Source organism: Peromyscus californicus, unplaced genomic scaffold (assembly GCF_007827085.1).
Source record: "Peromyscus californicus insignis strain IS unplaced genomic scaffold, ASM782708v3 Scaffold_11__1_contigs__length_118956290, whole genome shotgun sequence".
Taxonomy (NCBI): Eukaryota; Metazoa; Chordata; class Mammalia; order Rodentia; family Cricetidae; genus Peromyscus; species Peromyscus californicus.
In genome coordinates, this window is record NW_026294402.1 from 26,268,092 (window position 1) to 26,331,441 (window position 63,350).

At 46.5% G+C, this 63,350-nt stretch overlaps 1 protein-coding gene and 1 pseudogene across 1 annotated transcript; one reads left to right on the top strand and one right to left on the bottom strand.

Moving 5' to 3' along the window:
• Nucleotides 1-23,836: 23,836 nt before the first annotated feature.
• LOC128103250 (40S ribosomal protein S2-like) lies at nucleotides 23,837-24,662 on the top strand (annotated as a pseudogene).
• A 6,650-nt stretch (nucleotides 24,663-31,312) lies between these two features.
• Nucleotides 31,313-60,477, bottom strand: Adamts15 (ADAM metallopeptidase with thrombospondin type 1 motif 15). The gene is made up of 8 exons (XM_052755616.1): nucleotides 54,525-60,477; nucleotides 44,540-44,672; nucleotides 43,906-44,073; nucleotides 43,382-43,665; nucleotides 39,020-39,197; nucleotides 37,709-37,890; nucleotides 37,433-37,608; nucleotides 31,313-34,978 (listed from the first exon to the last, which is right to left on the bottom strand). The coding sequence occupies exons 1-8, from the start codon at nucleotides 55,479-55,481 to the stop codon at nucleotides 34,204-34,206; spliced, it is 2,853 nt and encodes a 950-aa protein (XP_052611576.1). The 5' UTR covers nucleotides 55,482-60,477; the 3' UTR covers nucleotides 31,313-34,203.
• Between the last annotated feature and the right edge of the window lie 2,873 nt (nucleotides 60,478-63,350).

The window sequence follows — 63,350 nt, forward strand, 5'->3', positions numbered from 1 at the left end:
AAAAGTTACATCCAACAGCTTAGAAACCACTGGTGTAACAGAGACGGTGTACAGAGTAGAGAAGAAGAAAAATGTACTGGAATTCTGTGGTAATTTGAATGAGAATTGTTTCCCACAGGCTCCATTGGTGATGCTGTTTGGGGAAGCTTAGGTGTGGCCCCAGTGGAGGAAGTACATCATGGAGGTCAACTTTCACAGTGCATAGCCTCACTCCAAGTTCACTCACTGTCTCTACTGTTTGTGGTTGAGGATGTGAGCTCTTGGCTTCATGTTCTGGCCGCCATGCCTAACTGCTGCCATGTGTCCCCACCGTGATGGTCTCTTATCCCTCCAGAAGCTTAAGCCAAATTAAACTCTATCTTCCCTACGTTCCTTTTGGTCATGGTGTTTTATCACAGCAACAGAAAAGTAACTAATAACAAGTTCTTTAAACAATTTCTGTGAAATTATCCTCCAAAAGTGAAAGAATAATAAAGAGTTTCTCAGACAGACAAAATTTGAAAGAATCTCTTCCCAACAGACATGCTTTCAAGGAATGTTTTCAAAATTTCTCAGAAGAAAAATTAAAAAGTCAGAAACTCAGATCAGTGTGAAGAAAGGAAAAGGAGAAAAATACTTCTCTCTTGCTTGGTGTTATTAATATAGCATATAAATTAGCTCAAAATAATAGTACAACAATGTGTTGGATTATTTATTCCCATGTATACATTTTAATGCATTATAAGTAACATTTGTGTGTAAGTACAATGGATAAGAGCAATGATACAAGGGGGTAGGAGGGTGTTGTCCTACTTCTAGAGTTATTTGAAGGTGAATTTGAATTGGTTGTGGATATATGTCACAAATTGTGGCATAACTACTAAAAGAGTTTTATAAAGAAGAGTAATTCTGTGAAGAAAGAAGAGAAAGAATAATATAAAATGTTCATTTAAAACCACAAAAGAAGAAACAAGAAAAAACACAAACAGGATCTGGATACATAGTTCAGAGGTTAAGAGTGGGCACTACTCTTGCAGAGAGTCAAAGTTCCATTTCCAACACCCATGTCAGGAGACTCACAATAACCTGTAACTCCAGCTCCAAGGGATCTGATGCCCTCTCCTCCACAGGTACCTGCACTCATACATGCACACACACACACACACACACACACACACACACACACACTTAAAAATAAGTCTTGAAAAAACCCACAAAAGGCAAAAGAAAATACAATTACAAAAACAACTAAGGGCAGTATATACAAAACGGTAGAAACTATAGTAGATTTAAATCCAACCATACCAAGAATTATTTTACCCATCAATGAATGGCTTCCAAACACCAATTAAAAGACAAAGATTGCCATTAAAGACCCAACTACATATTGTTCACAAGAAGACCACTTGAAAAACAATGATTCATGTGTGTTAAAAACAAAAGAATAAATAGATTAGGCATGTAACTCAGTTGTAAAGCTTAGCATGTATAAGGCCCTGCCTGTGTTCAATCCTCAGTACTGTGGGAGCCCACAGAGGCTTCCTAAGTGAGAAGCTTACTCAGGGTCAGAGAGTGTGGGCTTGCTTTACCCAGCAGGGCTGCGTAAGGAGATGATTTGGCCACGAGTGTGTTTACCAGGTGTTTGGAAGGGTCTATACTTGGCTGTACGGTGTGCTTTCATCTAGGAAGGGGGCATATTATAAAAAGCCCTTTTCTTTTTTTTTCCTTCTTTTTTTTAATTAAGAATTTTTTTATTCATTTTACATACCAATCACAGATCCCCCTCTTACCTCCTCCCACCCCTCCAGCCTTCCCCCTCAACCGACCCCCTATTCCCTCCTATAAGAAGGTAAGGCCTCCCATGGGAAGTCAGCAGAGCCTGGTACATTCAATAGAGGCAGGTCCAAGCCCCTCCCCCTGCCTCAAGGCTGTGCAAGGTGTCCCACCATAGGTAGTGGGCTCCAAAAAGCCAGTAAAAAGCCCTTTTCAATAAAGGACAAGGCTGGTGGGTATTGACCCAGGTCCTCCCAAAGCTATCCTGTATTTCTGTCTTTCTTCTCGTCTATCATTCTATCTGATATTTCCTCATTCCTCTCTCTTCCACCTAAGAATCTTTCAAAAGGTGGGAGCTGGACTCCCACACAGTACCACCAAGAAAATAAAAATAAAGAGTAAAAAAGATGAAGTAATAAGTAAAAAGATGAAGAAATATATATCATGCTAACATCCATCAGTGTCCTAATATATTCAAATATGTCAAATATATGAGGCAAAATCTGCTAGAATTCAGTAATAAATAATCAATCTTGTTATTGAATACTTGAATATTTATCAGAAATAGGCAAATCCAGGACACAGATAAACAGTAGGACACAGTTGATTTCAGAAGCCCCAATAGTCAATGGATATAACTGTCATCTGTGGGCTATTTCACCCAGCAACAATGAAACACAAATTCTTCAAATATGGAGCATTCCGCAAGGTGGATCACCTTCTGAGTCATAAAATGAGCCTTCAAAATTTAAAAGAATGATCTTCACAAGTCTAAAGGAAGAGAGCTTACAGTGTGCTTTCAGCCCACAGTGGAATTAGGAAGAGAGCTGGCAAATCCCCAAATACTTAGAGATTGAACAATACACTTCACAGTAACACATAGGCCAAAGGAAAACACCTCAAAAGAGCATTTAAAAGATTTCGAAATAAATGAAAATGGAATTTATCAAAACTTGTGGAAGTTGGTGAAAGAAGCTCTTGGGAGGGACTTTACAACATTTAACAAAAGACCGGAAGAGTCAAAGGGGATGGATGATGCCAAGGAAGTGTGTCTCCCAGACACAACAGAGACTGTGGCAGCATGCACAGGGTCTGCACAGGTCCCAGCACTGAGAGAGGATGTGAACACAAGCTCCCACCCCTAACCAAGAAGCTATCTTCAACTGACGAGTGCAAAGGGGAAATCAGTTTTCTCTAACGGAGAAACTCAAGGGCAGGCCCCATACCCAGCAGTAGATGGCCAACATGAAATGAACTCAATGGCATTTTTGGAGATTTTTCTTTTCTCATAGTGCTTTATTTGGCTTTTTTTTAAATGCTACTTGTCTTTTGCTTGTATATGATGATTTCTGATTTTGTGTTTTTATGGGGATTTATTTTTGGCTTTTTTGTTGCTTGTTGTTTGCTTGTGTGTTTGTGTATTTCTCAAAATTTTTCTGTTTTTTTTAAGTTTAGGTTTTTTTTTTTTAAATTTGCCTGTTTGTTTTCTGAAGACAGAGAGATAGAAGGCATGGAGTCATATGGGTGGGAAGGTGGGGAGGATCTGGGAGGAAATGAGGGAGGGAAAACCATGATCAGAATATATTGTATGAAAAAATATTTTAATAAATAAATAAGTATATAAGAATCAAAGTATAATAAATTCAGTAGTCTAGGTTCATGCCTGGGAGACCTAGAAAAATAAGAGCAAACAAAGAGAAATAATAAAAATTAGAGACAAAAATAAAAGCAACTGAAACCCTAAAATTAGTAAAGAATTTTTTTTAGAAAGGGCTAGTTCTCAGAAAAAGCCAAGAAAGTCAATAATTACAGTTAGAATTCCTGAGGAAAAAAGAGAGATGACACACTTTACAGGATCAAGACTGAAAAAAGGGACATCACTACAGATCCCATGAACATTCAAAGGATAATAATCCTGAGCTGAGGTAGCAGGTAACTATTATACCTGCCTATGACCTTGGAGTACATGCCCCTGGGGCATGGCCGCTCAGGACCCTTAAGACCTGGGATGGTTTTGGATGCTGGAGACAGATCAGGCAAAAGAATAGCATGGGACTATGCCTCAGCCTTCCAGGACCTTGCAATAACTCCTCTGTTCTGCATAGTGAGTTTTCTTTCTCTAATAAGTTCCTTTGCCCTTTAAGCAGACTCCATGGATTGCCAGCAATATCTGGACCCATTGTCTGGCACCCAATGTGGGGCATCCAAAAAACACGAGGGAGCCAAAAGAGCATCACGTACATGCATCCCAGGTCCTAAGGGTCCCAAATGGCCACACCTCAGGGGCATGTACTTCAAGATCATAGGCAGGTGTAACAGTTACCTACTACCTCACTAGGGGCAGTGCTTCAAGGTCATAGCTAGAACTGCTACCCACTACACTGGGCCAGGCATGATGGTGCACATCTGTAACATGTGCACACCCATCACTCAGGATGCTGAGGCAGATAGATCTTGAGTTCAAGGCCAGCATGAAGCATATAACAAAACTTTGGCCTCAAAAGAAAAAATTATTTAATTTTTAAAGATTTAGTTGTTTTCATTTTATGTATATGAGTATTTGTCTGCATTTATGTATGTGTACTGCTTGTGTGCCTGGTGCTCACAGAGGCCAGAAGAAGGTATTGGATTCCCCAAGAATTATAGTTACAGATAATTGTGAGCCACCCTGTGGGCACTGGGAATCAAACCTGGGTACTCTGGAAGAGTAACAAGTTCTCTTAAACACTGAAATACCTCTTTAGCCTCCTCAAAAGATTAACTTTTTAAAAACAGTAATACATCCAAAAAACTCTATGCCCATGTGTTCCCTAGATAAAGTGAACCAACTCCTTTAAAGGCATGCAATCCACCAAAACTTATATAGAAAGAAACAAATAATTTTAATATATCTGTATTTGTTAAATAAATGGAATTAATAGTGAATAACCTTTCAAAACATGAAGTAAGTCCCCTGAGTTCACTGATGAATTTTATCAAACATTTAACAAAAAAATTATGCAAATTCTGTAATAACTTTTCGAGGAGACATAAGCAAATGGAAGGTATATTTCCTAATTTATTTATGATGCCAGAAAAACACTGAAAGAAGAGAAAATTACAGATCAATACTCATAAAAATGCATGCAAAAATTGTCAACAAAATCCAATCCAACATTGTATTTAAAAAAAGATTATATACCACAACCAAATGGGAGTTACCCAAGCTATACAAGAGTGGTTCAGATATTCTTAGTTCATCGTTCATTAAATCCAGAGGCATGGAACCTACAAATATGAGTGACCAACTGCACTTGTCACTTATGAATAAATGAACCCAGCCTTCAGATGCTGTGGAATCATCCTTCCACATAGGCATGGCTATAATATATAGTTAGAATATAATAACTTCTAACTGGGTAGTGTGGAAAGTGTTCTTTCTCTGAACTGATTTTATCCTCTATAGAATGAAGAAAATAGTAAAGAAAGTGGTCCATATATCTATATCTTCCCTCTCCTTTAAGAATGGCTGTAATCTCTTGGAGGGATGTTATTTTCTGAAGAAGAAATGGAGGGGGAGTAGATCTAGGGGAGACAGGAGATCAGAGGGAGCTAGAAGGCATGGAGGGAGATAAAACTGTGGCTGGGATATATTATAGGAGAGAAGAATCCATTTTTCAATAAAATAAATAAATACACAAAAATAAACCAGCTTACATGCTAGCCATCTGTACAAAACCCATTCTCATTTCTCATTTCCAAATACTGTAAGTTCTTTCTCTTCTCAATAAATGTTATCTAAAACACTCCCACACTTCTTATCTTGTGTTATAATCAGAGGAACATGTCTGGTATTCAACAGCAAACTATAAATTCTCTACAGATAAATGTTTGTTTATCTTTATTGGTTCACCTATAGCACCTAGTATATAAAGTGGAAGTGAGTGTATGTTGAAATAATAAATCAAGAACAAATTGAATCAGGGCTCAAGGAAGTACTTTTAAAGGCTCAAATCATACATGATAAAGCACGAATGCTCTCCACGCTTGAGAGCTCTGATAATCCCACATTTACCCACCATTAATCTTGGACAAGTACTTTAGACCCTTTGAGTTTCCAGCAAACAAGGCTCTATGGATAGCATTTGCAGGAAAGGCACAGTCCAATTCTGTTTGCTTTTATTTTTCCTTTCTACCACTCCTAATTTTAAAGAGATGAGAAATGAAGCCCAGATACAATAAAACCTCTGTGCCCTAGGCTTATAAAGATAAGAGGGAATCGGAAATCATATAGAGGAAATGTGCTAAGTTCACTGCAGTCATAGGTGAAATAGTCACTCTAATTGAGCCCTAAATTCAGCAGAAAACTTCCTGGTAGTCAAGGCAAGAAGCAAAACACAACGATGTTATTTAAAAAAAAAAAAAATCATGCCAGTTATCAAGGAAGGCAAGGCTTTCCTGGTGCTGCCTTCTAGGAGGAATTGTGATGTCGATGTCATTCCTTTAAAAAGGCCAATGGGTGACTTGTGGACAGCATCCTTGGATAAACCCATTGGCAAATTAGCAAGGCTGGGGAAGGGCTCCTAATCTACCGGGGCTTTGCTTTGGTGGAGGACTGGAGAGAGCTGGCAGTAATGAACTAGTCCTCAGCTGATATCCAACACCACGCAGCTGCCTCACCTGGCCAGTCACATCACCATTTGTTGTTGTCTGATTGGATGTAGGAAAAACTCTGGCTGGAAGAGCCCTTCTCAAGAACTCAGCCTTAGGTGGGGCTGTTCTTCCTGACAATGACTGGCCATTGGATTCAGATCCTTCGTAAAACAGAGACTGTGACACCTGAGTGTGAAAATGAGCCAACATAATGAACCATAATAATAGCATTGGCTTCCTGTTTACTGTGGCAAAAAGGGATGTGCCAAATTCATCCAAAAACTCATAACTGTTTGCAAGTTAAGAAGACACTGTTGCTCAGAGCTGAGATGGGATGGGTAAGCAGGGAGAGAGCTCAAGACTCTGAATCCCGCTAGTAAGTACTTAAACTCTTGTTACAGCGCCTCTGTTTTTGTATATTTTTAAATACCCGTAATAGAAAAAAAAATTTTTTTTTGAGACAGGATCACATTATGCAGCCCAGGCTGACCTCAAATTCATGATTGTACTAACCTCATCACCCAGGGCCTAAGATTACAGGATATTCACCATATTCAACAATAAAAATATTTTATGCAACTCAAACCTACAACGAGATACCATCTAACTCCAGTTAAAATGGCAATTATCAAAAAAACAAAACTAACCAAATCTGGCAGGATGGAGAGGTGGGGGAGGACTCTTAAACTCCATGGTTTGGAATGTAAATCAGCATAGTCATTATGGAGAGCAGTAAGGGGTTTCTCAGAAAAGCTAAAAACAGATCTACCATATATATGATCCAGATATCCTTCTTTGAGGGATATACCCAAAGGAAATGAATTCAGCATCCAAGGAGAAACCTGTACCCCCAACTTTACTGCAGCACTACTCTCCCCAGCTAAACACAGAACTGCTAGGTAGCAGTCATCAGATGAATGCATAATGAAAGGATGGCAATACACAGAGGATATACACAGAGGAGTATTATCTGTCAATAAAGAATAAAATCCTGCCATTTGCAGAAAAGTGGATGAGACTGGGGGGACATTAAATGAAATAAGCTGGACACCAATGGTCAGAATTATCATGTTCTCTGTCTGTGGAAGAAAGGTGTGGGGAGGGAGGGCAAAGGAAGGGAAGGGAAGGGAAGGGAAGGGAAGGGAAGGGAAGGGAAAAGTCAAGCAGGAAATATAATAGGGAATTAAAATTACAAGAGATTAGAAAGGGTGAGTGTGGGGGCGGTTAGAATGGTGGTTGGATTTGATCAATGAAAGCCATGTGCATATATAGAAATATCACACTGGGTCCAATTAATGGATACAACTAATACATGAAATAAAAATGAATTAAAACATTTTAAACATTTCCTAAGCAGTGTTCTAGATGTGAAAAACAACGTGAGTACCATAAAGCACCATCCAGGGGATAATACATGTTCATTGATGTTCTGATCCAACAGATCACAACACTCAGCATAGCTTTCCAGAGTTCACACATAAGCCTTGCCCTTCTCAGTTCACAGCTGAGGCCACCCAGGAATCCAGTAGTGTCTAAGTGCTCCTGGAAGCATCTCAGTGAATACATTGTTCCCATCACAATGGCTGGCTCTGCTCTCGCAAATTCCTGATGAAAAGGAAAATAATCAAACAAATAAATAACCTGACTCTCAGTAGAGACAGAAGAATGTGGGGTGGGGGGGTGTAGGACCCAAAATAGCTTAACCACACAGCAGCCATGACAGGCTTAGGGGCCTAGACACAGCTTCTCAGACAGGCTTACTGGCAGGCAACACCCAGATAGAGAAAAGTCTTACATTGATACCACCCAGGGATCCACCCAGGGGTGAGGAAGTACCTGACTTCCCAAACATTCCAACCATTAGATAAGGTGGCCAGATGCCCTTGAGTCTAGCACACACCTGTTTTTTGTTTTACAGATACCCCTAGACAATTGTCAGCCAATCAGGGTCCTGGACCCTGGAAATCCCCTTACCCCAACCTCTGCTATGATAAAAACTCTGCCCCACCTGAGCTCAGGGCTCTCTGCTCTCACTGCTATGTTGGACAGACAGAGGGACCAAGCTCTGGAGCTTGAAATAAAGGCTCTTTGCTTTTACATGCAGGATTTGGTCTCCATGGTGGTCTTTTGGGGGGTCCCCGAGATCTGGGCATAACAAAGAAGACAAGAGTTTAGGATTAGGGCCTGCCCTAGAGGGGAGATGGACAAATGTGGTACTTCCCAGGTCTGGGAAGAGGGACAGGGAAGAGAGAAGGCATAGATGGGCAGACATGGAAAGTGGTGTTCCAGGAGGGCTGAGGCTTGTCACCTGCAAACACTATTGAACAGAAGTGGTAGCCAGCCAAAGGGGTCTGAAAGGCCTCACAGTTTGGGCCCTGGAATACTGACTAGGGTTGTCAATGGAATGAAGAAAGGACTGCTGTGGAATATTAGTGTAAACAATATTCTTTATTTTAAGTAAATGTAAAGATGTTTACATTTGATTGCACTGCATTTGTAACTATGTAAAGCTGTGTTGCTGTCTCACCTTGCCTGCCTAAGGCACCAGATTGGTCTAACAAAATGCTGAACAGCCAGTAGCTAGGCAGGAGAGGGATAGGCAGGGCTGGCAGGCAGAGAGAATAAGTAGGAGGAAAAATCCAGGAAAAGAGAAGAGAGGAGAGAAAGAGAGAGAAAAAGAGGGAGATGCCAGGCCAGGCAGGCAGCTGCCAGCCAGCAGACACAGAGTAGGACATACAGAAAGAAAGGTAAAAAGCCCCAAGGCAAAATGTAGATAAAGAGAAGCAGGTGAAGTTATAAGAGCCAACAAGAAACGAGCATAAGATAAGGCCGAGCATTCATAACTAATAATAAATCTCCATGTCATGATTTGGAGACTGGTTGGTGGCCTAAAAGAAAAAGCCTGCTACAAAGGACAGATATTCAGACACACATACAGGAAATCTTGGATCGGGTAGGATCAGCTACTCTACAACCCTGAACAGGGAGTGTTTATTAAGCATAGGGGGAGGGGTTAGCGATTCCTGGTGGGAGGTCTCTGAAAGCATGCAGTCTCAGGCTGTAAACATCCAGGAAGAGGAAGCTTCAGTTGCTAGTCGTTGCACACACTGGTCATTCATTCATAAACACTCACACTGGGACACACACACACACACACACACACACACACACACACACACACACAGGAAAGCCTTGCCACGCCTCTTGAGCCTGGCCTACATGGGTAAGAACTTTACCAATTTCTCGTGTGTCCGAGGCCCTGGAGTCCTTGATATGATCAGCATGCCCTTGTCAACAAAATACATTCCTTCAGGACTTTACTCCCTTGGAGCTTCCTCTGCTCCCTACACTTCAGGGGTGTTAGAGGTGAAGGGTGGTGACCTAGGAATGAGGGGAGCCATAGAAGTGGGTGAACTCCAGGCAAGATAACCGCTCAGAGCCGGCCGAATTCAGACCGTGCAGAGCCTTGAGTTTGGGGCCACTAAGGCAGTCTAATAATTCCATGAAGATAGCCTGAGGAAGAGATAAGACTTGACCAGAAGCAAAGAGGCTGAGAAGGAAGCTCTGACGTGACCACTCCACCCCCAACTCACAGTCTCCTCTCCCCTTGCAATGGCCAGCATCATCCTCTTCTTTCCTTTGAAGAAAGCAGAAAAAGCGCATGCTTTGATTTTCTTAAAACAAACACTGGACTGAGAGGAGAGATAAGCTCGGGCTGGCTCAGGCTTCGCTGAGCAAGGGAAGTCACACTTCATATTTCCAACATGAATATCCAAAAAGGGCCAGATTTGTTCATCTCTGGAAGCTGGAGGGGCTGCAGGCCTTCTGTTCCTGGAAGCAGCCTGCCCGGGGACAGCTACAGCTGTGTCACAGTCCTCTGCCCTCTGTGCCTGCCTCTCCAGCGCTGAAGAAACCCACAGGGAAAGAATCAGCTCTGTACAGAAGGGACCACGTGACTGGCGGTCGGGGAGGCGCTACCTCCCTAGCTAAAGCTTTGAGAAAGCGACCTTCCCGGGACATGGACCTTTTCCTTAAAGAATCTTCCCACATAACATGAGACCTGGACAGCAGCAAGGGAGAGGCTTGGGAGCCACAGGAGGTCCCTCCCTGTTTTGCCTCCCCACTGGGGTCCTACTCACTACCACAGAGCTGTGCCGAGTTCCTGGGGCGACAGTAGTACAGCCAGGCACTCAGTGTGCTGAGTACCTTTCCTAGGTTATCACATTTAATCCCCTCCGCAAGCCTAAGAGGTGGGTACAACCTTTAACTCTGTTTACAGATAAGGAAACCAAACACAGGGCGGAGCGAGGATCACCCAAGGTCACCTGAAGTTCATAGCAAGGAAGACTGAACTGAGTCCCTGTGCCTCCACCCTCTCCTTTGCAGGTGCCTACCTTCCCACAGACCCACCACACACCCATCCAGGTGTCTTACTGGCCCCAGGCTCTCACCTGAGTTCCCTTTCTCCATACTCTGCCCAACCCCAATACCTGTAAGTACAGTCATTTTCCATACAGGGGATAATTCAGTCAATAGCTACAGCAGAGATCCCACAAGATTAAAATGGTGCTGAAAACTTTTAATCACCCAGTGAGGTCATAGCTATCCTAACACCACAGCACCACACATTAGTCACACCTTTGTGATACTACAACCCCAGAGGAACAAATATATAGATAGCACCTACAATTCTGTAAGGTACTTGAGACTGAGTATCGATAATAAAGGACTTATGATTCACTATCACAGTTCTGCTGTGGGATGTTCTGTATGTCAAATGTGTTGCTGATTAGTCAATAATTAAAACACTGATTGGCCATTGGCTAGGCAGGAAGTGTAGGCGGGACAAGGAGGAGAATAAAGCTGGGAAGTGGAAGGCTGAGTCAGAGAGACACTGCCAGCCGCCACGATGACAAACAGCATGTGAAGATGCCGGTAAGCCACGAGCCATGTGGCAAGGTATAGATTTATAAAAATGGATTAATTTAAGCTGAAAGAACAGTTAGCAAGAAGCCTGCCACGGCCATACAGTTTGAAACCAATACAAGTCTCTGTGTTTACTTGGTCGGGTCTGACGGCTGTGGGACTGGCAGGTGAGAGAGATTTGTCCTGACCGTGGGCCAGGCAGAAAAACTTAAGCTACAAATGGCGTCCAACGTGGTGGCAAGAGTTTCCACCTAAAACCTGAGAAAAAAGATTCTAAAACGGAGCTAAAAACAGCTTCCTAATTGTCTCTCTCAAATGAGCGGCAGCTGCCGGTTTGAGCTACTGGAGGGTTCCTAACGTGCGCGCGCGCTCGACCTGCCGCCGTATGGCGGGAATGAGCCTCTGCAAGTGGCACATTAAGCTGTGTGGTGGATTTAGCCTTTGCTAGTACAAAACAAAAAAAAAGAGGTTTCTGGGCTACACGCTGCTTTGATAGAAGCATAGACCCACGATGGCTCCCAGAGCTGGCGGTAAGCATACCGCCGCCATGTTGGGAAGCTGAGGTGGGCAGAGCCAGCAGCCACAGCTGCTGCAGCTTAAAGCAACAGATTCACAATAAGACAGATTCAGATGTAATAGTTGAAAATGTGTGTAAAATATACGTAGGCTTAAAAGAGACAAAAAAAGGTGATATATACAGTATAGAAACAAATACATGGTTTTAAAAAATAAAGTCTTTAAAGAGACAGTAAAATTAATATAAAAAATAAGCTACATAGAGATGACTATTACACAGAGAGTCTGGATTGTGTTGTCTTTGGGATTCTTAACTACAGAGAGATATTTGATTGTAAAGGAAGCTGAGTTAAACCAGTATGTATATTTTAAAGATACTTTGACTTCAAAATTTGGATGTAAGGATATGTTGCTTTGGAAAAGAGTCTCTTTTGTTTCCACAGAAAGCAAGAGGCTATGGATTTGTTCCAGAGTAAGATACATCAGGTTTGACCAGCCAAGACCCCCTGAAAGGTCTCCGATGACACCATGGCCCAGATGATCCAACATCCAGAATGGTTTGAAGGCAACTGGCTCAGATGATACACCCTCATGGACTATTCTATAATTCTAAAATTTTCTTTGTATCCCCATAAGATACAGCGCCCCCCTCCAGCAGGAAGTAGTAAGAGAAGCTATGCCCAAATTCCCAAATTATATGTAATTTTACTTTGTTAAGGTTAAAACCTTCCTTTTTGAAAAAAAAAAAGGGGGATGTGCTGTGGGATGTTCTGTATGTCAAATGTGTTGCTGATTAGTCAATAATTAAAACACTGATTGGCCATTGGCTAGGCAGGAAGTGTAGGCAGGACAAAGAGGAGAATAAAGCTGGGAAGTGGAAGGCTGAGTCAGAGAGACACTGCCAGCCACCACGATGAGAAACAGCATGTGAAGATGCCGGTAAGCCACGAGCCATGTGGCAAAGTATAGATTTATAAAAATGGATTAATTTAAGCTGAAAGAACAGTTAGCAAGAAGCCTGCCACGGCCATACAGTTTGAAACCAATACAAGTCTCTGTGTTTACTTGGTCGGGTCTGACGGCTGTGGGACTGGCAGGTGAGAGAGATTTGTCCTGACCGTGGGCCAGGCAGGAAAACTCTAGCTACACAGTTCTGTAGTTTTGTCATTATTTTAGAGCATTTCCGCCATTTCTTTTAAGTTTACTATAAAGCAGTGCGCAGTGCTACACGAGGAGCCTATCCTGTCTACCCGGCCGGCATCTTCTTCTCCCAAGCTGTGCTCACACTGCTTGGCTCACCCTGGCTTTAGAGGTGACGGGCAGCACCATGGATACACAGCATACAGCCCAGGCGTGTAGGAGGCTAAGCATGTAGGCTTGTGTAAGTGTTAATTTTCTGATCCACTCCTTGAAATCCCACCCCTTGGCACTGCCCTGCATCTTGACATAAAATCCTCATTCTAAGGAAAAACTCCTCCCCTTCCTCTCTCTCTTCCACTTTTTCCTCCCACGAGGTGCACACCCTTGACCTCTCTCTCTTCTCTCTCTTTCTCTCTGTCTCTCTCTTTCCCATCTTTCTCTTCATCTCTCTATTATAATAAACTCTCCATGTGGATGCAGCATCTGAGTTGTGAATTACTGGCCACCGCATGTCGCGCGTCTGCCCAGTCCACATCACGTGCATCTGCCCAGCATGTTTCCCTGCACTCTACAGGATACTCTCAGAGGCCTTTCCATGCAATAATTCGTAACGTTGATGCCCAATGCAATCCCACTGCTTTCTCCTGCACACTGGTAATCTGAGGAGCTCTGGGATCCTGTACCACCTGCCATTTTTCAGCCTGGAGCACCACTGGGGACTCTTCCCTCTTCCCTTCTGGACATTTTCCCACAAGTGAGGATTCGTCTTCTTCCACTTGCTGGTACCATGTGTCTTTTGAGCTCTAAGCTCCTCAGCCCCCACACCTATGCGATGGCATATGGATACAGCTTATGCTCACTTGATTCCATAGCCCACAGCCTTTATTACGAGAGTCCCATGGCTATCTTGCGCTGTTCATTAGTCCTTGCTGACTATCTGGGATGCTGGAGGTCAGATTCGTCTCATTCCACTTGCTGGTACCACGGTGTCTTTCGGGCTCATAGCCCTTCAGCCCCGTCCCTATGCAACAGCATATGGAGATGGCCTGTGCCCTCTCAATTCAAAAGCACATAGCCTTTGTGACAACGGTCCACTGGCTATCTCGCGCCATTATTTTTGGCCCTCGCTGACCCTCTGGGACACCAGAGGTCAGTCCACTGGGCCTTATACCTAATTGTAGAAAAATGTGCCAGTGGTTCTCGCCCCCCGCCGCCCCCACCACTGCCGTCAACCCATGGCTTGAGTTCTTTCCCCTGCAGCTGCTCCCATGCCGCAGCCTGGGGTGGGTCCCCCTCTCCTGCCCAGCTGCACTGCTACTTCTCCGTCTTTCTTCCACAAAGTCTATTTCCTACGTGTGGATGGAAATATATAAGGATATGGCCATCTATATTTCCTTCTGACTGACTTTTAAATGCTTCATTTTATCTGTTCCTTATCTGCTCAGTTTATTTTGGAAAAAAAAAAACCCACATGAACACATGGTCAGGCACCATATTTGATAGGGACAATCACGTGATCAGGCCATGCCATCTTAAATAAGGGCAACCACATGGTCTACCTGTCATCTTGGCTAAGGTCAAAACAGGCAGGTCATATGACTTCACTGCCATCTTTACTAAGGGCAGCATGGCCAGGAATCGCCTCCTACCACACATTGTTTCACCATTGTTTTACAGCCCGAGGAAAAGTTCTCTGGCCTTGGCCTGGTGTTCTTCAGCTGCCTCTCTCAGGCTCCAGCCATCTAGGAAGGGCAGAAGTTCAGTCACAGCCTGCCATTCTTCCTCTGCAGCCGCTCATGTGGGCAGGGCCTAGAGATGTATGCACTCCCTTCCAGGGCATGAGCAGAACCACATGCAGGTGATACCATTATATTAAGACTTTAAATTTCAGATTTTATCATTAATACAATTCTGATACCCTTTGGGTCACAAGCTCAGGATTTTAAATTTTCCTTGGTACTCATTACCTGCCTTTCCACGATTTGGATTCCAGTTCTGATTGGTAATACCAATTTATCTAAAACTTTTATTTTTCCTCACTTGTCTATTCCTAAGGATGGTATTTTTTCTCTCTCCTAGTCTTGGGACTCCTGCTCTTCTCAATTACTAAGACCATAGGTCAGAAGGCACCAAATAAATTTATAAACTTTAATTCCTGTCTCTAGTCTCCTTACCCCCCCCCCCCCATGACCGTGGAGAGACTTGGGATTGCTGCCTAGGTAGCTGGAAAACTGTCTCACTTCTTCTTAAATTTATTCTTCTCAAATCTGATGCTATTTGATGACTAGGGTACCAGTTTAACAGCACCAATCCCAAGATTGTAGAAATGTAAAATATGCTCTTCAATTACAGACAGGTATGCCTCATTCACAGACTTCATGGTACAGGATAGACTGGTTTCAGATATAAGTCCAGAGGTTCAAAGTTTTAATATTAATAAATGCAGCTTTGATAAATTAACAGAATATTGACTACCAAGAGTTCTTAAGAGTTCTTAAATGGATTTTTTAACCCTTTTGCCATGATGTAAGTCCATTCCATCTGTCTTACAGATACCTACAGGCTCTTGGGAAAAGTTTTGCTACTGTGTCAAGAAATCTGGTCTGATGAAAACTAACAATCTCCAGAGCCCATTTCTGACCCCACCTATTTTTCGAGCATATTTTGCAGATTCTTTGTTCCCACTTGACCTCCAGAGAAATAGCAGATGTCATGGCTTGTGGTGGTATTTTATTTGTGCTGAAATGTGGTGATATTTTATTTGTGCTTTAATAAATAAAGTTTGCCTGGAGATCAGAGGGATAGGAAGAGCCATTATAAGTAAACAGAGAAGTCAGGCGATGGTGGTAGTACATGCCTTTAACCCTATCACTTGACAGGCAGGAATCTGTCTGGATCTCTGGGAGTTCAAGGACACACTGGAAACAGCTAGGTGTGGTGGCACATGCCTTAAATTCCAACACTAGTTAACCACGGACACATACCTTGGTGATACTTTCCATAATATTCCTAAATCTACATTTTTTTAAGTGTAGAGAAATATTCGATCCCACTGTGAACTCTGAATTTGCATTTATGTTAATTAAATAAAAGGAACCTTGGGTCAGGAGGCTGCATTAGCAACAAGTTGACAGAAAGTAATCATAGAGTCTCAGAGGGCATCTGGGAGAGATAGAGAGACACAGGAAGTAGGAGGGTGGGGTTTGGAGTGTGCAGCTTTTTCTACTATGTCAGAGTGGAAGCATGGGTCTTTTAGAGACACCAGCAAGGAGGGAAGGTTAGCTAATTGCAACCCAACATCTCTGAGCTAGCAGGTTCTACTCTAGCCTTTGAATCTTGAATCTTATTTAGAAATAGAACAATAGAGATTTAGTTAAAGCTACCTTTAGTGGCAGCTGCAGGGCCAGTGCCTGCAGGAACAGAATTCCTGCCAGGCTGCGGTCTGAGCAGCCAGGTGGCTGCTAGAGAAGAAGGCCAGTAACTGTGGAGTTGCAATTGCTGGCTGAGATAGCAACAGATTAAGGGCAGCCACTGAGCTGAAGTTAAAACAATATTTGAGCTTCCTTCTAAATTTACTTTCCAGGTATGTTTTACTAGAAAAGATAAACAAACGAACAAAAACCAATTATTATTGCCATGTATTGAATTCTAAGTGATTTATTTCCTCATTAAACTGTCATAATACTGCTGTGGTTATATAGATGTGATTGATTGTATAGATGAACTCATAGCTGGCTATTGTCAAGCTATGGATAAGCATGCTTTGGCCTTATACCATTGTTCTGCTGCAGATTTTAGCAGGGTGCATTGAATGTATGATAGACTCTCTACTGTTTGATCAGTTAAACTGCATAGTATTTCATTGACAACACTCTGGGATTAAGAACACCATACCTGTTGCCCTAACTTTGCAAGCGAGAATTTTTCTCCTTTATTATCATAGTAATAAAAATAGTTACCACTTGTTAGTCTTATCAGGTGCTGTCTTAGGGTTACTATTGCTATGACAGAACACTATGAGCAAATCAACTTAGAAAAGAAAGGGTTTATTTGACTTAAACTTCCACAATACAGGTCATCATCAAACGAAGTCATGACAGGAACTCAAGCAGAGCAGGAACCTAGAAACAGGACCTGATGCAGAAGCCATGGAGGATGCTGTTTACTGATTTGTTTCTCATGGTTTGCTCAGCCTACTTTCTTATAGAACACAGGACCACCAGCCCAGGGATGGCACCATCCATAATGGGCTGGGCCCTCCCCCATCAATCATTCAGTCATTAATTAAGAAAATGCCTACAGGCTTGCCTACAGCTGGGTCTTTGGGAGGCATCTTCTCAATTAAGGCTTTCTCTTCTGAGGACTCTAGCTTGTGTCAAGTTGACATAAAACCAGCTGGTACAGGTTCCAAGCATTGTTCCTAACTGACATTGTTTCATTGTCTAATTGACTGTCACAAAATGTCTTATTATTTTCCCAATTGCAAGTGTGACTCAGATGTTTAGAGAAGCCATTGCCAAGGGGAGTGGGGTGTGTGTGTGTGTGTGTGTGTGTGTGTGTGTGTGTGTGTGTGTCCCCTCTGGTCTCTCTCTCCTTATACAGGAATTAAGATTCAATAATATGCTCTACTCTGGTAAATTTATCTAACTAAATTGCCTCCCAGAGGCCCCTACCTCTAAACATTATAATCAGCTTAAGTTTCTGAGGAGACAAACATAACAAGCCATTGCAGCACATAACCAACCATCCAGGAGAAGGGGTGCAATGAGAGAGGGAGGGGGAAATAATAAAATAGAGACACACAGGGAGAAGATGAGGCCAAGTGCGGCTCAGAAGAAACCAACCCTGCTGACCCCTTGCTCTTGGACTTGTAGCCTCGAGAACTTTAAGAAACCCAATCCCTGGTGTTCAACTTCCTGTCAGCTCCAATAAACCTATGCACAGCTCTACCATATTTCTTTTTAACTGCTGCATAGAATTCTATTTTATGAATGGACCATAATTGATTAAAATAATTCTTGTTTTTGTTAGATATCCGATCTCTCTCTCTCTCTCTCTTCCTTTTCAATTATAAAAATTACTCTTTAAAAAAGTGATTGTTGCCGGGCGGTGGTGGCGCACGCCTTTAATCCCAGCACTCGGGAGGCAGAGCCAGGCGGATCTCTGTGAGTTCGAGGCCAGTCTGGGCTACCAAGTGAGTTCCAGGAGAGGCGCAAAGCTACACAGAGAAACCCTGTCTCGAAAAACCAAAAAAAAAAAAAAAGTGATTTGATTGTTTTTCTGAATATTTCTGTATTTCAGGTTCAGCAGCAAAGAGGTCTATGTTGAATAAGAAGCCTATCTTATGTTTCCTGGAATCTTTGGATTTTGCTTGCATAGTCTGCTAAATAATCCATCACAGTTCTTTCCCAGTAGTTAAGTATCTTCCTACTTTCCTTTTTAGGTTGCCCATTTTATTTCTTAGACTGAATTTGGCCTTCCTAGAGAGAGGCAGTTTTCAAAAAGGAAGGTGGAAAAAGTCATTCACATATTAACCCCAGAAAATGACAGAACTTTCAGCTCTGTGGTCACCAAGGAGTGTGTTCTAGAGGTTAGAGTGCATCTCTAGATTCAGGGTGGGGAGTCATCATCTCATCAGGACCCGGAGAAATTCCTTAAACTTGTGGAGACCACTTTAAAGAACCTGGGAAGCAATGGGACCCTAGCAGTCAATATGGCTGCCAGTGCTAAATATATCACTGTTGAATGCCTCCAGGAATAGTTCTGGGTGGAGAGAGGCAGTGGGGTGACAGTGTGGGGGAGCTCTCCAAAGTTGGTTTCAAAGAGTTCAACACATTTAACACAGACTTGTTTTTGGCACAAAGCATATTCCTCTCTCCTCCCCTAATTTCTCTTACCTAAAAAAGTCACTGCCACATGGTTTCAAAATGCTATTCCCTTGTTTAGAAACCAGACTCTCCGTGGCTATGGTTCAGCATCAAGACTGAATTTGGGGCATCCCACAATCTAGCTCTGCTCCCCTCTCACCCCAAAGCCTGTCAGGCACATGGCCTTCTGATGGACAGCTTCCTCATCACCCACAAAGAGGCTTCAGAAAACACCTGTCTCCCACTTCTGCGCATGGTCTCACCATTGGACTGTCTTGATTCCATACTCCTGGAATACAATGAGGAAATAGCAAACATTGAACAGGAGGAGGAGAAGAGGAACAGGGAAGGGCACAGCCCCTGCCTCAAGATCATCCTTGTAAGTCCCCCTGGCCACCGGCCATCTCCCATCTCATCCAAGGCCTCCAAACTCGACCTATAATTGTCTCTCCCTCTTCCTCCATGAAACTGCTGGACAGCCCTGTACTATATAATTATTTTCTAGTAAACATGAGCACACACCCCTGGTCTGGACCACACACCTTTTAAGGATGAGGACCGTGCTTTGCCTCTGAGCACAAACTGCCACGGGCAGTTATAAACTGAACTGAAAATACTGTCTACCACTGAGTCCACCCAAGCAACTGGATCAGGAACTCAGCTGTTGAGGATCTCGATGGGATCTGAAGCCCGGGAGCAACCAGCCCACTGTCCCTAGCCCTAAGCCAAACCAAACTTTTGACACTTACCAACTCTTACAAAAGTCAGTTTTCTTATATGCAAAATGGGGTTGATAATACAATGTCCTTTCTCAAGTTGCTATGAAGGCAAACCATGTGTAATCTACACAAACTTGCAATCTATAAATACAGTTCACTAATGTGCATATAGAAAACCCTCTGTTAGCTGAGACAACAGCCGTATTATACCACCTTCCTAAAGGAGTCTAGATGTCCCTCCTCAAGGCCTGAAACAGTGAGAGCTACCCACTGGGCCACAACACAGAGTTCAAAGTGGACGCCTTTGCTAAGTATGTCGGGGAGAGCACGGTAAATAAATTAGCACAAGAACATTCCAGTATCTTTTTCCTGGTCCCTGACATCAAAAACTTCTTTTAGCACTGAGTGAACTAAGAAAATCCCGGAGACAGTTGCAAACCTCTCTGCCTGGATTTCCCAATGATCTATTCTCCCACGGAAGGACAGCCTACAGATGGAAAAACAGGTAGACATGCCTTGGGCAAGGAACTTCCAAAGAGGAGTGGAGAAACACAGAAGTTTCCAAAGTACAAAATCAAAATGACACATCTCCTTTTGTTTGAGAAGCAGCAGACTGAAGCTCTTGAACCGCGCCCCCCCCCCCCCCCCCCTTGGAGGTGGTGTTTTGAATGCCCGGAATTAAGGAGTCTGCAGTTGGAAGGGAGACTGAGGACAAGCAAAGCCTGGGCCTCATCTAGTAACTTGAGGAAGTGGAACCCTCAAAGAACAAGTCCTTTCCACAAGGTCACCGGCTGCCAGAGCTGTGGTTTTTACCCCTGGGAAAACATGCCCAAGAGAATCCATTTAAAGGACAGGGGATCTGTTGGGGCACACAGTTCCAAAGGTTTTCATCCATGGTCAGCTGGTTCTTTGTTTCTGGGTCTTGATGAGACAAAACATGGTGGTAGGCGTTTGAGAGGAGATTATTCACTTCATGGCAGCCAAGAAAAAAGGAGCAGGAGAGAAAGACACAAAACGACAGAGACAGGCAGACAGAGAGAGAGGGGAACACAAACAGAGGGGCTTTCTGCTTCTCTTTGGTATTCCATCCAGGCCCCTCGAGGTGTGTCTCCACCCCACACACACACCGTTCCTTAACCGCCTCTGAAATACCTTCACAGACGCACCCAGGACTGTGCTCTCCTGATCTCTTGGGCATCCCTTAATCCAATCTAGTCAATAATCAAGATTAACCATCAGAGTAGTTGTTCAGGCCATTGGACCCATCTCCAAATAGGTAAGTTATGAAGAAATAAGAATAAAACAAACAGAGTACCCCAGACTCATGGGAACTAAGAGAAATTTCCACTCAGAAATAAAGTATTTATCTAACAATCTCCAAGGCAATGTATGTGGGTCAAGTTTTCTAAAGATGGTGGAACAAAAGAGCAGCGTCCTGAACCAATGGGAATCTCCATTTCAGACAGAGGCTGGGCCGTAGGGAGATCCAGCTAGGTTACATAAGGAAGATTTTCTGACCCAAATATAATAAGTAGCACTTCTCATTCTGAAGATCTTCATTTTTTTCAGCCTGCCTCCAATCCACTTACCAGTCTAGTCTGGACTATATTCCACATTAAATCCCAGGGTTCCTTATGGGTAACATATGTTAGTGGAACATGTAGCCATAATATCTCGTAACTCAGTGATATTGTCTCTAGAGTTAATAGAACTCGGCTAACATATGCTTCTGCTATTCCCATCCTGAGACACGAGCATAGAAATGTATTATGTACAACATATAGTTAATTGAAAGATACAGGGGGTATATTAAAAAATAAATATGTTTATATGACCGGTGCTGAAATACATTTGAAATACCATCGGGTTGCCTTTGCAATAATATATGTAAACCCTCTCTGACATCTTCTCTGATCTCTCTATCCTCCTTCATTTCAGTCTCCCATGACTTCTTGTACATTTTCCCAGAGCCAAGTTAACCACAGAATGCTAAGACTGGAGCTCTGGGAGGTGTGATAGAGGAAATTAAGACAATGTGTAAAGGAGAATGGTGGGAGTCAGAAACAGCAGGAAAGTCAGTCGTTCCCGCCCTCTGAATTCTGGCAGTATTGGGTTTTAGAATTTAATCCCAAGAGGTTATTAAGCATGTCTGCTATTCTCCCCTCATTTCATAGTCATGTTCACATTTAAGGAATCACAGGGACTGTGTAGCTCTTTCATAAAGCAGAGAAGTTCTTGAGATGGGAAAAAAAAATAATCTGCAGTGTTATTTTGTAACAGTTTCCTCAGAGATTGGAACTTTCCATCCTGCAGGGAAGCTCCTTAAAGCTGCAAGGTAAACAACTCAAACTAGCTTCGGGAAGTCCCTGAAACTGACCAGATTTATTAGGCTGCTCCCTGCCATGGTATAGAAGCCAAATTGCAAAGAAGATTCTCAATGAACCAAGTTGCAAAGAAGATTCTGAGACCAGCCAAGCTTCTGGGAAGAAGCAGAAATCACCTGAGCTACCTGGAAAAGGTTTACACCAACTGAGTAACTTGGAAAGGACACTTTCGAACCTATTGAGCTGCCTGCAGGCTGTGCAGTGTGCTCCAGATTTTCCAACTTTCGTGAACTGTCACCAGTCCTGGGTGGGCTTTGGTGATGCGGCTGTCTTTGAGTCATTTCTGCTCCTGTAAGTAACCTCTCACCTATACTCATGTAATAATCCCAATAAAACTCATTGGTTCACCAAATTGGACACTGGTGCTATCTGTACTTTGGTCTGTCATGGGATCCCTGTCTTGGGGGAGTAGATGTGTGTGTTGTGTCTCCCCAGGGAAAGTTTTGTCACACGCAAGTGTTAACTCCGGCTTGGGTCTCTTACTTGGTCTTTCTACTCCATCTTTTCTTATTCCAAACCAGGCTCACACCAGCTCACCAGTTGTGGGCTGATTAAAATCTAATCTGATTTGAAGAAGAGATCTAGAATCCTTTCGTGGGTCTCTGTTGCATACCAGACAAAGCAAGACCTCCCAACATGGCACATGAGATCTTCCTGATCAGACTCTAGCCCAGCCCTCAAGCCATCCACCTGCCTCTTGTGTGTTGCATTTGCCCATCCATAGCAAGTTCTTTGAAAACCAACTTCCCCATGACGTTCAGCAATCTGAGGAGCCTCCTAATCCTCACAACAACTTCTCTTCACTCTTCCAGGCTCACCTTAAGCACAATTTCCTCTGTGAGGTCTTTCCAAATCACCTCAAGAGTCCTGCAGTGGCTACTGCTGGTGTTGCATACCCCACACACAAACCTCTACTCTAGACCCTATCACACTGGCTCCTAGGCCTTGTGTGTACCTGCCTTCTCTGGCATTAGAGCCTACTTCTTCAGGATTCTGGCATGTACTGAAAGCCAGCTGAGACATCCAGACTTGTGGACTAACCAACTGCTGGCTTCTTGTACTTTCTGTTGGTGGACAGCCACTGTTGGACTAGCAAGATCACAGCCTGTAGGCCACCCTAATAAAGCCCCTTTCTATATATATAGATTCATTCCAACAGCTCTGCTCCTTTAGAGAACCCTAATATAATTATTCTGTTACTACTGTGTGTCCAACACTCACTTACTGCAAGGACAATTAAGCCTCAGCTCCTTAGAGTATAAACTAAGACAAGCAATGCATGTAATATCAGTGACAGAGGATGGAGAGGGAACCAGGAGAGCTCAGGCTGGAACTCCTACTGCTGAGGCTCTAAGTCCTTGCGGGGAGGAGGGGGATTGAAAGAGGAGAGAACTAGAAACAAAGGAGGCTGTGGTGGTTTGAAAGAAAATGGGCACCAAGGGGAGTGGTACTATTAGGAGGTGTGGCCTTTTTGAAGTAGGTGTGCTCTTGTTGGAAGAAATGTGTCACTATGGAGGCAGGTTCTGAGATCTCATATGTGCTCAAGATACCACCAGATGTCTTGGTTCACTTCCTGTTGCCTTTGGATCAAGATGTAGAATTATCCAGCACTGTATCTGTAGGCAGGCTGCCATACGTCCTGACGCCATGCTCCCCACCATGACGATAATAGACTAAACCTCTGAACTGTGAGCTGCCACCTCAATTAAATGGTTTCCTTTATAAGAGTTGCCATGGGCTTCTTCAGGAAAACACCAAATGGTGGACGACACCATTGTGCAGTGGGAGGGCCCAGGATTAGGAGGCCCTGGCGACTTCTGCGGAGGATTCAGCAGCGGTCTTAAGGGCAGAGGTCGTGGTCGAGTCTGTGGCCATGGTGGTCGAGGCCGCTGGGCTCGTGGAGGTACAGCTGGGCCGCCTGGTTAAGGACATGAAGATCAAGTCCCTGGAGGAGATCTACCTGTTCTCCCTTCCCATCCCAGCACTTGGGAGGCAGAGGCAGGCGGATCTCCATGAGTTCGAGGCCAGCCTGGTCTACAAAGCAAGTTCCAGGAAAGGCACAAAGCTACACAGAGAAACTCTGTCTCAAAAAAACAAAAACAAAAACAAGAAATCCAAGATCATTGACTTTTTCCTGGACACATCCCTAAAGGATGAGGTTCTAAAAATCATGCCAGTGCAGAAGCAGACTCAGGCTGGCCAGCGGACCAAGTTCAAGGCTTTTGTCGCTATTGGGAACTACAATGGTCAGGTTGGTCTTGGTGTTAAGTGCTCCAAGGAAGTAGCCACTGCCATCCAAGGGGCCATCATCTTGGCCAAGCTGTCCATTGTCCCTGTGCAGAGAGGCTACTGGGGGAACAAGATTGGCAAGCCCCACACTGTCCTGTGCAAAGTGACAGGCCGCTGTGGCTCTGTGTTGGTGCGTCTCATCCTTGCCCCCAGAGGCACTAGCATCGTCTCTGCTCCTGTGCCCAAGAAGTTACTGATGGTGGCCGGTATTGATGACTGCTACACATCAGCAAGGGTCTGCACTGCCACTCCGGGCAACTGTGCCAAGGCCACCTTTGATGCCATCTCTAAGACCTCCAGCTACCTGACCCCCGACCTCTGGAAAGAGACAGTGTTCACCAAGTCTCCTTATCAGGAATTCACTGACCATCTTGTGAAAACCCACACCCGGGGTCTCTGTTCAGAGGAACCAGGCTCCAACTGTGGCCATCACATAAGGGTTTTTATACAAAAAAAATAAAGTGAATTAAATCTGTTAAAAAAAATTTTTTTTAAAGAGTTGCCATGGTCATGGTGTCTCTCCACAGCAATAGAAACCCTAACTAAGACAGAGGCAAATATGACATATTCCAGATAAGGTCTACTGGCCTGCATTGCAGTAGCAGTGGAGGAAAGGAATGGACCAAGTTTAAAGATACTCTGTAGACAGGGTCATGTTGTGAGGGCAGATGTGGTGTTCCCAACCATGATGCCATGATGTAATGTAGTCAGGGGTACCATCACCAGAGCCAGTACAGGCTGCTTCAATGTTCAGTCCCTGAACTATGAGTGTCTCTATCTGTCCTCATAACCATTTATTCCTTCAACCTCCAGATCTCTCTCTCTCTCTCTCTCTCTCTCTCTCTCTCTCTCTCTCTCTCTCTCTCTCTCTCTCTCTCTCACACACACACACACACACACACACACACACACACACACACACACACACACACGCAGCTAATAGCCTGGGGAGCCGACCATGGGAATCTGAAGGGACTTAAGTATGCAGATTTCAGGAGCTGTTAATAATCTGGTTTTACCTCAAGCAATGACTGAGCATGGCAACTCTCTAGGAAAGTGTGTGAAGCAAGCTAAGTTTAATTCTGATGCAGGTTAGAAAAAAAAATTTTTTTTCTTTTGCCTTTTACTATGCTTTGTAATTTCTTTTCACCCCTCCCCCCTTTTGGAAACAGTGATTTGTGTGTAGCCCAGGGTACATATCAAGATCTTCCTGTCTCTGCTCCTAAAGTGCACATGGTCCACAGAACACTGGCAAGTAAAGACCAGTAGAGAAAGAGGAGCTCACGGGGAATACTGACTAAAAAAGTCCACAGAAATGATAACTGCAGCTCAGCAGCTCCAGGGAAGCAAGAGGAACAGTCTTCATATTCTTTGTGCTTGGCACCCGAGAGATGCATAGATAATAGTTAGAGGATATATGAAGGAGTAACTTTTTTCTTCTTTTGATCCTAGAGATTGAACTCAGAGCTAAGCATGTGCTCTGCCACTAAGATGCATTAAAAATATCTGGATTAGAAGCCATCAAAATGGCTCAACAGCTAAAAGTGCTTACCACTAAGCATAACAACCTGAGTCTGAGTGCCAGTACCCACATGGTAGTAGGAGAAAACCACTCCTATAACCTCAGGCCTCCACACACAAAGGAACATCACACATACATACACACACTCATCTAAGATAAATAAAGATGGAATCTTAAAAATGTCCACTTAAGAGCCGGGCGGTGGTGGCGCACGCCTTTAATCCCAGCACTCGGGAGGCAGAGGCAGGCGGATCTCTGTGAGTTCGAGGCCAGCCTAGTCTACAGCGCGAGATCCAGGAAAGGCGCAAAGCTACAACAGAGAAACCCTGTCTCAAAAAACCAAAAAAAAAAAAAAAAAAAAAAATGTCCACTTAAATCCAAAGGTGTCCCAAAGGCCCTTCCCTGGAGCAGGATGCACCTATTTTTTTTTTTTTAACCTTCCTTGTCTTTGACTCTTCAACATTAAGGAGAGACAGGCCTTGATCTTCTACATCTCAAACACCACGTGCTCAGGAAATACAAGCTTAATACAATGTCAGCCCACAACCTTCCAGCTTATCTAAATAAAGTCTCTCTATGAAAGGGATGCATCAGATATGATAAAATAATAATTACAAGCTATAAGAGAGAGACATGTGATACAAGATCACCCTAACTCTGGGCAACAGCAGGATATCAAAGATGAGTCTCGGTGACGGTCCATTTATCATGGTGTGTCAGAAACCAGAAACCTTGAACCAGAACAACAACTCATTGCATTGAATATTTGCATGTAAAGCTGCTTGGACAATATATATATACTGTGTGACACACTGCGGTTTCCAATGCCACTATGACAAAGATATATGAGATGGGAACGTGAGAAAGATGGAGGAATGGAGTGGTGCATGTGCAGTGGTGAGAGGCTGAACTAGAGATGAGGTGGTGGTGACAAGTGTGAGAGAAGGCTGCCTATTAGCTAGAGAACAGTCACTGTGGAGTAGGGTCAGCAAGGTGGTGTGCAGCAGACTGGACCTTGTGCAAACTCAGCCTGCCATCACTCTGCCTGGCCACATGAACACCCTGGCTCTGAGCAACGGCAGGATGTCCAAGATGAAGAACAATTCATTTTCTGGATTGGACCCTCTTGAAAGACCTCTATGGTCCGTGCTGTCCCTGGAGTCCATGTTGGTATCCATGGTCCAATGCCCTAGGCCGTGTTGAAGCCCAAGGTTCTGAAGCCCATGCTACTGCCAGAGCCCAGGTGGAAGTCTGTAGTCTGCTACTTCGGGAGGCCATATTAGTGTCTGCGGTCCATGTTGCCGCTGGGAGCCACGTTGATGTGAGTGGCCTGTACTGCTGCCTAAGTCCATGTTGATGTCTGTGATCCATGCTGCCCCAAAAGGCCATTGTGGTATCCATGGTCCAGCTGCAACTGGGGATCGTGTTGATGTCTGTGACCCCTGTTACCACCAAAGGCCATGCACATGTTCGTGGTCTGTGCTGCCATCTAAAGTCATGTTGATGTCCATTAGCCCAGCTGTACCCGGAACCATATTGGTGTCTGCAGCCCCTATTGTCCCATGCTGCCTCTCAGGGCTATGATGGTATTTGGGGCCCATGCTGAAGCAAAGAGCTGTGTTGATATCCATCGTCCATGGTCTGTACCGCCACTGGAGACCATGCTGAGGTCTGTGGCATGTGCTGAGGGTATCCATGGTCTGTACTGTTGCCAGAAACCATGTGGAAGTCCATGATCCATGTTCCCATGGACTGTAAATAGCAAGGAAGCTACTTTTACAGTGGTACTGATGACTAGACTCACAGTTGAGAAAGAGGGACATAAAAGGCTTCTGTGACAACCCCTACCCCCAACCCACCCCATCCCCAAAAAGTAACAGCCTAGACAGAAAGCCATCAAAGAGAACTCTTAAAATTTGTAATGAGGATGCTGAAGTGTAGCTCTCCACAGTTGATGGCTTCTGGTGGGGGTGAGTGTGGGAAAGGACTCAGTTTTATTTAAGGAACTGGCCACTGGGAGTTTGGCCATGCTCCAGTGAGTATATGGGCAACACAAATCCGACATGGTGGGTTTTTTCCTTCTTTTTGGGAAGGGGCAGGGAAGTGGGGGTGACTTGGGAGGGCTGGGAAGTGAGTGTGATCAGGGTGCATGATGTGAAATTCACAAATAATCAGTAACCAATAAAAATATTATGTTGGGAAAAAAAACTAAAAAATACTGGTAAGAGTAATTATAAAAGATGGTAGATGGGGTAGTTTGAATGAGAATGGCCCTTGTAAGCTCATGCATTTGAATGCTTGGTCCCCAGTTGGTAGAATTGTGAAAGATTAAAAGGTGTGGCTTTGTCAGAGGAAGTGTGTCACTGTGGGTGGGCTTTGAGATTCCAAAAGACTGGGACCATTCTCAGGCTGTCTCTTTCTCTCTCTGCCTCCAACTTGTGGATTAAAATGTGAACTCTCAGCTGTTCCTACTGCCATACCTTTGCTCTGCCATCATAGACTCTAACCCTCTAAAACCATAAGCCCAATTAAATGCTTTCTTTTCTTAGAAGAAGGAGGAGGAGGAGGAAAAGAAGAAAGTAATTTGGAAGAAAGAGCATGTAACCTACTATTTTGTCTATCCGAGGCCTAGAAGCATGCAAAGCATGTCTATCCACTGCTTAGGAATGCATATGTGCAGCAGAAGGCTGTAAGAATGAGTGGGAGGGACAAACACCAAACTGGGAATAATATTTACCTCCAGGGCAGAACTCAAGAGGCATCTATGTGGGTCTTAACTATTCACTGTATCCGACTGAGTGAGTGAGTGACTGAATGAGTGACTGAGTGAGTGAGTGACTGAGTGAGTGAGTGAATGAGTTATGTTTTGTTGGTTTGTTTGTTTTGGTTTTGGTTTTGGTTTGGTTTGTTTGAGACAGGATCTCACCATGCAGCACTGGCTAATGTCCAACTCACACTCCTCCCACGTGCTAGGGTTAGAGGTGCCTACCCCACAGCCAGTAGTGCTTTTACGTTTTGTACTATGTGATTGGTACATAGGCTTTATTTTTTTATCCTTTGTACCTTCTGTATATTTCAAATATTTCATAATTGTTTTAAAGAAATCAATAATTTCATAACAGTTCTGGATGTTTCGGGAAAAATAAGGGGCCCCGTGCCCAGAATTTGTTCACTTCTTACAACTTTTCTCATCCTCTGTCACTCAGAGTAGCTCAGACTCTCCCAGTTTTCTGGGCTTCTCTGAAGTTAAGGTTCCTTTGGTGGCAAAGTGGTTTCCACGTGTCAATTCCCAACCCTGAGACGTCAGAAGCTCCGCTGGGAATCGTGCCAAGAAAGCAATTAAGAGAATAGGTTTCCTAGTAGGAGACATTACAGGACTCTTGGGCAAGTTCAGGGTGTGTTGATGGGCCCTTCAGGGGCCCCAAAGGCTTATGTCAGGAACATGCTCCGTACCAGAAATGCTTCAGGGCAAAACAAAGGGTCAGACAGCTGGCTCCCTGCCTCTCTATGACAAGTGCTCCTAAAGAGCACAGGGGACATCTGGAAGGAGGCTCAGCACACCTCACCAAAAAACGGGCACTCCAAGAGTTCAGCTTCCTGGCCTCATTTCCCTGGAACACCCAAAGGCTGTGCGCACTCTCCTGATCCTCCCAACAGCAACCCCTGCCTTGTTTGCTCACTCTCGAGCTTTGAGAGAGGTCTCCCTGCCATCAGAACACTTGGTCTGAGTCAAGGACGAGTGTCCAAGGCCCTGTATTTTGTCTGGGACTATAGCAGGGTGGGGGAGGGGACAGGGAAGCAAAAACAGGATTTGAGGTGCAACTTTGACCTCACCAGCCTCCAGACATTTACCAGGACTACGTTCTCTCCATTTTTTCCCAAAATACAGTTGTTGTTGTTGTTTTTCCAGATTTCCTTATCTCACCATCTCCCTGTTTTATCCTTTCTCCCCAAACTGCTCCCTTTAGGAGGCAAACAGTTCTGTTTCTTCCTTTGGAATGCCTCCTATCTTCTTAACCACATTCCTGTCAATTCTTGGAACTTGGTTTGCATTACTGACCATCGCCCAGACAAGACAATAGACGGCTTCCCAATAGAGCTCCAAGAGCAGATCGGGTGGGGTGAGTCCTCCAAGGCCTGGGGTGGGCAGAGAAGGATGAGAAATGGGTTTGCTCTATGCAGCGCTCTGCTTAGCAGTCTCCCCTGCTTGAGAGCAGTGAGCATTTCATTGCAACCTTCTCAGAGCTTTGTGGGCTGGGAGGTGACACGGTGGCAGCGTCTGGAGGGCCCGAAGGGAGACTCGTTCTTCTGGGATTTGTTGCCAGGATTGCAGCCTGAGGACTGACTCACCCAGGGAGGGCTGGGTACAAGCCAAGGATCAATGGAAAGACTCTGGGGTCATACACGCTGCCCTTGCCTCTGCCAGCTCAGCCTGCTGGGGACCTGCCAGGACTCACTAGGCAGGCAGAGTTTAGCTCAGGGAGTCAAGACTATTTTGCAAAGTTATCCAGGTTGTTTTTGGTTTTTTGTTTTTTTTTTCCTACTGGGACAAGAATGCATTTTCTTCCTACCGATACATCACAAAGCAAACTATCCTTGCCCCTCATCAAAAGCCAGAAAAGTTAGGAAATTGCTCTTTCCTTCTCTAGAAAGCTTATAAACATACACAAGCAGGTTTGTCTGCTCTGGAAGGCAGCTTGCATGGGCACTGGCCTCTCTGTTACCTTGGCTGTTCTCCTGAGGCTCCAGGCCTGGTTTCCCAGTGGAACCCAGCCCCCTTCTCTTTTCTCCATTTACTGACATCCCCCTGCCTGAAACCAGCCCACAGGACCTTTACCTTAGATAAGTCCTACCAGGAACTGCTGCAATGGAAACCAGAGGGTAAACAAAAATGACCCCCAAGAAGATAACCATGTCATAGGCAATTTTACCAAGTTGTTACAGTGATCCCTTGAGCTTGGGCACAGACCCAAGGCCCTCAATGTCCTTTCCAGGCCTCTGATACTCCATAGAGTCCTGTAGGTTCTTCTGGCTGGCTCTGCCCTTCCCCAGACCCCCGAAGAGCTGAAGCTCTGAGCAAACCTTCTCTCTGTCCTCCTCACCAGCAAATCTGAAGGGGCTGCCAAGCGTACGGAGAAATTATTCCGCATGGCCGTGCTCAGCCAGAAAGTCAAAAAAGCCATCTATTTCTGAACCCAAACTAAAATGAGGTCGCCACCAACATCTCAACCATCACTGTGCCTAGAAGCCACAAGGATGAAGCACAAGGCATCATAAATGATGCTTCAATCTACCCTTCTCACTCTGTAGATAGGAAATGAGATTCGGAGAGATGACCTCGGATTCTGGGCCAACTAGGTTTCTGGATTTTTTTTTTTAAGTGGTCGGGTTTCTTCTTCACACTCACTGCAGCCCTTCATGACACAGTCCCTTTGCTCTACCCTCCTGATCAACTGAGACTTCGCAGGGTTGGGTGGAGCTGCCATTGCCACCGTTGTCTCCACCACCTCCACCATAGCGTGAAGAATGTATCCACGGATGAGATACAGTGACAGAAACAAGATGCAAGTTTTAAATACATCCAACTTTATTAGGAGTAGGCTGCTGTCACCTCAGCAGCCAGCTCCCATGTATACACAGTATACACGCTCAGCCAGTCCCCAGACCCTCTCATCCTTCTGCAGTATACAAAATGCAAAAGAAGCAAGCCCAAACGGGGAAGGGGCTCTACCAACAACAGTGTCTAGAGTCTCCAGCAGCTGACTTCCAAGCTGGGCTCCTTCCAGCCCCTCCCGCAACATGATGAAGTCCATAAGAGGGTGTCTGAGTCTAAATCCTCCAATCAGTGCACACACTATGCAAAGGAGGGTAGGGGATCCCGAACCCGAAGTCTTACTGGTCCATATCCCAGTGAAGAAGTTCCTGGAGCCACCAGAGTGTTCTTCTCCACAGGCATGGGACATCACTTTGACTTCTTATTCCATCATGAGAAACCTGTGCCTTGACCTCATCTCTGCTCAGCACGGGTTGACAGAAAATGTTCAAAGGCAAGACAAACTTCCCAAGTTGTCTCCGTCATACTTCTTTTAAAAAGAAGAAATTTATAAATCAAAAATAAAAACTATTGTGACAGAAAAAAAAGAGTGTGGACACCTGGAATTTGTCAGGAACAAGAGTGACCATCCCTCCTTGAAATAATTTGTAAAATAGCTGATGGCAATACTGCTCCGTTCAAGGCCAGTCACCTCACTTCCCACCCACCCCAGCCCTAACCCTGTCTGCACAGCCAAGCGCCACCTCTACTTGTAGAGATAGAATGCACAAAGCACGGGGCGCCATGCTGTCATCAGCTAGCAAGGTTCCCCTCAGCCTCAGGCCCTGGGGTCCTTTTGTTGTTACAGTTCTGAAGTACTTGCTGCTTCTGCCTCACACTGTCCTTCATTGGTGACTGTAACCCTCAGAGGGTTGCATGCCCTTCACCTACTGTAGGAGCTCTATCCAAGGTCTCCAGCCCAGAGATCAACCAGGGTTAGAATAACACCCTAGAGTAGTGTTTCTCCACCTTCCTAATGCTGCAACCCTTTAATACAGTTCCTCATGTTGTGACCCCCCCAACCATAAAATTATTTTCATTGTTACTTCAAAACTGTAATTTTGCTACTGTTATGAATCATAATGTAAATATCTGAAATGCAGGATATCTGATATGTGACTTCTGTGAAAAGGTCACTCCACCCTCAAAGGGATTGCAACCTGCAGGTTGAGAACCACTGTCCTAGAGGCTAAACTGGCCACTGGCCAGCATGTAGATTTTGACTACTAGGGGACATGTAAAAGAACTGACACAGGTCCCTGTCTCCCACAATGAAGACAAGAGTTTTGGTCTTCTCTCCATCAAGTCCTCCACTGAGGCCCTGGACACGTTGCCTATTCTTTGAAGATGCCCTATATACACTGGAGCCTCGGGGTCTTCAAGAGATACCCTACTGTAAGAAATACCTGGATTCCTATTTCCCTGACACGTCTACAAGAATGACAGACGGGTCTCCAGTAGTTCTGCTGGTGGCTTCCAAGAGTCCCTAAGTCAGAGCATTGATTCTTAGTGTTTCCTAAAACCTGATCCCAAGGAACCTGAAGAAAAAGACACTCCACCCCATTCTGTCTTCATATTTTGAGCTCCAGCAGAGCAGATAGCCAGGCTGTGGGAAACAGGAATCCACGCACACACTCAGCTCTTTGGGCAGCTCCAGCTATGATGATAACTGAGTATGGCGGAAGCGTCACGTTACTTCTGTCCTAGAGAGCACGATCTGAGGTAGCAAACAATGAACCCCATTTACCTCCAAGAAAGGTGAAGGCTTGGAGATATAATGTAGCATGCCCACAGGAGACAGCAGGAGGTGCCAAGGAAGAAGACTGACTTGTCAGCAGGTGGGTTTTCAGCATCTCACCCCCGCCCAGGCACACCCACTCCTCCCTCAGTGGGTACAGGGCTATGGTCACTGTGAAAGTTCCCTGGGGCCATGCAGTGTCTTCATCATCAGAACTCCTTTCCCCCAGCCCAGAGTGACATTCCTAAAGTCAGATCCCACAGCTCAGCACCTACCCATCCTCACCCCAGTGAGAGCAGAACCTTCGAAATCTCTAGTGTTCCCTGCTTCAGCCATCAAATCATCTCCCCTTTTAAGTGGCAGCATCTGTTTGTCATAGCTGCTCTCTTGACCAAGAAGAGGTCCCTGCAGTTTCCCTGGCTGCCTACAAAGCATCAGGGGCCACATCAGTGCTGCCTCCACAGATCTAATGCCCTGGCCATCCGGGTTCCAAGATGCTGGTTTTTCAAGGAGGGCCACGATGGAAGAAGAGCAAACACAGAACTCCCTGTACATATCCACCTTTTCCCAAACAGGGAAGTTGCACCCAAATGAACCCCATCTCCTTGTCCCTTTGGCTTCTAGTGACCCCTGAACAATTTTAATGTTAGGTCCACATCAGTCAGAAAGAAAGAGGGTTGAAAGCACCGTGAGAACCCTGCCTTGTTCAGGGATATGTCAAAGCTCCTGGGATCACCTGAGGGTGCCAAGCTGCAGGCCATGGCTCTTCCAGCAGCCTGTGGTCTCCGTTAGGGGGGCCAAGGTCCCTGATGTTCTGCCTGGAAGGCACCCAACTTCCAGGTTCCTGGAAGCAGGGCTTCAGCACCTTCTGCCCAGCACCCATCTGTTGAAGCCTCTCCCCACAACTGGGCCCCGAGGAGCAGGGCATGAGGTAGACTGTGCATTAGTTAGCTTCCCCCTGCCCGGTCCAAGGAGGAAGGAACCTCTCGCCCAGACCCATGGTCCTTGTTCTGGATTTGAGTGACACTGTGACACAGGCCACTGACCGCCATCCTCTGCTCCAGCTGACCGCAGCACCAGCACAACGGTGGGTGGAGAATAAAGGAGTGGAAGAGACAGTCCCCCTCAGCAGGGCCGCAAGACACAGAAGTCTAATTCCTGGGGCTTGCGCCGTAGTTCACACTGGTCCCGAGCCAGCAGCCTCCCTCCGTGACCAACACACTTGAGCGGGCGCCTTTTAAATCCTCGGCCACAGCTCTTAGAGCAGGGCGACCAGTTGCCAAGCTCCCAGGTTGGACAGGGTTCCCCACAGGCTCGTTTCTCCACTGGTCGATGAGCTGCATCGCAAGCAGAGGTTCCTCGCTGCTCCAGGGAGCCCCGACAGTCCACTGCTCGCTTCTGTAGGCCACTGCCACAGCTTACCGAGCAAGGCCCCCAGCTGCCTGCCACCCAGCGTGCAGGTGGCCTGTTGTCTGGCTGCTCTACTTGGTTGGAAAGGCTGAGAACACTGTTGCGCAGCACTGGGGAACCCCGAGGGTCCTTGGGGCGAGGGGACTTGTCCTCCCGAGGCTCTTTGGGCAGATAGAAGGAGTAGCGCACCCGGGGTGGCGTCATCTTCCCCACTGACAGGACCTCCACGGTCAGCGGCTCCAGGATGGGACGAGAAGCCTGCAGGCTCTCTACCGCAGTGCCAGTACCACTGTACCGGAGCAGGCTGCCCTTTACCACCAGGTCCCGCTCTACGGCAGATACCACAAAGTGTCCGTTGAGCAGGTATTTGCCTTGGCTATTCTTCAGGGCCAGGTAGTTGTCATCCCCAATGAGCCCCTTGTAGCCACGCTGGCGGATGTCAATGCTGGAGGCGCCTGCAGGGATGGCCACTACAAAATTGTAACCGTGCCTAGAGTAAAGAGAGTATACATTATACAGATGCTTAAGGCAACATCCTTTATCCTCTTCAAAGTAAGAACTGATGATGGGTTTGGGATACATCACAAAAATGGCAGCAGAAGGTAATGCTGTGGGATGCCCTGTATGCTGTGAATATATGTTGCTATGATTGATTGATAAATAAAATGCTGATTGGCCAGTAGCCAAGCAGGAAGGGTAGTGTAGGTGGGACAAGGAGAGAGGAGAATGCTGGGTGGAAGTAGGCTGAGTCAGAGAGTCACTGCCAGCCACTGCCATGGGGAGCAGGATGGAAAGTACCGGTAAGCCACGAGCCACGTGGCAAGGTATATATTTATAGAAATGGGTTAATTTAAGATATGAGAGCTAGATAGCAAGAAGCCTCAGCCATTAGGCCAAACAGTTTAAATAATATAAGCATCTGTGTGTTTATTTGAGTCTGAGTGGCTGCTGGATGGGACTGGAGATAACTCCAACTACAGAGTAAGGCTGCTTAATGACCACCATCCAGAGCTCAAGGAGTCAGGAAGCTGAAAGCCAGACTCAGTTAAGCTGAATGCCTAGGCTGTAGGACCTGGAGATCTTTTTGTCCCTCAGTAAATTTGTCTTTTGGGTGAATCCAGAGTATAATAAAAATGCAAGTTTGAGGCTTAGAAAGAAGCACGCCCCCTTATGTGGCTGTTGATCTTGGATACGTCTCAGCATCTCTAAGTCTGTTTCCTCTCCCATGAAAAATGGAGCTCATAACTTCACACACCACAGAACCGTCCTGGGGTAAGGAAGCCCACAGAACATCAATCACAGAGCAGAGCACCTGACACAGAAGACTCAAAAGGCATAAGGTATTATGAGGAGAGTGGAGAGGATGTAAGTATACAGTGATCAAGTCCAAGGTTGGTTATTGCACACGGTCAGAGTAATGACCTTGGAGTCAGGGTCAGGGATTAGGCCTTGACTCAGATACCAACTCCCTTTAAGTAAGTCAGCACATTGTTCTGGGTTCCTGCATCCTCATCCACACAGGCTAAGTTAAGGCAGATGCTTCCTCAGGCTCCACTCGGTTCCTCTAAACACCTCATGGACCCACCCTGTTGCATATCCTTCAGAAAGACAGCTTCAAAAACTCTGTATCAGCAACAACTGAGCTCGGAGAAAAGGAGCTGGGGGCTTCCCTGTGCACCCCTAGGGGCTCAATAGAGGATGTCATGTCCAGAGGGAACAGTCCAACTCCAGGAAGACCATCTGGTCTTTCTCTCTTCTGCACTTGGTCCCAAGAATTTTTGGTTAACCATACACCAGGCTCCCAACTGAGATCTCCAGTGCTCTGCTCACCCTGCTTCTTCCAGAACATAGGTTGGGACTTCCAAAGGAGGGTGTGGTCAGCCTCATAAAGCTCCAGCTGCTGAGCTGCAGATACTGGAGTTTGGACTAAAAGAAGCCAATTATGGGGCACATTTCCCTGGCAGCCAAGACTCCATTCATTCTCTTCTCAATGCAATCCCCAGGGCCAGGACCTCAAGTCCCACAAAAGCATGGTGACTGTCCCATATCACCTCTTTTCCCTCACGAACATGTATTAAGCACACACCAGACACTGTACTAACTTTTTAAAATTAAGTTCCATACTCTTCATGAGACTGAATATGAAATCCATCTACGACTAGGTGTCTAGAAGTCTGAAGAATAAAGCACTTGCCCAAGGTCATGCAGAAATCAGAGAACTGAGATCTGGAAACAGCTCCGTCCTTGTCTTTGTTAGGGTTACTATTGCTGTGTTGAAACACCCTGGGCAAAAGCAGCTCGGGGAGGTCAGGGGGTTTCTAGCTTAGGCTTCCACACCACTGCTCATCACTGAAGGAAGTCAGGGCAGGAACTCAAATGAGACAGAAACCTGGAGGCAGGAGCTGATGCAGAGGTCCTGGAGGAGTGCTGCTTACTGGTTTGCTCAGCTTGCTTTCTTAGAAGTCAGGACCATCAGCCACCATGGGCTGGACTCTCCCCTATCAATCATTAATTAAGAAAATGTCCTAGAGGCTTGCCTACAGCCTCATCTTATGGAGGCATTTTCTCAGCTGAGGCTCCATCCTTTCTGATAACTCTAACGTGAGTCAGGTTGACATCAAGCTAGCCAGCAGAGTCCAGCTCTAGAATACTAGACAGATCCTAGCAACATTCCCATCTCCCCGAATCTCATCTCCCATTAGGGTGTGTCTTCGTCTTTGTTTACTGGCTGAATGGATGGATACATGAACACATGGATGGATACATAGATGGATTATCAGCCCAGAAAGAGTACGGGTGGCCTCCACAGCAACAACACAACAACACGCCCACACTAACATTCACTCCACTCTAAGCCAAGCTTTCGATGCCTAGGAGGAATTCCACCTCCACCACCCCCAATCCCATCCCCCCTTGCCTGTGCCCTCCAGGGCCCAGAACTTACATAGGCTTGGTGAAAAGCCCTGTGACCCTCTTGCAGCTCTTGTTGTCCCCGCCACACACCCCGCATTTGTCAAACTTCTTCTTGGAGCCCAGGTTCCCGTCGCAGCCAGCCTTGATGCATTTGCCTTGGACACAGACCGAGGTGGAGTCGGGAGTACACAGCGTACCATCCACCACCTGTGACATTCCCCAGAGAAAGAAGAGAGGGGCAGCTCAGTGAGGTGCGCCTCTGAAGAAGACTAGGCTCTGGCCCTGTCTCTTGTCCCCGCATGCTCACCTTAGGTGCTAGCACATAGAAGTAGCCAGTGCCATTGGCTCGGCAGATGAGCTTGCATTTGTCCCGTGGCGATACGCCGGAGTACTTGGGTACCCATGCTACAGCTAGGGTGAGCCGGTTGGTGCTGTGATTGTAGCCATTGAAAGCCTCACATTGCTCCTCCCGGAAGCTCTTGCCAGAAGCTGGACAGGAAGGAAGCACATAAAGGAAGCTAAAAAAGAGCCAAGGAAGGTACAAAAGACAGCGTCCCTCCCAGAGGTCCCCAGCTCTAAAAGCCCCTCTGCCATATGATAGTCATCCCTACCTCCAAATATTAAAGCTGTCTGGAACCAAAAGATACAGTACACAATAAGACATCCCATAAGCAAAGTACCACCTTCGCCAGTACCTAGCCTCAGTTTTCATCTATAATGGATGCCCTAAACATTTTTTGTATGATGAAACCCTTCAGCAACCTATTAATCAAATCTCTTCTCATTACATTGTTAAATGCATTACACAAATTATATCATTTACAAGAATACCAATTCTATTGATAAGCAACTATTGATATACTTTGAAACATACTTCTAATGTATGTGCTCTTAGTAATGCATTAAAAAAGCAATACTCAATGATGACTCAAATAACCGCTATAATTTTGAGGTTAGGATGAACAGAAAGGCATTTTGAGAATTCTTCAACAATTGAAGTACCATGTAAAGATATTCATAGTTTCAACTGATGACAAAGTCACAGGAATTTATACTGCTATTGTCCTTTGTTGCCCAAGTGAAAGAAATATTGACTTTTAGATGGAAAGGTGAATTTAAAAGCACTGAGCTGGGCAGGGTAGTGCATGCATGCCTTTGATCTCAGATCTCTTTAGGCAGATTTTTATGAGTTCAAGACCAGCCAGGGATACACAGTGAGACCTGTTCTCAAAAAAAGGGGGAAGGGGCTAAATTCCTAATTCAAGGAGAGACTAAGTTTTAGATAGAAGCATCATTGGAAATTAAAACGTAAATTTTTCCCATCAAGTGTATGGCCCCTGGATTCCTGCTGACAAGATAGGCTTGTGAGTAATAAACTGTGAAGACTTCTAGAGGCCCATTCCTTGGGCCAGTCAGCCTCCCACTCTAAGCAGCAAGAAGAAAACACCTTTGCCAAAGCTGAACAGCTAAAGGGATGGTGCCGAGGAGAGTTTACACGTCACTTGTGCTGGGCTCTTTCCTGACAACTGAGATCTTGATCGCAAGGTTTGTGAGCAAGAGTGACCTCCAGGCACACAGCCCAGAGGGAGGCCCAGGCTCCCGCTGTCCCGCGTCTCACCTGAGCTGGGGCAGGGCTCCAGGTTGCAGGATCGGTATTTCACTCTCACTCCCTCGCAGTACTTCCCGCCGTTGGCAGGGGTGGGGTTGCTGCACTGCCTCCGGGCCAGCTGCACGCCCCCACCGCAGGTGCGAGAGCAGAGGCCGTACGGTTCCCACTTGGCCCAAGAGCCGTCCACCTGTGTGGAAGAGCAGGTTATTCTCCAGCAGGCCCAGGTGCCACACCCAGCCCCTCACCTGGAAGCTCCCAGTGAAAGCTATCAGTTCCCAGCCCACCTCTCTAGAATGAAGTCCACTCTGTATCATGAGATTTAAAAAAATGATAAGCAAACAATCTGTATGTTCAAGACCCACCCAACACTTAAACTGATTCATCAGCAAACACCAACTGTTCCCTGTTGGAAATGAGAGTTCTGGGAAGAGGCATCTTAGGCTGTGAAGCCGGTGGACTGTTACATCTGCCTCTGCCTGCTCCACAGGAGTGGGCTTAGCTGGTCGCCAAACCTCCTTAGGTTTCACACTTCATCTGCACGAAATGAGACCAGAAACACTCAGAGCTGAGGTTGCATGGAAGATTCCAATTGGGTGGCATGTATGAAAGCCCCTGGCCTATCTCCATGAGGGATTTCCAAGTCTTCCCTGTGAGCAGTTAGTGTATGGATAGTCAGCTCCAAACCTTGGGTAGGTGTAACCAACAGCCAAGTCAATATCCAATGTTGCCATGGGTGTTGTAACATTTTTATGTGTAAATGTTCTATCATCCTGACTTTCTACCAAACCAGAATGATTTTGACCTCCATCCGGACTGCCTTTGAGAAAGTTCAAGGCATCACATGCATCAGCAGTGCTAACATTTGTGCCGAGAGAGCATGTGTTAGAGAGCATGAAGCAACCCTAAGCCACCATCCAGCTTTGGGATAAATGACGGTAAGTCTGATGCTGTCATTTGCTCATTTGTTTAAGAGGATGAAAGATTTATCATCTTCATTGTGTTTTTTGTAGGATGATAGTAGACTGACTTCTCACTCCCTGAACATGTGTCAGTTGGGCACAGAAAGGCGGCTGAGCTGGGAGTACAGCTGTCACTCAGGAGCATCCATAGATGCTAGACCACATGGCCCTATGCAGGAACTACTTGCATGAAGCATAAACCTTCCTTCCTTCATGTTCTAAGAGTCAACTATGTGTCTGCTCTTCCCTTATCTGAGCTTCTCTGAAGCCTGCACGTTGTAGCCTCCCACATGTGGGTAGCCCCTCACAAAGGTGCTCTCTCTAAAGTCAGAAGTGACCATCTAAAGAATGAGTGACTGTACCCAGGCCTTCCTATCTCAGCTTCTCTTCAGTATTCAGCACTGTAGACAAAATCTATTTGATATAAATTTTCCACATATTTGTACAAAAACTTTCATTGTGTGCCTGCCATTCATCCATTCATTCACTAAATATTCGCTCACTTCCTACTATATACCTGGCACTAGGTGCAATAAACCCCTCCCCTAAAGGCCACCACAGCCCAATGAGGGGAAGACAGACAGTAAAAACAAGCTGGAGTTTGTGTGTATCTGATGGGGTTAAAAGTAGGAGGCAGTAGGGCTAACAGGAGCCTTTGTGAGGTAGACTGCTCTGTGTAAGAGGCTTCTGGGTTCTAGGACATGCACCTGCCTCAGAGAATTATGGGTATGAGCCAGGGAGGTATTATGGAAAGAGCATTCCAAGCAGGGGAAGCAAGAGACATGGCCAAGAAAGGATGCATGGAGGGTCCAGTGTTATCACAGCAGTGTAAGCAGGAAACCAGAAGCAGGCAATGGAGGCAGAGACTAAGCTGTCTCCTTCCAAGCTAAGTATGAAGAAAGCCCTGTAGAGTGTAAGCAGAATAGTGGCCTAGCCGAACTCCTGTTTTCAAAGGATCCCACTGGCTGCTGCTCTGTTCATGACAGTCTGTAAGATCAGAAATGCAGAGAGCAGATGTGGAGAAACTGCCAAATTCCAGGGAGGAGGGAATGTGGCCTGGAACGGTTTGACAGCAAGGAAGTAGTGAGAAATGAGGTTCTGGGTCGATTTGAACACGGGGTCAATGGGAATTGCTGAGCTATCAGATGTTACGTGTATGAGCAAATGGGGTTTGGCATAAACAACGGGAAGGTGCGGTTGCCAAAGCAGGTTTAGGGGATGTGGTGAGGAGCCCAGTTTTATGACTGCCATGTTTAAAATGTTTATCAGGTGTCCAAACGGACTTGCCAAGATTCACTTAAACACAGAAGCAGTTCAGGGCTGGAGACGAGGCTCAGTGGCACACAGCTTCTCCAGTGTGCACAAGGAATGACATCCGAGGTTGACCTCCATCCTCCACACGCTGTATCTGCCCATTTGAGTTCCCAGGGTTTTTATTTAAACTGAGACCAGCGAGCACAGTGGTACATTTTACTCCAGCCACATCCACCTATGCGGGTACCCATGAGAAAGAGGGTGAACTGGACTGAACCAAGGTGGTGACTAATCTAAGAGATCGTGACACAGAGGGATGGGGTGAGGGGGCAGTCTCTCAGCCAACAGAGAAGAAGCAGGGCATGAGAAGGCACCAGAGAAACAGGCAGTTGTCTGAGCAACTACAGGTCCAGACTGAAGAATTTCTGGAATCCCAAACCTAGATGGAAATAAGTGGGAAGAGAGGACACTGTGGTCGGACAGACGTTATGAACAGAAAAGCTGAAGGACTCCCTCAAGGCTGCAGTCATATATAGGATAAACCCTTGGGCTCTGACCGGCCAAGGTAATGCCCCCATGAAGGGACAGGTTTCAGCTCACAGGGTAGTGAAGTGGCTGTTCAGAAAAGACATTGAGATTACAGTGGAAAGACCGTGCATCCTGGCAATGTTGCCTATGTCCAACATCCTCTGGACTCCTCTGTCATAGCTCACCTGTCCTCAGAACCTTCTAGTCTGAACTCATCAGCGTGACTGTCAAGCCAAATGCAACCTTCCTCCCAAACTGCCTACCTAATAATGCATAGCCAAGGAGCCTGCTGCCACCATGCTTCACTCAGACCGCTCCTGGCCTTGCTCCCCGTCGGCCCATTGATATCCTGCTACCCCTCACGGCTTTCCTCCTCCTCAAAGGATTTGGCCTAGTAAGTAGTTGAAGGTTTAGTTAAGTACATGTTCTCAGGTCACAGAAAAGGATTTTAAGAAAATAATTCTGCACCACACCCATTCCCAGACAATGGATGGATTGGGTTCTTAGTAAACACTTTTTGGTAATGTGGTGTCTTTGAAACTCTGTAGTGTGTCCTCTCCTGACTATGAACAAGGGTAAGAGAGGGGCAGTCATCTCCAGGGTCAAGGACAGATTTCTTGTTCCTGCCTGGAAAAGTACAGATTCCGTTGCTTCCCTAACATGAGCCCTAAAGACTATAAATTCTGAATTCCATTCAGAGAATATTTTGGTGCTATTGGTCCTGCTTAACTGACAATCTTGTTTATCTGGGGGGAACTTCTGTTCAATTATATTTCAGTTAAAAAAAAAGACAAGCACAACAGTAGCTGAGCTCACTATGTGTCCGGTGACTGAAGCATGCCCAGGGGTTTGCTTCATTTCATCCCTACACCTGGTTCATCTGTGTGATCCCATCTCCCTGGATATGGAAGTGGTTGATGAGGGAAGAAACACAGAGCTGGAGAGTTAAGACTCACGTTAAGACTCTCAGCTCTATCCCAGAGTGCCTCCCTATACAAGAAAGCCCAGGGCTTGGAGCTGAGAGTCCCCAGTACCGCCAAAGGCTTCATCTCGTGTATGCAAAGCCTCAAGACATTATCTGGCTTATTACAGTGTTTCTCCAGTCTTAATGTCAAAGCAAGAACAGGGGACTGAGGGGGTGGCTCAGTGGATAAAGTGCTTGCTAGGCAAGTATAGGACCTCAGTTCAGACCTCCAGCACCTACATAGAGTTAGATGTAGTGGGTGGCTGTGACCTCAGTGATACAGAGCAGAGGTTGGTGTAACCCATGGGCTCACTAGACAGTTCTAGATTCAGTGAGAGATCCTCTCTTGAAGAAAAAGAAGTGGAAAATCAATTGAGCAAAACAACCTGACATAAATCTCTGGCAAATGCATACACACACACACACACACACACACACACACACACACACACACACACACACACATGTGCGTGCACACGAGAGAGACAGAGAGAGAGAGAGAGAGAGAGAGAGAGAGAGAGAGAGAGAGAGGACCACAGACAGAAATGGAGGCACTGTAATGCAATGTGGCACAATCATAATGTGACCAGCAGCTTCCATCAAAGACCAAGGCAGTGGAGGCCCAGGCTCCTCCCTCTCCCAGCATTCCCTGACATAAGAGCTTACCCGGTACTTGTTTGGGTTGTGTCTTTCCACGCAGGCCCCCTTGAGGCAGAACTTGCCCTCTCCACAGCTGGTGCCATCTGCCCAAGGGAAGTGGCGGGTCTGGCACACCATCTGCCCCTTGGCCTTGCCCGTGCACCACAGCTTTGTACAGTACTGCATATAAGGACAGGGCTTAGAGCCCACCCCAAAGGCCAGCTCGCACTGTTGGCTCAAACTGTAGCTTGTGCCTGGCAGGTCCTCGGGCAGGGAGATGGGCTTGCTGGGCTGGTCCAGGAGGCAGTCACCTGCACAGATCCAAGGACATGTGTTAGGACAAGCTGGGGAAAGCGAGGCCTGGCTGGCTTAGAATCTAAATGGTAGGGGGAGGTGAAGTAAGGGGTAACTAGAGTAGACCCATGTCAGAGCCCAATTCTTTGTCATCTTTCTGGTACAGAGGACATCTAGAGAGAGGGTAAGCACTGCCATCGAGGACAACGGCACGGGCCTTCCCACTCAGCCCTGCTCCTCTCCGTCTCCCGGCTTACCATGCCCACTGTCCAGGAAGTCAGTGATGATAGCAGCGCTGCAGGCTGACCAGGGGTTGGCACGATCGATTTGGATGAGTGTCGGAGACATCATGTGGTTGGCTCTGAGCTTCCCAAACACCTCCTCGCACACCTTCACGTTGTCGTGAGGCATGTTGAACACATGGCCTGTGGGATGAGACAAGAGGATTCGGGAGGCAGGAGCAGAGGGCTGAGAACAGGCCGGAGGGGCTGCGAGAGGAGATGGAGACGCAAGAAAACCCAGTGATGGTTTTCAAGCTGGTGCCTGGCGCCTGTCCACTGTCTTCTTTGTAGATGTCCTACAGACTAACTTGTGTCTTGTAGGACACAAGCCTGTGTCTCCCATCTCCTCCATCGGACTGTGAGCCAGGGAAGGACAGCAGTGTGTCACCTTGTCTTTAAGGTATTCTCCCCAACGTGCCCAGGTGTCAACTGGGCTACCGCAATCAGAAAAAAAGTAAAGCCAATGTCAAGGCAGATGCTGGCCCCAAGAAAGGATACCTACAGCTCCAAAATATGAGAAATCAAATATAAATGTTTCCCCTCCCTCCAAAGTACCCATCACAAATCCAGATCATCCCCAGAGGTCACCTTCCCTCCTCTCCAGCCTTACCCAGCTCATGGGCAGTGGTGAAGGCCGACGGAAGCCCATCGTCCTCGATGACAGAACAGCTTCTCTTAGGATCACACATGGTACCCACATCAGCCATGCCCAAGGTGTCACAGGTGGTAGCCCCACATAGGTCCTGCCAGATGGAGGAGAAGCAAAGCCAGACGAAAGTTAGAGATGGGAACAGAAGGGGCCGGAAGAAAACAAAGGGCATTCTATGAGTCTTGCTGCTGCCATCTAGCCCCAGCGTCTTTCAGCCAGATCTTTCTCGCTAAAGGCTGGTGGAGTTATTCATGGAATCAGCCCAGGCTGAAGGAAGTGGCCCCAGGAAGAAAGCTCCATGGCTCACTGAGAAGACTGTACCCTAACCAGGGAAGTCCTGTGGGAGGAAATTAGGAGGTACAAAATTAGACTACAAGGACCACAGCTTTATATAGAGAAGGTCAGGAAAAGAGTGACTCCCACAGTAGGGCGGGGTTCTGATCACAGCTCCCTGAGGTATGTCAGGGGTAGAAAGCAACCATGTTCCCCATCCACGGGCAGCTCCGAGCAGTCCCTGTCTTTGCTGAGTGACTGCCTTTTGGACAACTATGAATAAAGTTCAGGTTCTCAGCCATAGGCTGGCCAGCCAAGGATCTACCCCAGCCAGCGACTTGGCTTCCCTGAGCTGACAGGAAGCAGAGAGAAGTGGACCTGAGCCACTGTCTACACACAGTTTAATGAGCTACCAGAGCTCAAGGGGAGCACAGACTGAAGGGTCACTAGGGATAAAAGACAGAGATCATCACCTAAGTGGGAGGGTCCCCCTTTCTTATCTAGAAGCCTGCTGGTGCAGAAGCTAGGCCTCCCAGCAGCACACTGTATTAGGAAGTATTTCCAGGGGATGCTAAATGAAAAATGGAACTTCATGGATGGAAATCCCAAAAGCCTTGCTCAGTATTATAGGCCATGGATGCATCTAGAAACCCTGAGAACCCAGAAGTTGGAAATGGGACAACACTCATGTACAATTTGTTCCTCTCAGAAGGTGGATGTTAAATCAGTCACACCAACATACTCTCTCTCCTTTATGTCATTGTTTTTAAAATATTTGGAGATTTGGCCCTCACAACAGTCTTAGAAGGTAGATATATTATCACAGCTATTTTTGAAAGGTGGAAAGTAAGCCCATGATCATAACTAATCGTGGCCATGGTTCACTAAGAGCCAACACCAGGCACGAATTCCACATGTATGACCCTATCTAATCCTCACTGCGGTCCACTGAAGTAAGGACTAGTTATCCCCTCCCACAGACAAAGAAGCTGATGCTTGGGGAGGCTCAAGTCACACGGAAGAATCACAATCTAAGGGTCTGCATGACTGGGGATTTGGATGTCACAGCCAATGGCTCAGCAATGCTTGAGAAGAAGCTGCCATGTTCTCCTGTGAAAACCAGGAGGTCAAGGTGAGCAGATATGCAGAGCTCTACTCAATTCTGTTCCCTTTGTGTCTTTCTGTCTCTGTCTGTCTGTCTGCCTCTCTCTCTCTCTCTCTCTCTCTCTCTCTCTCTCTCTCTCTCTGTGCGTGCGTGCGTGAGTGTGTGAGTAAGTGCATGAGTGTGTGCATGAGTGTGTGTGTGTGTGTGTGTGTGTGTGTGTGTGTGTGTGTGTGTGTGTGTGTATGCTGACCTTGGGGATGGCAGGAAGCAACAGGGTTCGTGGGGCCAGAAGGCATGAGATGAAAGTGGTCATAGTACAGAGAGAATCAGCAAAAACTTAATCCAAAGCACTCAGAAGTTTACCACCCGAGCAGTCACACCTGCCTTCCCACGGTCAGGTGATAATCACACCTAATGAGTTAACAGTTTTTCTGGCCAGAGAACTCCATGAGGGTGACCAGCCTGAACCCGAGGTGCCAGAGTCAGCGACGGGTGCTCTGCGTGCCCTACCTCTGTGCTACTGCCTGTGTGAACAGTGTAACACCTCCAGGAACTTCACAAGAGACCTCCAACTCCTTTCCCTTCCTGACCTGGTTCCCTTCCCTTTTCAAAGACCTCACCTCCCAGAAAGTTCTCCCTAGAGCCCTAAAAACCTAAGAAACAGCCCCTGTCAAAAGATCACAGACGAGCTTGGGACAGGAGGGAAAGTGGAAGATATAAAAGAAATACACAGCAATTTATGTATTTCTTAATACAGAACTTAACCCTTAAGACAAGGCTAGGCCAAAGCACCATACGCCTGTGGACACTAAAGCACAGACCTCAGTTGCTGGAGGTGGTGATCTGGAGATTCCAGACCTACAGCTGAAGCCTCCAGCCTCCAGGACAAGAACAGTCTGTGGCTTCCAGGCCACCCACACACTCAGGCTGACCTCAGGCAAGAGAGACGGGACACAGGAATAAGAACCAAGAGATCTAGGTCCCGTTACTTAAGTGGCTATGTGTCTTGGACCAACTGCCTCTTTTCCTTAAAGCCTCGGTTTGCTGCTCTGGGGAAGAGCCAGTTCTCAACTAGAACTCGAACCCTCCCATGACTTAAACATCTTCTCCTTCCTTCTCCGGTCCCCTTCTGGCCCTGTTGATTATGACAGGAACACACAGCATGACCTACTTTTAGAACAGAAAGAACCATAAGGGGCCTCTAATCTACTGATGCACACTGAGCAGTACAACTCACAGGGAAAGGCAGGCTCCTCTACCCCTGCTCATTCCCACACTGCCTGGAAGTGACCAGACCAGAGGAAGAGCTGGCATGGGATCCTAACTCTCCTGTAGCAGCTTCTGCAGCTGGGAGGTCTCTGTAGCAAGGCCTTTCCTCTTTAGAGAGTAGATCCTCCCTCCTATAGACGAGCAACTGCAGGCCCTTCCTGGGCAGGAGCAACCTGTTCTTTCCATCAAGAAACCTCAGCTTCATGGATTAAGTAAAGGGAATAAGCGAAGTCCCTGTGGGGAGGGATGTTGCAGGGGACAGACAGGCCCCAGTCACCAGCATCTTCAGGATGGGAAGACATGCTGCTAGGGTCAGAATTTCTGTCCCCCTTCACCCAGTCAAGGAAGCAAATGGCGATCCTGGGATTTCGAGCTGAGAATGCCCACAGGCATTTGCACAGGGCCCAGCTGTACCTCATAAATGGTCACAGAATGAATGTCTCCACCCTGCTTGAATGAACTCAGGGCCACTCGGTTTGCTCTAACCTCTTTTAGCTCAGGCACTGGTCTCTAAAATATAGACATTGCCCTGTTTCTTTCTGCCCGGAAGACGCAGGCATCTTTCAGCCCAGTCCCTACCTGATTCACTGTTTCTGGCAATTTGCCATTTCTCTTACAATCACGACTGCTTCTCCAGAGGATCCAAGAATCATCAGAGCCAAGAACTTGATCCTCATGGACTCTTCTTTCCTAACTATTCCTGGTTAGGTGTGGAGGTCTAAATAAGGCTGGCACTTTGAGGTGACCAGATACCCCTTCACCAATACTGCTCCCCACATACAACCGCTGCCCAAATCCCTGCCTCGCTGCCTTCCTTGTGGACCTCTCCCTTATCTCCTCTGCTGCACACGCAGATACTAAGACACTGTTTCCCAGCAGCACAAGGGGAAAGGGAAGGGGAACCACAACAATCCAGCACATTAATTTTTTATTTTGGCAGGGAGGGGGAAAAAAATCTATGTGTTCTTATGTAACCAGGTTCCTGAGCCAGGGCTCCTTGTGAGTGACATTCCAGTGTCCATAGCCATCCAGAACTTCAGAACCAACTTGTCAGTTTGCAGACGAGCTGAGGTTGCACACCCAAGGCCGAGTACTGCTACAAGTGAAGCTCGGGGTCTTACATCCTACTACAAAGGATACGACGACCACCAACAGAAAGTGTTAACTGGGCCCCACAGGAATTTGTGCCATGTGTCATCATGTATTTCGTCCGCCACAAAATCTGTTTGTTTATGATTTCTAATAATGGCTTTGCTTTTCCGGAAGTGAAATCTAACAATCCAGAGCTTATGCAACTAAGGAAAAAAAGGTAGACAGTGAAGCCTGGAAGGTGGGCTATTCCTATTAACAAATGTGCTATCACCATCGTATAAATCCTTCCGAAAGTATGAAATGGTATTAGCACAAGAGACTAGAATAGTCCAAAGGACAGGAACTGCCTGACTGAGGGAGAACAGAAGCCAGCACTTCTGCAGGAAGGTTGAACCTCTCTAGAAACTAGCACTTCAAGAGCGGGTACTTGTCAACAGTATGAGGACAGCTGGCAGTTATTGAGTTGCTACAGTGTTCCAGATGCTGCAGCAAGAGTTCTACCTGGGTTACTCAATGAATCCCCCTTCGGAAGAGATGCCATTACTAAGCTCTGCTTTACAGAAGAGAGCCACATAAAGTATGTCATTGTCCCAGGGTTGCAGAGAACTCCAAGTTAGGCAGAGTAGAGGCTGAAAGGTAAGAGTGTAGCCCCTGGACTGAGTTCTAGCAGGATTCCTTATTGCTTCTGCAGTGCATTATCTACTCCAAGAATGAAGGTGCAGAAGACACTCAAGAAGGAAATGATCACACACACACACACACACACACACACACACACACACACACACACACATACACACACACACACACACACACACACACACACACACACACACACACACACCACCAGGTCAAGGCAGTACTGGTGACCATAGGTGAGGAGAATCCCAGGCAGAGGGAACCGGCTAGAATAAATGATAGCAGCGGCATCTGCTGAGGCCACGCTGGTTGAGCAAGCTGCTGGCTCCTCGCCCCACACCTGCACTGACACACTGACCCTGTCCCTGCTGTGCACCCTGTCTACTGACTCCAGGGTGGATTAACATGCTCCTCCATGGGGCCCCACCTTTCTCTAGGGCAAAGCCTGGTGGCAGAGAGCCAAGAAGAAACGCCAGAAGAAATCAACACTGCAGCCTGACAGCCTGAAAGCTGAATTAAAGGTCCCCGGGCAGAGGCAAAGTACTCAAGCACCCAACAGCTTCGGGCAGCCAGAACTTTCCCCTGAACCTTCCTTCTATGCACCTGATGAACTACCAGATGCATGGGCCCCGGCAGGGGCTACAAAGACATGATGTGATGCCTGCCTTAAAGGAATTGGCAAGTACTGACGCACAATCCCCACACAAACACAAGAGTATTAATAATCAGGCAAGTACATGGCAATGACATACTTGCAAGCGCAATCATACAAAACGCTTTAAGTCAAGGCTATCCCAAATTTACATTTTTGGCAAAGGACCTGTATGTACTTATTCAAGAACAAGAAACATAGCCAACGCAACTGCTAAAGTAGTGACAATGATAGCTGCCACCACTGGAAGCCTATGCTAGATACATCCTCAAAGTAGCTGCACAAGTTGAATATGATGCTCTGCCTTCTAAAGATGAGGGTGGTGGAGTTCAAATAGCTGACCACTGGTAGGAAATTCAAGTGCTGAGATTCACGCTCAGCTCTGCTTGATTCCAAGCCAATTATTCGTTTCCATTGCACCATGTGCAAGTCAAGGGATCAAGACACAGTGGGAAGAGCGTGGAGGTGTGGAGGGAAAGAAACAACCACAGTGAGGTTCAAAGGAAGGTAGGCAGCAATACCTAAGGTAGGAGATAGCATCTTTGTTAACTAACCCACTGGTTAGAAAGAAGGAATGGAGCTGGAGAGATGGCTCGGTGGTTATTGCTCTTACTTATTGCTCTTGCAGATGACCTAGGTTCAGCTCCCAGCACCCACATGGTGGCTCACAACCATCCACAATTCCAGTTTTAGGGGATTCAAAGCCTTCTTCTGACCTACGAGGGGACAAAGCACACATGTGATGCACATGCATACATGCAGGCAAAACACTTCTACACATAAAATAAAAAGAATAAATCATTGTTTTTTCTTTAGTAAAAGGGGTGGGTGAGAGGAAGCCCCCACTCTGGTGGCTGAGGCAGGACGAGCAGGAGCCTTGAGGCCAACCTGAGCTGTATAGTAGAATAGATCAAAAAGGGGAGGGGGGAGAAAGGAAAGAAGGGCGATAGGAAGGAGGGGAGGGAGAAAAGAGTGAGGGGGGAGAAAGGGAGGAATAAGGGCAGGCTAGAGCTGAGACAGTAGAAAGAAGCCCATGAGCCCATGCATGCAAACTAGCCTCGGATACTTAGAAGATGCCACACAAAAGGAAGGATTCTCCCCACCTCCACCCCATCTTCTGCCATTAATATTAGGCTTACTTATTTGGAGTAGGAAAAAATGGGGAGTACTCACTCTATGAGACACAAAACAATTATATTCCACCATTCCTCTCTTTCCCCACCTCCCTTTTCTCATTTCAAAAGCAGTGGTACACTGCCATGTTGTGACCAAGAAATGGCAATACCAAATCTTCAAATGTCTCCTCTCTCCCAATATCTTCCAAAGTCTGACTTCAAAACAGAGCCTGATGAAATAAAAATTCCTTCTTACCATGCTGGGAGGTGGATGTAAAACACAAAGCATCATCTTACTATTCATAGCCTTTAATCTGAACACAAAATGCACTACCCTGCTGCAAGTATTTGATTTATAGAAAACATTAGGCTCCGTTTCCTGAAAGATTCTGCTTTGCACAGTATAGAAAACACCCCATTCCATGCCCCCACACAGGATCTGGAAAGATGGCTTAACAGTTAAGAGTACATACTGCTTTTGCAGAAGATCTGCGTTTAGTTCCCAGCCTCCAAGTCAAACAGCTCAAAACCACTTGCGACTCCAGCTCTAGGGGGAATCTTACATGTCTGACCTCCACGGGCACCTACCCTCACTTGGGTGCACACACACAAGACGTGGTACTGCTCAAGACGAAGAACACAAAATCAGCGCCAAGCTTTAGGGTTGGGAGAGGGGAAAGTTCTGAGTATGAATAAAAAAAATAAGACAGTTGAGTCCCCCGGATAGCCCCCAAAGAGGAAGAAAGAAAAGGTTAAAGAAGCGAAAGAGAATTCCATGAAATGACTCTAAGCAAAGAAAAATAGAATGAGCGAGAGCAGGAGGAAAACATAAACTGCAAGTCATAAAAGTGAGAATGAAGTCATGTCAAGAGAGGAAATGTCACAAATAGTGAAGCAGATGGCGGAAGGATTGAAGGTCACTTACAACACAGAAGCAGACTTCTGTCCTCACTCCAGGGCTGCCAGGAGCCCTTTCTGCACCCAGGCTCTGAGAGTGCATCCTCAGCTCCTGGGAAGAGAGCACACACACACACACACACACACACACACACACACACACACACACAGCTCTTTGCCACACTGATCATTCCTGGTGGGGCGGGGGCACTGGGCCACATCTCATTCATATGTTCAGCTCCAGCCAGAATAGTACATGAAAGTCATAGATGCTCAAGAAGTACCAAGAGAATGGATGAGTGAATGGACAAACACCATTTGCCGCGAAGGGTTACTGAAACAACAGAGGCACTGGACCTGAAATCAAGGAGGACTCGGGAAATCAGGGTCTATTGAGTCACAGCAGGAAATACCTGGCATCTGCAGCTGGTGCAACAAGAAGCCAGAGATGTTGTGCTCCTCATAGAAATAAGTGAGAATGATTCTGGCTCTGATCCTCGGCAGCTCCTCGTTCCTTTCCTGGGCTGACCTCACCCTGCTGTTATGAGCCTGGAGGCTGGCTGCTTTGCAAAATCAGATGTGCTCTCTTTGTCCATGAACTTATTCTGAATCTTTACAGAAACTCTTCCAATTGTCAAAACACTTGTTGTATGATCAATGTATTCCCTCTTCCGGACAGCTAAGGTTCCTAGAGATCCCATTTGTCTTGGTCTAAAAAGAACAGCTGTTTGCCCGGGTTCTCATCCAACACTCTACCTTCCCGAGGGAGACTGGGGGGGCAGGGGGCACTGCATCAGGAATGAGAAGTTCCTAAGACTCTGAGAGTACAGCAGGCCCCAAAATCTGTGCTGGCAAGGAGGTGGGGGAGGAGCTGTTTATACAAGCATGACACACATACCTTGATGATGGGCCTGCCAACACAGACTCCCTGCTCTCTGGCTCTGCCCTCTAAATGCCTAAGAGAAGAACAGCTTCTAAGTCACATCTTTCACATGACCACTTCTGACCCAAGTGGTCCTGCAGCTTGGACCCATTAGGCACAGAAGACACGGCCCCCTGGGGGGTCTAGCACACCACTGAGAAACAGAAGCTGCCCTGCTCCGTGCTGTGCGATTGCTGCTTCTGCAAAAAGGCCATCTTCTGGTGGTATGGCCTACTTCCCCAGCGGGGGCTCTTCTTCTCGAGGTTGGTTCCAAAAGTCAAGCCTCCACAACTGCACTGAGGTCTGTTATTCTAGAGCCAGGGAGCGACCTCCACAGGGGCATCTCAGGTAGCAGATGGGACAACAGCTGCTTTACGCATTAAGAGATCCTGTTCTTGGCCTTTGCTTTTTTTCTCCCAGAAATCTGACTGCAGAGCTGGTCTGGGTGCAGAAGTGGAAGGCTCTTCTGAAGTTTCCCCATGACTCAAGCAGGGCTTGTCGGGCTGGGCTGCGGCTGCTCCACAGACCTCAGTTGGAAGAATGAGTACAAGGAAACAAGGCTCAGGCCAAAGACCTCCCTAGAGGAACCAGGTGGTGGGAGGAGAAGAGGCTGGGAAAGGAGGAAGTTCCATTGCAGGAAGGGACTAGCTGTGCCAAATGGGTTACTGTGGAAGACTCCGGCTCCAGCTCGTGGGCGCCAGACCAACTCTAAGTGGCCATTTAGTAACAATGAGAGCTGGCGGCATGGAGGTGACCAAGAACTCTGGGCTGTGGCTGTAGTGCTGTGGTTATGAGAACGAAAATACAAGATTCGAGAAAATACAGGGATTCAAGTCACGGCCCCCAAAAGCAGAGAAAGCGGGGCGCTTGGGTGACTCTTTTCCTCCAGTGTTTAAAGAATTTCAGGAATTCAGATCGTCACAGTGCCCAACTTTTAAGTCAACACTTAGGGTTCTAAATGTTCACCAGTTCTTGAGATAGAAGGTCAGGTAAAGACATGAGGAAGGCAAGGCTATCTTCCCCCATCTGGGTTCATCTCTTTAGTCCCAACTTAGTCTTTTCAGCCCTGCAGCTGGAATGTCCAAATGCTCTTGACTAAGCTCACACCACCTTGCACAGCAAGAGCAGAGCGGGAGGATCTGAGGACTGGAACACGAGCGGTCTTGTCTGCTCTGCGGCTTAGAATGCAGCTGCGCAAACGGGTCGTCATCTACTAACAAGGATAGGAGAAAATTGGGAGACAGTTTCCCCGGCTCAATTCTAAGTGAAACTCCGAGTGAAATAGTTCCAGTTCCAAATAGGTGCCCTTACTACACTGCATGCTCAGAATAGTATGGAAGTCACTGGACAAGGCCCGACAGAGAAGGATGTAGGGAGAAGCAGCAATGGAGAATATGCTTAAGTCTGGTCTTTCACAGCAACCCACAAACTATTGTAGCGGTCCCCTCCATCTCAGTCCAGGATTCCCAGACCCAACACAGAGAAAGGATGACATGTTGCCCACTAGAAATGTAGCAGGGATTGACCTTGAATCACCTTCCAGTACTACATTCAGCAAAAGTAAGCCTGCTAGAGATGTCAGAGAAAACTTAGCCACCCACATAGGAGAGGCGGAGGTTCCCATTCCCACCATCTACAACACCATCCTCATAGCGCCTCCTATCGGCTTTGAAGACAAACTGCAGCTCAGGGGCGGCAACTTCCCGGGTTCCAGCCCCTCCGCGCCTGATCCAGAAGGTGCTGATTGGCTGCGTCAAGACAACACCTTCGAAAGAAGCAGGCTCTCCTCCAACCTCCCAGAAGCACGTGAGGTGGAGCTCTGCTGAGCTTAGGAGAAGGCTCTAATTAGAACTTCCAACGCTAGAACTCGGAAGAAACCAATTTAAAGGAGGCATTGAGTGGCACAAAGGGGCTTTGGAGAGCTAAACGCAATGACACTAAGAAAATGGGGTTGAGTCCTAAGAGGTGGCAGATCAACTCACCTGTCTGGTGAAGAGGATGGCTGTGTCCCAGTACTCAGGGTGCTTGTCGCTCACTTTGTTCAGCTTTTTCTGCCAGGCACAGAAGTTGCGCAGAGTCAGGGCAGCGTTGCCTGTGACCTTGGGCCCGGTGTCGCGGTCTCCTAGGAGTAACACCTTGACCACAACGATGTTGATGGGGTTGAGGATGCTGGGGTGGCGGTAGAGTCGCGCCGCCGTGGCCAGCAGCGTCAGCAGATAATGTTCCAAGTCCGAGCCGTGAAACTTGACCATTGACTCGTCCGCCACCACCAGTGTCTCCACGTACCGTGGGATAGACACGAAGCGCTTGGCGCGCCCAGACCTGCGCCGACTGTGACTCTCCCCCACGCCCGTCCGCCGTGGTTTGTAAGGGTCCAGGGCCCTCAGAATGGCGGGGTTCCATCCCGAGGCCACCCCGCAGCGAGAGGTAGGGTCTCCGGAAGGCCCTACCGGAGCACCCCGGCGCTGGAGAAGGTGTGCGCCCTGGCTGTGACGCTGCGCCGCCGGCGCGCTGGCGTTGGGCAAAGGGCTAATGACATACTCCGCACCTCGGTAGCCGAAGGCTCCGCGGAGACCCCCGCACAGGCTCACAGCAGCAAAGGAGTCTGGCTCCGCGTTCACGTACCCGGAGTAGAAGCAGTGTCGCAGGTCTAGAGAGCTGCCGGTGAGCCTCTGGAAGGGGACACCTAGATACTCCGTAGCGAAGGCGGGAGCCAGGAACTGGGCATCCGGCGTCAGGTGTAGGTAAAAGTCCTGCTGGAAAGCTGTGATCTGAAAAATGAGACCCTGATCCCCGGAGTCCTCCGTACCCCTCCTGTAGTAGTGGCGGCCATTGATGTCCGGGTCCCGTCGGATTGGAACGACCACCTCCCACTCCGGCTCGGAGCTGCCAGCAGGTCGCCAGGCGAGAGCCAGGATTGAGATGCCCAGCAGAAGCATGGCGCCGGGCCGCGCACAGCCGCGCTCTGGGATGGGACTTAGCCCGGCTCCCACGGCAGGCACTGTCCCCTTGTAGCCCACAAACCAACGCCCGGGACAACAGGCAGCTACCAGAAAGGACAGCCAACCAAGTCGTGGAGACTCCTTCCAGAGCTGCAAGCGTGCACGGGGCAGCCCGCGCCTCCTACCTGTTCCTCCCTAAGCAAAACGCGCTCTGGGAGCTTTAGTACGATCGCTGTCAAGTGCACAGGCGAAAATTTGTCGTGGAGAAGTGGCGCGAGGTAGCGGGCTGCTTCGCTAACCGCAGTCACTCGCGGTGCAGCAAACCAGGCACTGGGCGAGCCTATAAAAGGCCCCCTCCTCTTTGGACTGCCCAGTCAGCGCCTCTCCCCTCACTCCCCTCCCAGCCTCCCAGAGCTCGCAGCCTGGAGCCTCCAGGGGCCACCGGAGAACTCGGTCCCGCCTCCTGAACAAGAGCCACTTGGCGGGGAGGGAGTGGCGTTCTGCTGAGGCAGGAGGCGTGGGCTGACCTAAGAAACCAACGCTGGAGTCTACTCGCGTTTTGCCCTAGGTACCCCAGTACTGAGACGCATCAGTCAGTACTGCCTGGCTGGGCATCTGTGAGTTCCCTAAGTCTTAGCCTTCCAGTTAGGGGAGTCAGGAACCAAGACAGTACTGACTCCCTTTTCCAGGTCCACCTCTTTCCTCCGGTTGCAGCAGCCCCACCCGCTGCTTCTTAACCATCAAGTCTCCTAAAAGACCTCAAGCCAAAGAGACCCCCTTTAAACGTCTTAGTGTTGGGAGAGAAACAGAGCCAGCTTCTTCTTGAACCCAGAGCCACCCGGGCCCACGAACTGCCCTGTGGGGTCAGTGCTGTGCTCTCTGGGCCCAGACAGGCTGTCAGATTTGCAGGAATTCTGCCAGGCAGCTGTTCAATGCAGTCATTATTTAAAATTAAATTCTATAAACTTACAATTAAATAAATTGTATTTTCAAACAAAGGTGATAAACTCTCAAAACCCCATCACTTCCTAATTATCTGATTATTCTCTCTGGTCTTAAGCCACTGAAATCTTCAACTCTTCCCCCCACAGCCCGGATCTCCCACAGAAGAGAGCAGGTGAAGGTGGGAATCCAAATGCCCTGCCACTTAGTGTCTCCATCTCCCCATGCATAGCAAAGGGCCCTCAAAATAGGTCATGTTGGCAGTATAGCTAACGCTAGCCCTTACTTAACATTTACTGGTTTCCTAGTGCCTAAAGGAGACAGACAAGCAAATGCTGGTTGTCTTCTACCAGGGAGAGCCAAGGGACTGGTGGGCAGCAGCAAAAGTAGACCATGCATCTTCTATGTGCCATGTGATCCTTGTCCAAGTATAGGGCAGGGCACTGGAATGGGAGAGTATGGATCAGCTGGAGAAAGCACAATCATGCTGTAAAGTTCCCATCCAGCTTGGAGATAAGCCTGGGGAGCTGAGTGTGGCACTAGACTTCAAGATTCTCACGTTTTTTGCAGAATCTGGGACTGGAGAGGTGGTTCAGGGGCTAAGAGCACCATCTTGCAGAGGATCCAGGTTCAGTTCTTAGCACCCACATAATGACTCACTGTCATCCATAACTCCAGTGCAAGGGGGCCCAATGCAGTCTAACCTCTTCAGGCACAGGCATGCATGCAGGCAAAACACTCATATACATAAAATAAAATAAACAAATCTGGGCAGAACCTCTTTTTTTCACCAACAAGAAAGAAACCATATAGAGGAAGGAGGCTTTCCTGCTTAGTGTCTCTTGATAAGCAGAAAGTCTTTCAGGAAACAAATGCTCTGGGTTGCATTCTGAAGAGAACACTAGAGGGGGAGTGTGACAAGTTTAAGGATGAAGAAGGTGGTGAGAAAAGGTTGGGGAACTGTGTTAGAGAAGTGCTACTCCAGTAAACAGGTTCCGTTGTCAAAGGAAAGAGAAAGCTGGGTCAGGTCCATAAACGAAGAGTTCTTTCTGCCCATTATCTTCTCCCCATAAAGAACCTTAGAAGAGCCCTCTAGGGCCTTGGAACAGGAAGACTGACAGATGCCCATAATTCTACTGAGGCCCCTCCTTAACTGAGACAAAGGATCTGAAATTCATTATGTGAATGAGTAAGAGATGGGTGTTTATACTCTATAAATGAAAGGGAAAGTGGGCATATGGGAGGAATGTGTGTAAGAGGGAGTTACAGTTTACAAAGGCCTTGTGTTTGAGTGTTCAAAGAAGGCCTATAATTAAAGAGCAACTCAGCAATGAAAAGCCATGTATTTAGAGCAAGCAGTTCCTCTCCTACACCCGACAGTTTTGATGGTGGATTACAAGACTTCCAACCGCATTTTACTTTCATTATGATGGGTTTGAACAAGACTTGCTGCCTGTCAATCAACATGGCAAGCCCAGGAAGAGGAAACCTCCTCCCCACCCAAGAACTTCCAATCTCCCTTCCCCAGTCACAGTCCAAAGAGTGCACCCCTGAGCACGGAACCTGACCGTGTGGACTTACACAAAGGCATGTGTTGCACACTCACTGCGGACCGAGCACTACACCGAAAGTTTTGTGTGCATTATCTTATTTAGTCCTCGTCTCTCTCCTCTTGGGAAGACAATTCTATTCACTTTTGCCAGGGGTTTCCAGTGAGGAAATGAGGCCGGGGGGATATGATGGTGTAAAGTACAGGCGAGCGGAAGTGAGAACTCAGAATCCAAGCTGCTTTGTTATGATCTGATTCTCAGCCTCTGAGTCTCCTTGTCTGTCAAGTGAGCAGGGTCTTTGTGAGGACCACACTGGAAATCTCTGGTCTCTAAAGACACTTCTACACCAGATATTTATGACTATTTGACTGAGGCCTATAAGAGGCAGTATAATGTAAGGATCAGTGTAATGACACATACCTAAATAGATATATAGAGAGAGGAAAATTTGATGTGATGGAACCCTTTACATGTGTAACTAAAAGAGGAGAGAGACAGACACAGAGAGAGACACATACACAGACACACAGAGATAGAAACAGAAACAGAAACAGAGACCAGAATCACACATCCTTCATCAGATACCAGCTACACAGTCTTGGGTACATGACAGTATTCCCCTAAACTTCAGTTTCCCCGCTGTTAAAATGGGGGAGAGGGTAAGGATATCACCTTAGCTCCAATAGTTGTGAAGACTAAATAGCTAATACTTCCAAAGAGTGCAACAGTATTTGGAACACATAAAAATTGTTTCTTAAAATCGTATCTACTAATACTAGATATGTTGCCTGCTGTCATCATCATCATCATCAACACCATCATCAACATCATCATCACCACCACCACTACTAGGCTTTACTAAGCCCTCCAATTGGCATCACGGCCTTCTGAAGTTTTCCATATTCTCAACAGGTAAGGAAAGAAAGCTTATAGAAACATCCTCCCCAGCTCTGGCAAGGGACTCATGGATGGTTTCAGCTGCCCACTTTCCATGCTAGAACCCCACAGCTACCATCCTCTTGCTTTTCTCTGTCTTCTATGATGTAATTATCCTTGGAAAGCAAAAAGTGCCACTCTACCTAGAGAAAGATTGGAAGCCTAACTGTGTTGTCACTTCTAAACATCTGTTTGGTCCTCAACACCCCTGAAGTCTCAGCCGACAGGCAGCTTCTCCAAGGGCTGTCTCCAAGCCACCCAATGTCACAATGTAATTATGATGTAATTAATTAATTAATCACAATGTAATTTATAATTATTTGTCTAGATCTTAGCATTTATCTCTATTTTTAAAAAACTAATTTTCTTATTACATTTATTTGTGAGTGTTTACATGTGTATTTGTATGTGTATCTGCTACAGCATACATATGGAGGTCACAAAACACCTCTCAGGAATCTGTTCTCTCCTGCCACCTTGTGGGGTCTGAGGATGGAACTCAGGTCATCAGGCCTGTGCAGAAACACCTCTACCCACTGAGCCGTCTCTTCGGCCCTGGATCTTTACTTCTTTATGTATTGATTCCCTGTGCCCCTGATAGAGTAAGAGTGGGACCTCACGTGTCTTCTTCACTATTCTATCCCTGGGGAACCAGCATAGTGCTGGGCATACTGGACTCTCCATATATATTGAATGAATGATTGAACCTATTCTATGCTCAGCTTACTTACCCTAGTCTATAAAATATTTGACCAACAGTTTCACCTCCAAGATTGATAAACCTGCCCCATGAAGGAGACTCCCCAGTGTGCTGCAGTTCTTCATGCCTCCCACCTCTCTGGCACAAGCCGGAGCCCACTAAGTACCTCACCACCTAACCCAGCACCTTCATTTCAGGGTTGAGACATCTCAAACTCAAATGAGTAAATTGGTTTGTATAAAGTCAGCCAGCCAGTCAGCTGCCTTACTCAACTCATGAACTCATCCTACCTGAACATCGAACACCTGCTCTAACCTCATCAACTAGCTTAGCTGCTTCATGTAGCTCTTACCACAAGAGTAGCTCTCTGGAAGCATAGGATATCATCTTAATTTCACCTATGCCTGTCTAAAAATGACAGAAGCCCCTCATTTATTGCACTCACACAGAGAGGTTCCGTTGGCTTGCCCTTTTCTAATTATGTGGAGTCATATCCTGAGAAAGAGCTACAGCCATCGAGCCTCGGAATCTCATCAGAATCGGGGCTCCCTTTCCCGCCATGTCAATCTCCATGACAGTCTCCAGCACAGGTGTTGACTACGTGGTTAGGCCAGGTCCGTTCCAGGTAGAAGATCAGCTCAATAAGGAGCGCACTGAGGCCAGAGCTGGCAGCCACAATCAGGTTAGATCTTGCTTCCTTCAGAGGCCAGGCTGGTGATTTTCTAACCAAATATGACTCTATTGGCCTGGGGCATGCCAGGAGTTCTTCCCAAAATACCAAGATGAGCCCTGTGGAAACCAGGAGAACAAGCACTGTGCTGGTTAGGCAAGATTTCTCTGGGAAGGAAAGTGATCAGAAGCACTTTGATTTCTTAGATTAGAGATTATAAATCATTAGTTCACCAGGTTGGGATTTAATTCATGTTTTTTATATCGCAACATGAAAATAAATTTATGAACTTATCAACTCAGCCCTTGTCTCCTTGTGTCTTTATCGTTCTTTGTCAAAGATCCCTAAAAGCCACATGCATCTCATCCACTCATCATGGACTCTACACCAGAGAAAGGAAAGTAAACAGAATGTCCATGGGTGCAGCCTTGGAGAGCGCCTTGGGGGACCAAGGAAATGATAAACCATAGTGTTGAGAGCCTTCCCCGGTTTCCACTACTACTTGAGCCCTCCACTACTCTCCTTCCAGATGTGGGGACAGCTGGGACAGCTGGAGGTTCATCTAAGGCCCTATGAATTATAGCTCTGGGCCCGGGTCCATTCTTTATTGCTCGAGGAAATGTTTAACTCTATTTTTCCTCTGAACCACCCACTCTTGTTCTTTTCTCTGGGTTTAAGAGCTTAAGTAGAAGTTCTTCTGACACTTCCAGTACTAATTCCTTTGGATCCTAGATCAGAACCAAGGGTCTTGATTTGGCTGAAGCAAACTCAACAAGTAATTCCAGATTGTGTCCTTCTTCTGACCTAAATTCTACTCATATAGTCTTAAATACCAGCCACCACCCCAAAGCGCAGGCACCCCAATTCAGTCACTTATTTTATAGCTTTACATGTACACACCTCAATGTCAATTACTTTGGACTTCTTAGCTGTTCCCTACATGTACACACCTTTGCTTTCTGTTGGATGGATGACTCCTTCAGTGGAGACACACTCAAATATAACTTCTCAACTCCTACCTACAGACTTCGAAAGCAATTCAGTTGTCTGGCCAAACAAGCTTCTGTCTCCTCTGCTCATCCGCTATGCTCCTTCCCCAACCTGCATCCACGATAGAACCTTCAAGACTGGACTTGACCTGGAGCCTCCGGGTCCACCGTGATGGGGATGAAGGACAACCTCTAGACATCAGATGAAGCTCCAGGATGAACTCCACCATTCCAGAGGACAAGGTGGTGGGAATGAGACATACTAGAAAGTGGGAGTCGGGAGTGGGAAGTCGGAGTGGATACAATCACAATATATTGTATACATATATGAAATTGTTAAACATTCAAAGACAATCTTTTTAATTGTTTTCATCAGTCTCCAGAAATAAATTAGTCTCTTCCACCAACCTATCCTTCTTTCTAATAAAACACTAGGAACATACAAAATCCTATATAATTCAGAATTCATACATATTATCTCACTTTAGCCTTATAAATAACTTTGGGGAAAAGACTTCTAGGGGTCATTAATAGCTCTACTTTGGGTAAGATAAACTTAGCCTTGGGCTAGCAAGATAGCTCAGTGGATAAAGAAATTTATAAGTAAGTCTAATGCATCCTGGAACCCATAGTGGAGGAAGAAGAGAACCACTCCTGAAAGTTGTCCTTTGACCTCCACAGGCATACCACAGCACACATGGCACACATGTGCTCTCTCTCACTCTCTCTCTCTCTCTCTCTCTCTCTCTCTCTCTCTCTCTCTCTCTCTCTCTCACACACACACACACACACACACACACACACACACATCATTTCAGATACACATATCACATGCACACTCATTCTCTAATAATAAGCAAGAATAATAAAATTTTAAATAATAATTTAAGCAAAAAGGAAATAAGACTCATAGAATTTGAATGACTGACAAAAATCTCCTTGTTGAGGAGTAGTAGAATTAAGACCAAGGCACCTATTTTACATTAAGTTCTACCACAGGGACTCCTCAGCCTTCAGTGTTCCCGTGTTCACTGTCTTCAGAATTCATCATAGGCAGCTCTAGATCTTCCTCCCTCGGATACTCCTTCTCACACTCCTTAAACACATACAAATTGGCTTAAATGGAATTCTTAAGAATCCATGAGTTGCTGGGTCAACAATTAAGACTAAAGTCCTAAAATGATCTAGTCTACATTCTTTGGAACTTCTTCAGACTTCTATAATGAACCCTCAGAATAGAATGGCACTGTTCAAGTTGGAATCCAAGAGTGTATTTTCCATGGTATTCATTTCCACTTCCCTCCCTGCACAGTGCCACTGAGAGGACTCAGCTTACTGGAAATCACCATGGATCACCGGAGCAATGCTGCAAAGATTCTTAATGATTTGGGAACCTCAGAGATCATAAACAGTGAGGCACTTCCCCCAGAAAGAACACCCAAGTGCGCGCACACACACACACACACACACACACACACACACACACACAGAGATATTACCCATAGCTTTGGAAATATGCAGCCCCTCAGAAGCCCAGTCTGACTTCTAGAAGGAGAGCCAATCCTGTCCTTGCCCAAAAAATAGGAAAAACTCTCCTCCCACAGCAGGTAAATTGATAAGAGGCTGGAAAAATCACAAGGGTTTGTGCTTGGCCCAAATTCAATGAGCCAGCCCATCCATGATGGAGAGAGAAGAACACAGAGCATAGAACAGGCCAACTCATAATCCAACTGCAGTTCGGTGGGGGTGGGGGGCAGACAGCTGTTTGATGCTGCTTTCGTTTGGAGGCACCTAGCTCCATGCTCCTGGTGTTTTGAATTCCTTATTCTGTCCTTTAGAGACAATATTCTTATTATCACAAGCACAGACACATGGGATCCACAGAGTGAGTAGCACCATTTGGGACTCATAATTAGGAAGTATGACAGATACAGTTCTCACTTCAGGAGTTTGAAATTTATTTGTTCCGCCAAGAAAAACAGAGAGGAGTCGTGGATTCTTGCTCACTTCATGTAGGTAAAATTAGAGGGAAAAGCATACAGCCTGTGCACACCCAGAGGCGACAGACACTTCCTTGCT

Excerpts from the sequence above, each read along its gene's own strand:
- Adamts15 (XM_052755616.1), bottom strand. The coding sequence starts at position 55,481 with ATGCTTCTGCTGGGCATCTCAATCCTGGCTCTCGCCTGGCGACCTGCT. Across the intron at positions 37,891-39,019 it reads GGAGCCCTGCCCCAGCTCAG|CTTCTGGCAAGAGCTTCCGG; the intron begins GTGAGACGCGGG and ends CTTCCTGTCCAG. Across the intron at positions 34,979-37,432 it reads GGGCTTTTCACCAAGCCTAT|GCACGGTTACAATTTTGTAG; the intron begins GTAAGTTCTGGG and ends TCTTTACTCTAG.